This window comes from Pelophylax lessonae (assembly GCF_965119305.1).
Source record: "Pelophylax lessonae genome assembly, chromosome: 3".
In the NCBI taxonomy this organism is placed as follows: domain Eukaryota; kingdom Metazoa; phylum Chordata; class Amphibia; order Anura; family Ranidae; genus Pelophylax; species Pelophylax lessonae.
Genome location: NC_138770.1, coordinates 682,236,253 through 682,308,341, shown reverse-complemented (window position 1 = coordinate 682,308,341; position 72,089 = coordinate 682,236,253).

Here is a 72,089-nt window from a genome sequence, read left to right as displayed (position 1 = left end):
GCATTCCTAGGCGGGGTTATGCAAATATCAGTCAAGAGGAGTGGGCGTTTTTGGGAGGAGTTTTGAAAATATCAATCTAGATGAATGGGCGTTCTTGGGAGGATATATGCAAATAGTCTAGAGGAGTGGCTGTTGTGGGGAGGAGTTATGCAAATTTGAAACTGGAGGAGTAGGCGTTCTTGGGAGGAGTTATGCAAATATCAGTCTGGAGGAGTGGGCGTTCCTGGGAGGAGTTATGCAAATATCAGAGTCTAGAGGAGTGGGTGTTCTTGGGAGGAGTTAAGCAAATATCAGTTTAGAGGAGTGGGCGTTCTTGGGAGGAGTTATACAAATATCAGAATGGAGGCGTGGTGTTCTTGGGAGGGGTTATGCAAATATCAGTCTTGAGGAGTGGGCGTTCTTGCGAGAAGTTATGCAAATACCCATCTGGAGGAGTGGGTGTTCTTGGGAGGAGTTATGCAAATATCAGTATAGAAGAGTGGGCTTACTTGGGAGGAGTTATGAAAATATCAGTCTAAAGGAGTGGGCATTCTTGGGAGGAGTTATGCAAATATCAGTCTGAATGAGTGTGAATTCTGCGGAGTTATGCAAATAGCAATCTGGAGGAGTGGGCGTTCTTGGGAGGAGTTATGCAAATATCAGTCTGGAGGAGTGGGGATTCTTGGGAGGAGTTTTGAAAATATCAATCTAGAGGAATGGGCGTTCTTGGGAGGATATATGCAAATAGTCTAGAGGAGTGGCTGTTGTGAGGAGGAGTTATGCAAATTTGAAACTGGAGGAGTAGGCGTTCTTGGGAGGAGTTATGCAAATATCAGTCTGGAGAAGTGGGCGTTCTTGGGAGGAGTTATGCAAATATCAGTCTAGAGGAGTGGGTGTTCTTGGGAGGATTTATGCAAATATCAATCTGTAGGAGTGTGTGTTCCTGGGAGGAGTTAAGCAAATATCAGTTTAGAGGAGTGGGCGTTCTTGGGAGGAGTTATACAAATATCAGAATGGAGGAGTGGGTGTTCTTGGGAGGGGTTATGCAAATATCAGTCTTGAGGAGTGGGCGTTCTTGGGAGGAGTTATGCAAATATCTTTCTAGAAGAGTGGGCTTACTTGGGAGGAGTTATGAAAATATCAGTCTAAAGGAGTGGGCATTCTTGGGAGGAGTTATGCAAATATAAGTCTGAATGAGTGCGCATTCTAAGGAGGAGTTATGCAAATAGCAATCTGGAGGAGTGGGCGTTCTTGGGAGGAGTTATGCAAATGTCAATCTAGAGAATTGGGCATTCTTGGGAGGATTAATGCAAATGTTATGGTTATGAAAACCCCATGCCACCCCTCCCCCAATTCCCCCTCCAAGAAAAATTCATACCCCAAACCACCCCCTCCCCCAATTCCTCCTCCCAACACAAATTCCCTCCCCCAATCTCCTTGCATCCCCCCACCTAACATAATACCACAATGGCAGAAGCCGCGCCCCTCCTGCCCACCCCATATCTCAGCCCTACTGCCAGTCACATGGAGAGGCAAATTCTGAGGAAGGACATGCAAACTCCATGCAGATAGTGTCCCAAACAGGAATCAAACCATACACCCCAGTGCTGCAAGAAGGCAGAAGTACTAAGACACCTCCAAAACAATAAGGTGATACCACCCTTCTCCTGCACTAAGAATCCAAGCTTCCCGACCACACCCCCAACGGGACTCACATATGGCGTCTCGGATGGCTAGAGTCTTGCTGCCCAAAAAGGACTGGGGTAGTCCAACAGTACTAAAGGCAAAAAGAAACAAAGAAAGGGCGCACCGATCTAGCGCATTATCCTCAATAATAGGTTTATTTATGCAACATATAAAATGGCTACTCACAAACATAGGTAGAAAATAATCACATCAAGCTCAGTTGCTCCAGTGTCAGGAATAGTCCATGTGTTAGTCCATAGTCCTGTTAAGATGACGGCTGACGCGTTTCGAGGCTCAGCCTCTTCCTCAGAGCCACTGTGTCATGATCTACTCATAAATTTAAATAGTAATGCATTGCTCAAACCTTCTCCCTCGGATCTCGGGAGCTCCTCCCTCTAGGGGTGTGGCAGCGAAACGACACCCTTCCCTCTTGTAGCACTGCCATTTAACCCCCAACAGGGTTGGTTAGTGGAACCCATGTGATAAATGCACCACAGTCACATTATCAAAACAAAGTAAAACAGTTATACATACAATAGAAAAATGTATCTACAGAGTGCAGCTACAATAGTTAACTTCCATATATAATAGCATAATACACACAATCACAATGTGGATAAAAACTGGCATTAAATGTGATTCATGAAGGTACTCAAAAAAACATTCATTAATATTGGGGGACCATTCATGTATCACTGAACATATGCATGCCCCACCTGTATCTCCAAGGATGTTATGGCAGGACGGATGGAGATCCCAGAGGGCCAATTAAGCCTGCTGGGATCCATCCGTATGTGATCCAGGCAATGTGCATAGTGCTTGATGTTTAGAACAGGCTTACCCCTTTGCTGAGTGACCCACATGAAATCAATCATATGCTTGTCTCTAGAGCAGGGGGGTGTTGAGGGATGGTGGCGAGGGGTTTAGGAAGGGAGGAGCTGACCAGAAGCTGCAAAAACTCTGCAGCATATCCGATCGATGGCTCGGATCAATTTCCGGCCTGCCGCGTCATGCGTTGACATCACTTCCTTCCATACGTCCAGGCTGGCGGATGTAAGACACCCCCCCCCCCCAATTCCCCCTCCAAGAACAATTCATACCCCATACCCCCCCCCCTCCCAACACAAATCCCCCCCCCCCCCATCTCCTCGTGGTGTCTCTCCTACCTAACATGATACCACAATGCCCAGGGCAGCCCCTCCTTCCCACCCCATGTCTCAGCCCTTCCTCCATTCACACGGAGGGGCAAATTCTGAGGAAGGACATGCAAACTCCATGCAGATAGCGTCCCAAATATAAATAAAACCAGACAACCCAGTGCTGTAAGAAGGCGGAAGTGCTAACCACTAAGTCACCCTGCCCCCCAATTCCCCCTCCAATAACACTTCATACCCCATATCACCACCCCCACATTCCCCCTCCCAACACAAATTCCCCCCCCCCCCATCTCCTTGGGGTGTTCCCCCCACCTAACATGATATCACAATGCCCAGGGCAGTCGTCCCTCCTGCCCACCCCATATCTCAGCCCTGCCTCTATTCACATGGAGGGACAAATTCTGAGGAAGAACAGGAACCAAACCAGACACCCCAGTGCTGCAAGAAGGCAGAAGTGCTAACCACTAAGCCACACGCCCCCCCCCCCTTATTCCCCCTCCAATAACAATTCATACCCCATACCACCTCCCCCAATCTGCTTGTGGTATCCCCCCACCTAACATGATAAAACAATGACCAGGGCAGTCGCCCCTCCTGCCCACCCCATATCTCAGCCCTGCCTCTATTCACACGGAGGGGAAAATTCTGAGGATGAACATGCAAACTCCAAAACCAGACACCCCAGTGCTGCAAGAAGGCGGAAGTGCCAACCACTAAGCCACAGTGTAAAGCTTTTTCTTTATGATTGCTCCATTGTTCCACAGGCAGGATTCGGAATGCGATATTAGCCCCACGTTTGTTTTCCCGTCACCGAAGATTAACGCAGCTGGACCATTTTTTATTTTTAATAAACAGTTTCTGGAGAAAAGCGTTGTGAGATTTAATCATTGTCATGGCTACGGGACAAATATCAGACAAGCTCGTCCTGCGCACACTAGAGGAAAGAAACATCAGTTTTGTTGGGAGGAAAAAATTATTTTGCTAATTATGTTCCTGTTGAGAATCAAATAATATTTTACTATTGTAATTTGGATGGTAAATCTTAGGTGGATCTTGGCACTCGATATATAGATGACTTCAAGGCAGAGAGGAGACGCCGCGCCGAGTATTTATCCCGCCGCTGCCAGGAAGCCGAGTCTTTTCACAGTATTTTATCTACAGCTGTGAATGTGATCATCCCGAGGAAAACAACCGCACTTCACATTGTTTTCCTAATTTATTTGTAAACATGCATGAATATGGGGGCTTTCCGGGGGCCATAAAGCCCTGTTCACACCTGAGCGTTTTTTAGCTCGTAAAACGCTCATCTCTGAGGTCTCAAAACGCCCAACAAGCAAAATCCCATTCATTTGAGTGGCCCTTGTTCCCATCTCAGCGTTTTGTCGCCTGAAGCAAAACACCTGAGTCCCAGTTCACATATGGCGCTTTTCCACTGCATGGAACCGTAACGGTTCGGCACGGTTTTGTGCTTTTCCACTGCTGGTACCGCATGGTATAGGGTCGGAACGGTTCGGTACGGTACGGTATAGGTTTGCTTTTCCACTGCATGGAACTGAACGGTACGGTACGGTACGGCTCTGAAAAAACAGTACCTACTCGATTGTGGTTCCAACAGGTACCAAACTGGTACCATATCCCACAATCCTTTGCATGCAGTCACTACTAGCCACTGATTGGTCAGAGAATCCCACCCACCCCGTTGTTATCCCACCCACTTAACTTTAGTACTACTTTAGTGGAAAAGCAAACCTATACCGTACCGTACCGAACCGTTCCAACACCGTACCATGCGGTACCGGCAGTGGAAAAGCAAACCGGGCCAAGCAGGGCCGAGTAGAGCCGAGCCGGTACTTGCAGTGGAAAAGTGCCAATATACTGTATGCGATGACAGACATTGCATATATGTGAACCGGCACTGAAGCTGAAAAAAGTTTTTTTTTGGCAGATTGCAAGTGTTTTTATTAGATGTCGATGCCTGCCTCCAAACACCTGCAAAAAACGCCTGAAAAAATGCCCAAAAAAAACGTCTGAAAACAATATGCTCAGGTGTGAATGGAGCCTAACTATGAATGATAGGGCCCCAACTACCTCTGTAAACTCCTAACCCCCTCCCATCCATGCCTGGTGTTCCCTTTAACCACTTCCCGCAAATCAACATACCTGTCCCTGTACCCATCCCTGTACCTGTATCTGTCCCTGTCCCTGTACCTGTGCCTGTATCTGTCCCTGTACCTATCCCTGCACCTGTCCCTGTACCTGTGTCCATCCCTGTACCTGTCCCTGCATCTGTCCCTGTCCCTGTACCCATCCCTGTATCTGTCCCTGTACCTGTCCCTGTATCTGTCCCTGTACCCATCCCTGTACCTGTCCCTTCACCTGTCCCTGTACCCTTCCCTGTACCCATCCCTGTACCTGTCCCTTCACCTGTCCCTGTACCCTTCCCTGTACCCATCCCTGTACCTGTCCCTGCACCTGTCCCTGTACCCATCCCTGTACCTGTACCCGTCCCTGTACATGTCCCTGTACCTGCACTTGTCCCTGTCCCTGTGTCTGTACCCATCCCTGTACCTGTCCCTGTACCCATACCTGTCCCTGCACCTGTACCCGTCCCTGTACCTGTCCCTGTGTCTGTACCCATCCCTGTCCCTGTACCTGTCCCGGTGCCCGTACCTGTACCTGTCCATGTACCTGTCCCTGTACCTGTCCCGGTGCCCGTACCTGTACCTGTCCCTGTACCTGTCCCTGTGTCTGTACCCATCCCTGCACCTGCACCTGTCCCTGTATCTGTACGTTGGCTCGGAGAATTGGTTGTAGCAGGCATCACCTTAGTACCGTTCTTTAGAGCTGGCGGTCGGCTTTCAGAAGATAACAGCCAATAAGGCTCAGGAGCCGCTCGGTCATTATCCCAGCGAGCGGGAAAGGACGCCCCCCCCCCCCCACCGCCTTCCGCGGCTCTGCCCAGGTCTCCCATTCCACCAGGAGACCCGAGCTCCTTGGAGTCCAAAACAAAGCCAGATTTGGCATTGATCGGGTCCTCGATGTATTATCCCGGAAGCGGCTCCATGACGCCACTTCCGGTTTACTCGCGGCTAACGGCACTGAATTTAAAAAAACTGTCAGTATTCAAAAATGATGATTTCAGGGGGGCGTGTCCTGGACGTGTGACCGAGCAGACGCCTTCTCGCAGAGCTCCGCTTCTTGCCTTACTCCATCGCGGATATCTCCGCCATCCTCACACCCCAAGCTCCGATTCTACTTCGGCTGGACTGCCCGCTCCCCAGAGCATCGTTTGAGGCCACTCTTGCCGAGCTACTCGTTGGCTACCCGCACGGCCGTTTGCGGCCTACCTAAAGCACAGAAGCCGCGGCCTCGAGTACCGCTCGGCGGCCGATCCCGGAATAGGAGTCGGGTGAGTTCGCAACGGCCGTAGGCCGCATGTAAAGGACTATACCCACCAGGACCAGGGTTTAACAAGTTCAGGAGTCCCTCATAGAGCGCCACTGCCCTCACCCCCAGCCATGTCTCGCCGCCGCCGCCGCGAGATCCCTCAGCCCAAGAAGCTACAATTTTTTTTCCACCCAATGATCCCCGGGGCTTCCAATGCTGCCAAAGACCCATCTTCCTCATCCCAGCTGAAACAGCACCTGGCTTCCCAGGAGGGCCTCAAAATATCTGCAGCAGACACACTGGCTCCTGAGCCTCTTACACCCCTAAACAGCCCTGCAAAATCTAGACCAAGGAGGGACACTGGTGAGGAGGATGCATATGCCTCATGGCCAGGGGGAGATGCAGGGGACCCCACTCATAACATGGACACGGGTACCCCGGACCCAATAGCTTCATTCCCCACTACAGGGCAACCCATTTCCGATGTTACACTCAAGGACATGCTCATGTCTCTAAAGTCCTCACTACACGCCGACCTCTGGCAAGGTATTAAACATTGCAGGGCTGAAGTCCATGCTTTAAATAACAGAGTTACTCACGTGGAAGAACAGCTTACAGCCTGTGCCCAATCATTCAACAATATGGTGGATGCTCATGCTGACCATGCTGACGAGCTGCAATGGCTCAAATCAAAAGTTGCTGACCTGGAAGACCGCTCCCGTCGCAACAACCTCAAAGTGCGGGGCGTACCAGAAAGTGTAAGTCAGGCTCAACTACCCCACTTTGTTAAGGACATTTTCCTGGCAGCAGTTCCAAATCTGTCACAGGCGGACTTGACCATTGACCGCATCCACCGTATTCCGAAACCTTCTAACATTCCCAAAGAGGCACCCAGAGATGTTTTATTAAGAATACATTTCTTCCAAGTTAAGGAGAAAATTCTGGAAGTCTTCAGGAAAACTGATTCCCTGCCGGATAAAGCCAGGGGTGTCCAGATCTTCCCTGACTATTCCCAACATACCATGCAACGTCGCCAAAATCTTGCTACGGTGACCAAAGCCCTTCGTAACCATAATATTCCATACAAGTGGAAATATCCGGCTACTTTGATAATTACTCGAGATGGGGTGAACTCGGTGATTCGTTCCATAGAAGAGGGAATCTCCCTCCTCACTTCGTGGAACATCCTCCCTGCATCCCGCCCACCACCTGATCGCTTCCACCATAACCGTCATCAGCCTCCGAGACCTGAAGAGCGCTCCAGACCTCAACTTCCATCCTCGGAAACCCCCTGAATGCTTACATCAACACAGATATTTGTCAAGATAACCCTGGTTCTTTGTTGAACTTTCACCGTCCTACTATCTCTTCCCCACCTTTTTGAGCATTTGCTCCATCACCCCCCTTAACATGTCACAGCTCCGGCTGCTCGAAGCCCTTTTTCTTTGGGGCCTTCTCCTTTTTACATCCCTTGTTGGAACCCACTACCCCTCCCCCTCCCAGTTTGTCTTGGGTACTGCAATCAACTTATATCCTACGCACTGGAACATACTGAAACACACACTCGGCAGTTTCTACTACCCTGGTTTCGTGCCAACACCCTCTTCCATGACTTTCCTTCTACCCCGTACAACCGATTCTACCAACCGGGCCGAACATAGCTACAACTCTCCAATTTCCTATAAGACGTGTGCAACTACTCTCATATCTCCCTATCCATGGAACACAGATGGGACTTAAGCTTCTGACTCTAAATGCCAACGGACTTAATCATCCGGCGAAAAGAAGGACTATGTGGAAGGAAGCCGTTAAACAACAAGTCGACGTCTTGACCATTCAGGAAACGCACTTCAAAAAGGACGCTACACCGTACTGCTGCCACCCTGCTTTTCCTCATATTTTTCTCTCCTCTGCTACCGTTAAAAAGCGGGGCATTCTTTTAGCTGTTAGAGAATCCGTGGACTTTGAGTTGCATGAATCGCATATCGACGAGGATGGTAGATATATAATTCTGATTTGCTCAATTGACAAAATGTTGATGACTGTGGTATCCCTCTACGCTCCCACTGCCCGCCCGCTGAGATTTTTGCGATCTCTTTTCAAGAAGGTCTCTAAGGTGAGCAGGGGGAACTTGTTAATTTGTGGGGACTTTAATGTTGTCCCTGATCCTGTCCTGGACTCATCTGTGGGGGGCAGGGGGCGCGCCCTTTCTCTGCGCGGACTCCTGCACTCCTCGGATCTCTACGACAGCTGGCGATGTTTTCATGCTACTGAACGTGATTTTACCTTCTTCTCTCATAGACATAGAACGTATTCCAGAATCGACCTATATCTATTGGACAAGTGGCTTCTCCAGAGGGTGACTTCTGTTGACATCCAGGATATCACCTGGTCGGACCATGCCGCTGTGGTGACTGTTCTGGATCTTGGCCGCTCCATCCCCCCTATCCGTATCTGGAGGTGCAACAATAGGTTGGTCCAGGATCCAGAATTGTCCAAACATGTACAAACTCACCTGGAACAGTTCTTTTCGGAGAATGACACCGGGGATGTCTCTGATGTAACCCTCTGGAGTACCCATAAGGCATTTATGAGAGGTATCTTAATACAACTGGGGGCCAGGCAAAAAAAGAAACACCAACAGGCCTTGTCTTCTCTTCTCTCTGAGATTCATAAACTAGAAACACTGAACAAAGCAGACACCACTACATGTAGGACAGACCAACTGACGCGATTGAGGGCAAACTTACGGTTGCTGCTCATTCGTGACCACGACAACATGTTACGCTCCCTTAAACTCAATCACTACCACCTCCAGAACAAGGCGGGTAAATTTCTAGCGTCTAAACTGAAGACACACGCTTTGAAAGCTAAAATCCCATTTATTGTACACCCATTCTCCAAGACCAAATTGCACAACCCACAAGATATAGCCAACGCGTTTGCCGACTACTACAGTGCACTTTATAACTTGAAAGATGACAGTAGCACTTTCCAGCCCACAGAAACAGACATTTCCAACTTTCTAGCAACCATCCGCCTCCCCTCCCTCACAACTTCACAACTAGACACTCTGAATACCCCATTCACAGTTGAAGAATTCACAAAACCATCAAATCCCTCCCGAGAGATAAAGCCCCCGGCCCCGACGGCTTTTCCAACGCATACTACAAGTCCATGGCCCCTGTCCTCTCTCCATACCTTTTGAAACTTTTTCAGGCCTTTGCATCATCCTCATCCCCTCCTAAGGAATTCTTAACAGCACACATAGTTACCCTTCCCAAACCGGGGAAGCCCTCGGACACTCCTGCAAATTTTCGCCCCATATCTTTATTAAACGTGGACGTTAAAATATATGCGAAACTACTAGCGAACAGAATGTCGTCCCTGATGCCATCATTGGTCAAGTCTGACCAGTTGGGCTTTATGAAAGGCCGGCAAGCCTGTGATGCCACCAGGAGGATATTGAACCTGATCCACCACGCTAACTCCTCAAAAACGCCTTCTCTGCTTCTCTCTATAGACGCAGAGAAGGCGTTTGATAGGGTCCATTGGTCTTACATGACACTCGCATTGCGCAAATTTGGCCTCAGTGGCATGATTCTAAATGCAATCCTAGCCCTATATTCCTCGCCCTCGGCCCAAGTCTACACCTCGGGAATGCTATCTCGTTCCTTTTCCATTAGCAATGGGACTAGACAAGGGTGCCCCTTATCCCCCACGATATTCAACCTCATGATCGAACCATTGGCAGAAGCTGTCCGTTCCAATCCTCATATAGTTGGTTTCAAACTCCGCGGCTCTTCCCACGTCATTAGCTTATTTGCGGATGACGTCATCCTATCCCTTACCAACCCTATTGTTTCGCTCCCCTTTGCCCAGAAAACATTGGAATCCTTCAGCAAAATATCCTACTACAAAGTTAATTTCCATAAATCCCTTGTCCTAGACTTAGGTTCCCACGTATCCACCAGATCCCACTTGGAAAAAACACTTCCCTACAGCTGGACCTCCGAAGCCATCCCGTACTTGGGTTTGCGGCTGACCCCATCCTTAAAAGATGTGGTTTCTGCAAACCTGAAACCCCTGACTCAGGAAGTGATGGGCATCCTCTCCCAAAAAACTTATAAGGAATTATCTTGGGTGGGCAGGATAGCTGCCTTGAAGATGATGGTTCTCCCAAAAATTTTATATATTTTCAGAACGCTGACAATTCCTATTGCCAAATCCTACATATCAACTCTCCAATCACTCTTTAATCGCTATGTATGGCAAGACAAGAAACCTAGATGTCCCTGGTCGTTAATAACTAAACACAAACGGGCGGGCGGACTAGGCATGGTAGACCTCTATGACTATTATGTGGCGACCCACATGACACACATCAACTGCTGGTTCGCACCGGCTACCGATGTCCAATGGGTGCTTGCTGAAACAGCCCTGGCCAACGTTCCTTCCCTTCCCCTTCTGTTATCGGCAGACTGCTGGAAACCTCTCCTACTGCACCAAATGCCACTAACCACACAAGCATCCCTCCTGGCTTGGAGACATACTCTACTACATACAGATTCCCAACATGTACTCACCACGATACGCATTCCGTTGGAAACCCTAACTGTCCTCATCCCGTACTTGACCCTTCACAAATGGTTGGGCAATGGCTTACTATGGCTAGATGAAATAATGGTTGGTCCGACCCTGAAATCCCTCGCTGACTTAAATCTCCCTTCCTCTGAAGCCTATACACACCTTCGTATCGCCAACTTCAATAAAAAACACCCAGTGCCGACTATCCACATTCAGTCTGACCTATGGCAACACCTCATGAAATGACCCCTAGCGTCTAAAGGAACATCACTTTTCTACCAATCAACTCAGCAAAAACTGATACTCTCAAAGCCATCCTCTATGTTAAAATGGGAATCGGAGCTCCACAAAACTTTTGACATACCTCAGTGGCAGCAGGCGATCCTTTACACGCACTCAATATCCCACTGTGCAAATCACTGGGAACTTTCTTACAAGGTATTCTCTAGATGGTACTTTACCCCCTATAAACTCAACTCCTTCTACCCATCACACTCACCACTATGCTGGAGAGACTGTGGTCAAGTGGGCAATCTTGTCCACGTGCTGTGGGCCTGTAAGAGTCTCTCGAGTTTTTGGCGACAAGTGTTCAGTCTTGTTTCCTCAACGACAGGCATCCTCACTCCACCAGACCCAGCCTTGGCCCTCCTCAATCTCACTATAGACAAATTCCCACTTCAATATAGGACCATTGCGACCCACATTTTTCTGGCCGCAAGGGTCCTAATAACCAGGAGATGGAAGAAGACAGACGTACCGACCCTTTCAGACGTTGTACATTATGTTGACTCCACGTATGAACATGAACGCCTCATAGCCCTCAGGTCAGGCAAATTAGCTTCATTTCAAGTTTATTGGAAGTCATGGTCGCATAGGAATAGTCACTGAATACTATGCATCATTTGTTTTTTGAACTTGTATGATCCTAAATGTGCATATGTGTTCGTGTTGCGTACCCCCCCTTCCCCCTCTTTTATCCCTGTTCTCCTATTATTGTAACTGTTATTTTCTCATGCAAAACTCAATAAAAATTCAATTTGAAAAAAAAAAAAATGATGATTTCAGCATTTTGAATACTTTGAAGTGCAGTGGAGGGGTTTAGGGTCTTTTTGACCCCTGATCCCTTCATAAAAAGAACCTGTCATCTAAGCTGTATCTTGGCCTAGGCCAACAAGGTCCAGGCCTAGGGCGGCACTTTGCGGCGGAGGGGGGGCGACAAAAAAACAGCCTCCTCCCAGCTCCTGCATGAAAAGAGTTGCCACCGTTTGCACTACACTTTTAGTGCAGCGCCAGTCCTATGGGCCGGACTGGGGTGGGTGGCAGGGCCTAAGAGGCAAAACGGTCTGGTATGATAATACTGACCGGCGGCCGATGATTAGCCTGACGTTTGTACAGACCGGCGGCCGCACTTACTACAACTGGGGCCTCCAATACATTCGTAGTCTTCTGGGTGAGAACTAAAGCTGGAACATATAAGTTTTTTGCTCATAGTTTTTGCAACCCGCTGAATTGTCTTAGGTTTTTTTCTATAGGAACATCCTAATTCCAGTTAATCCTGTTTTATTTAGCAAAATGTATTGTAATTAAACATACACAGGTAAAAGATCTTTCATTCTGTGTGTTGACATATTTCAGGGTCATTTTTGGCCTGATTGAGTCCTAATGCTTTGACTATTAACCACTTCCCGATCGCCCGCCCCAGTTATACCGCAGCAGGGCGGCCTTCCTGCAGGTAGGTATACGTCAGTCACACGCCTGCAGCTAGGGGGCCTGCAGCTAGGGGGTGAGCATGCACCGCCAGCGGCACGCTGCCGCCTGTGACCTGCGATCGTTCCCCGCTAAGAGAGAGAAGAATGGTCAGCTGTTGTCCCTGGAATGATCATAGAGCGCTTGTGATCCTTCTATATAGGAATACAGGTCTCTGTGATCATTTCACAATGCCAATCACATGGCAGCAACTCATTGCATTTAGGCATCTAGATGTGGTAAAGATCATTTGCTGAAGTTCAAACCAAGCATCAGAATGGGGAAGAAAGGGGATTTAAGTGACTTTGAACGTAACATGGTTGTTGGTGCCAGATAGTCTGCTCTAAATATTTAAAAAACTGCTGATCTACTGGGATTTTCATGCACAATCATCTCTCGGGTTTACAGAGAATGGTGGGAAAAAGGGAAAATATCCGGTGAGCGGAAGCTGTGTGGAGGAAAATGCCTTGTTGGTGTCAGGGGTCAGAGGAGAATGGGCAGACTAGTTCCGGATGATAGAAAGGCAACAGTAACTCAAATAACCACTCGTTACACCCAAGGTATGCAGAAATATTATCTCTGAACGCACAACACATCCAACCTTGAAGCAGATGGGCCACAACAGCAGAAGACCACTAGGTACCACTCCTGTCAGCTAAGAACAGGAATCTGAGGCTACAGTTCCCAAGGGCTCACCAAAATTGGACAACAGAAGATTGGAAATACGTTGCCTGGTCTGATGAGTCTGGATTTCAGCTGCAACATTCAGATGGTAGGATCAGAATTTGGTGCATGGATCCCTCCTGCCTTCTATCAACAGTTCAGTCTGGTGGTGGTGTAATGGTGTGGGGGAGGGGGGGTGTAATGGTGTGGGGGATATTTTCTTGGCACACTTTAGGCCCCTTAGTACCAATTGAGAATGGTTTAAATGCCACGGCCTACCTGAGTATTGTTGCTGACCATGTCCATCCCTTTATAACTACAGTGTCCCCATCTTCTGATGGCTCCTTCCAGCAGGATAAGGCACCATGTCACAAAGCTCCAATCATCTCACCATTGGTTTTTGAACATGACAATGAGGTCACTGTCCTCCAATGGCCTCCACACTCACCAGATATCAATCCAATGAAGCACCTTTGGGATTTAGGGAAACAGGAAATTGGCATCATGGATGTGCAGCCAACAAATCTGCAGCAACTGCGTGATGCTATCATGTCACTCTGGAGCAAAATCACTGAGGAATGTTGTGACGGTGTTCACCGTCACTGGAATTTAAGGACAGATGGGTGATGGTTTGGATTGCTTCATATTTATCAGCAATGTCTCCATGTAGAAATATTGAGATTTGTTCCCATTTGCCATGACGTCTGTGATTTCTGAGTGCTGTGTGTGTTACATATCTTTCAGTGTCAGAGAGGCTTTCCTTTTGTTTGTGTATTGGGAGGGAATGTGGATTGCCCTGTCTCATGCTGAGTGCTGATGACCTTCCGTGTCTGGCTATTGTGTACATTGATTGCCCCCTGGGGGCTTCTGTCTCATTACACATAACAGTCCTTCGAATCAAGCTATCGGACCAATCCCTGCTGACTCATTTTCAAGTCCTCATTTGCATGGCTAAGGAGGACCTGAAGGAGAACTGCATGTACTTTGCAATTGACCAATGGGAAAGCGGTTGTTGGGGGCAGGATGTTCCAAATTCTGTATAAAAGTGTGCTGTGTGCTTCCAATAAAAGTTCTTCCTGTTTGAACTTACATACAGCCTGCCTGGTGTTTGTTCTTATGGATTCCAAACGGCACATAGCTGTAGTTCAGATCCCAGAACCTTGGATAAGCGAGCCATCAGACGTTGTGATCTGCAAGCTGACTCACTAGTAGCAGAGTGTCGGGAGAGCGGAAGCGAGCGAGCAAGGGTCTCGTTAAAAACGTTTCCAACACCTTGTTGTATCTTTGCCACAAAGAATTAGGGCAGTTCTGAGGGCAAAAGGAGGTCCAACCTGGTAGTAGCAAGGTGTACCTAATAAGGTGGTCGGTGAGCAATAATGTTCCACAACAATCTTATCCCGCTGATATTCCATCACAAGTTACATCCCCCCGACCAGCTGCTAAATATAAACAAACCAGCTTGGACGCTTGCTGATGTTATTGACCAAATATGGTCATGGCCAAATTTGGTCAATGTCATCACCCGGGATCCCCGGCCACTTTGTTGACATTTATCTGCCACTCAGGGACCTGTCATCTGTGATGGAGTCTTAGAGGGGGACAATTGTTGTGGTGGTGCTCGTCATGTTCGTGTCAGTGGGTTGCCATTTGTAGTCATTAATGATGGATCTACACCACTGGATGACACGTTTGGCATTGGATTTACATCATGGGACACTATTTGGGATTTTTTTAAATTAAAAACTTTTTAAAGGAGCGTGTGCTTTTATTTACTATTTTTTTTGTGTATGAAAAAACAGAGGTACTATGTACTGTACTCCTTATTATTGACATAGGAAGGGTGGGGGGATTATTTACATTTCAAACTGGGCTTCCAGATTTTGATTAGTTTACCCTATGTACATGAGAGCAAGGTGCCTAGCCAGGGGGGGGGGGGGGGGGGGGTTCCCTCTGGCAAGGTGTCCTCCTCCATGTTGTGGACATGTGGCCAAGTATGGTTCAGGAGGTGGAACCAGATGCAGCTTTTCATGGGGCGAAGCCCCCTGCAGTTTTTATTTGTTTTTATTGCATAGGGATCCCCTTAAAATCCATCCTAGACCTCATCAAGGTTGAGGGTCTGTGATCATAAAATGAGAAGCTTAGGGTGCCGCTCAAGGTCCCTCTCCCACTTGACTCCAGTGATTTACACTGAAAGGGTATCAGCGTGGAAAAAGTCCATCCCGGCTCATTATGCACACAGGAAAAAGAACGAAAAAACAAATGCCGCACTCCAAAGAGGGCCCAAGTGTCAGACTGGTGAAAGAAGCTTCAGCCCGACTCAATCCTGGCCACATTCTCGGTGTGGTTGCCCCCCACACACACCCACACAACCACACACACAGGACCTCCATGACTAATCCTTGTGTGCAAGGATAAGGGTCTGGTATGGATTTTGGAGAGAATAGTAGACAGGTTTGTTTTTACACCCTAAAGCCTCGTACACACGCAACGAATTTCTGCCGACCGGTTGTCTGTCTTTTGTCCAGAGTGGTGTCTGTTGGTTGGAATGTGCTCTAGACTGCACACGACTGCACGAAAATTGGACGTGTTTTGACGGAGGACAAAAATTTTATAGCCTGCACACCAGGATTTTTTCGGCCGAAAAGTTGCAGTCGGTTGTCGAGAGCACTGTACTAACAAGCCGAAAATCGGCAGATCGGTCGTCGGACGAAAATTCCCGGCCGAATTTCCACTCGTGTGTACGGGCCTTAAGGCCCCTTTCTCACGGGGCGGATCCACTTGGCAGATTCCACTAGCTCAGCTGGGATTGCTCCCTTGATCCCCGCTGAGCAAACAGATGACAGGTCCTTCTCTGCTCACAGTGCATAGACGGACCTGTCAGAGTCCCGCTCTCCTGGAAGGAAATGGACAGCATGTCCATTTTTATCTGATCCCATCCAATCCGTATTGCCATACGTTTGTTTTCAGCAGATCTTGCTGGATCGGATGGCAGAGGTGTGTCAGCAGCAGTGGCGTAGCGTGGGGGGTGCAGGGGGGACTGGCCGCACCGGGCGCAACATCTGGGGGGGGCGCATCCGCAGTGTCACTCTGTCTGTCTGATTCTGACATACACAGTTCACACACTGTCTGCGGCTGCCTCCTACTTTAGGCTGGGAGATGTCCAGCGCGGCCACCCTATGGCTGAAAATGGCGGGTCGGGGCTGGGCTGGACTGTGCCTCATCTGTCCATTGGTGTAGGGTGGGGTGGCATTGCAAGCCAAGCCCCGCCTATGCGGCCTCTCCTCACTGCTCAGTCAGTTTAGCAGTGAGTGAGTCAGCAGCCTGGCGCTGTCACAGAGTGTTTTTTTTTTTAATCACCTGATTAGAGACAGATGCTCTAATAGGCTTCAAAAAAGGGTGGACATGGGCGCAGAGCAGTGCGCCCCGAGCCCACCCATTGTGTGACAATAGCGAATGAAAATTCGCTATTGTCACACGGATCCTCCTCCTGGCCATCTCTGCATTGAAATGGGGCACACTGGTCATTCTGCATTCAAAGGGGGCCCGCTGGTCTCTCTGCATTGAAAGGGGGCACGCTGGTCATTCAAATTTTATTTAGATGCATTTTACTTTAATTACATCAGTATTTTCACAACAAACATACAAGGGTAAGGGTTTCTTTAACTAATCTAGTGGAAGAGACTCGAATGCTAAAATCCCGCGGGTTAGGTGGGCGCAAATTACTTGCCTTGCCCTGGGTGCTGACAACCCACGCTACGCCACTGGTCAGCAGACACATGTCCGCTAACATCCGCCTCTCCATAGAGTAGAATGGGTATGAATACTTTCCCCCGCCTGGCACAGCTTGAGGTAGAATATTGTAGAACTCTGTATAGCTGTCACTTTAACTATACGCTCTATGCAATTCAGGGGCCAGACTGCAGATGCCCCCTTTGACCTTGAACTCTTCAGGGTCCACTGACTATGTACCCCCTCTGTAGCTTCAAGGTCCTCAACCCAGGTACCCCCTTTACAGCTAGCTGACACTGGATCCCAGAAACTCTTCCGGAGTGGTCCCCTCTAACTCTAGGCAGACCCCCAGGGGCAATCCTCAGTACTCACGACCTGTGTAGGCTTTCCTGGAACTGGACCCCCCCCCCCCCTCTCTCTCTCCGCAGGCTCTCGGGCACACTGGATCCCCTCAGCTCAACTCAGCACTCTCTGGATTCTCAGGTGACACCCTGAGACATCCACCTTCCTCAGACAAGAGGAGAGACAGTCGCACTCTCCTGCCTGGGACTCTGCTCCCGCCAAAGACACCGTGCCACGCACTTCCCCCCAAACTTATACCCACTCCCAGAATCCTTTGCAGCATAATCTGCCTTCTGGGGTAGTTACAAGCTGGGATGTGTCCCCTGATTGGGCTTCCCACACTGCCCTATGAGAAGCCTCTCACAGGAGCCAGTGGGGATAATTCTCCCCTCAGCAGGCACATCTGGAAGCCCTGACACCCTAACAAGGCCCACTATATTTGTACCTGGCCCCTACCTGTAGGGTGCTACACGATATATGTCAGAGCACTTTTTTCTGCACGGGCTCTGTTTGCATGGACTTGCTTTATTGTGTATGAACTAGCTCTATTGTGCATGGACTCTCTTAATGGATATGTTCTCCCATAGCGCTGTAAATCCCCCCCCCCCTGGAATCTCATCTTCCCCTTTAAAGTGGCTGTTATGCCACTTTATATCATCCTGTCTGATCTGTTTAATAACCCTGTGTGCCCCTGTGTCTGTTTTAAAAAAAATAAGCCGTTCTTTACCAGTTTTTAGAGCGCCAAGCGCCGCTCACGTGCCCTGTCGGCTCTCTCTTCTTTCCCCGTCAGACAGCTGCCTGCCGTGGGCTGGGCAGAAGATTCCCTGCTGGCGTCGGTCAGGAGGGGAGGGGGAGAGGCGGTGGGTCACGTGAGCGTCGATTGGTACTCTGAAAACCTGTAAAGAATGGCTTATTTTTTAAAGCACAGACACAGGGGCACTCAGGATTATTAAACAGACTGTAGACAGGATATGAAACTTTAAATGAAACTACAGCAGCAGGAGGGGAGGGGGCACTGACACAGGAGAGGACAGGGGGGGAGAGAGGACAGAGGAGGACAGGAGAGATGCGGATGACGGAGGCATGTAAACTGACCATGGTGTCAGGGCTAAGCAGCCATGGTATACCGTGGTCAGTTTACAGAGGGGAGGACATAACCAGGCAGGATCAGCCATGTATTTTAGGTGATAGAAGGGGCCAAATTACACAGCAAAGCACTGTGCTGTATAACATGCTTTAAGGGAACAGGATCTACTTTTTAGGTAAACACATGCTTTAAAAATAAATACTGCCATTTGCCCTTTAACCACTTGCCGACCGCCGCACGACTATTTACGTCGGCGGTCAGCCCCTCACAGGCAGAGCGACGTAGTACTACGTCGCTAGCCTGTGAGGTTCTAGGGAGCGAGCGCACGCCCCCGGAGGTGCGCTCCCGCGCGGTCACGGCCCCCCCCCGCGCGTGTGACCGGCGGACATCGGTGATCACTCGGCGATCGTCGGTGCAGAGGGAGAAAGGCAGGCGGCTGATGTAAACAAGCCGCCTGTCATTCTCCCCTGTGTAGGAATAGTGATCATACGGTTCTACTATGTAGGACCGTTGATCACTGTTCCTACACCTCAAGCCACAGCCAATCACAGTTAGAATCACGCCCCTAGGGACACACATAACCCCTCCCTCTCAAAAAAAAGTTAACCCCTTCACTGCCAGTGTAATTTTACAGTAACAGTGCATATGTATAGCACTGATTACTGTAGAAATGTCACTGGTAACCCCAAAAGTGTCAAAAATGTCAGTCAAGGGTCCGATCTGATCAATGTCGCAGTACCGCAAAAAAAAAATCGCAGATTGCCGCCATTACGCGTTAAAAAAAAAAACAACAAAAATGGCAAAAATCTTTCCCTTTGTTAGTAAACGCAATAACTTTTGCGCAAACCAATCAAAATACTTTTTTTGTGATTTTTTTTACCAAACATATGTAGCATGAAACAAATTGGCCGAAAATGTTAAAAAATTTAGATTTTTACATTTTTTTGGGGAATTTCATATAAAAAAATGTGAAAAATATTGTTATTTTTGCAAAATGTACGCTCTTTTTTTTCGTTTATAGCGCATGATCAAAAAATCGCACAGGTGGTCAAATACCACCAAAAGAAAGCTCTGTTTGTGGGAAAAAAAGGACGTCAAATTCGTTTATGTACAGCATCGCACGACCGCGCAATTGTCCGTTAAAGTCACGCAGTGCCGAATCGCAAAATAGGCCCTGGTCAGGAAGGGGGTAAAATCTTCCGGGGCTTAACCACTTCCCGCCCACCCTATTACAAATTGACGGCGGGAATGTGGTTGTGTTATCCTGACCGGACGTCATATGACGGCGGCAGGATAACATAGCTCTGGGCGCCCCCCGGGGGCGCGCAGAGCGGCGATCGGTGATGCGAGGTGTCAGTCTGACACCCTGCATCTCCGATCTCGGTAAAGAGCCTCTGACGGAGGCTCTTTACCATGTGATCAGCCGTAAATAGGAACAGCCGTTGATCGGCTTTCCTTAGTTCGTGCCTGACAGGCACGAGTAAAGGAGCGCCGATCGGCGGCTCCCCTGACAGGGGGGGGGGGGTCGGCACTGGTAATCAGATCATTGATTACCAGTGCAGACCCTCGGGGGGGGATGCCACTAGATCCACCAGGGATGCCCACTATGACCCCAGGGATGCCCACTATGACCCCAGGGATGCCCACTATGGCCACCAGGGATGGCAATCAGGGCTCAGGGAGCCCCCCATTGCCCTCCCCATCAGTGCTGCCCACCAGTGCCCTCCCTATCAGTGCTGCCCACAAGTGCCCATCATTGCCATCCTTTAGTGTCGCCCACCAGTGCCCAATTATTGCCCACCGGTGCCGCCTATCAGTGCCCATTAGTGCCCATCAGTGCCGCCTGTCAGTGCCGATCAGTGCCGCCCATCAGTGCCCACCAGTGCCGCCTATCAGTGCCCATTAGTGCCCGTCAGTGCCACATATCAGTGCTCGTCAGTGCCACCTATCAGTGTCCATCAATGCCGCCTATCAGTGCCCATCAGTGCCGCCTATCAGTGCCCACCAATGCTGCATATCAGTGCTACCTATCAGTGCCACATATCAGTGCCTATCAGTGCCGCATATCAGTGCCGCCTATCAGTGCCACCCCATCAGTGCCACCCCATCAGTGCCTCCTCATCAGTGCCTGTCAGTGCAGTCTCATCAGTGCTCATCAGTGCAGGTAAAAACTTATTTATTTACAAAATTGTATAACATAAACAAAAAAACTTTTTTTTTTTTCAAACTTTTCGGTCTTTTTTTATTTGTTTAGCAAAAAGGAAAAAATCCACAGGTGATCAAATACCACCAAAAGAAAGCTCTATTTGTGGGGGGAAAATGACATAAATTTGGTGTAGGTACAGTGTTGCATGACCGCGCAATTGTCATTCAAAATGCAACAGCGCTAAAAGGGGAAAATTGGCCTGGGCGGGAAGGGAGGGAAGTGCCCTGTATTAAAGTGGTTAAAGAGGAAGTAAAGTCCCACAAAAAAAACGAGAAAAAAAAAGCCCTGTAAAGAGAAAGGCATAATGAGCTAGTATGCATCGCATACTAGCTCATTATGTAGTACTTACTTTAAAACGAAGCCCCCGCCGTGCCGCCACCTCAGTGACAGGACGGTGACATGTCCGGCCGTCCTGCTTCCGGGTTCGCGTCCTCCGGCCATCTGATTGGCCGGAGGCGCGATTACATCACTCCCACGCCTGCGCACGGGAGCCGCCGTTCACTGCACTGAGCTCTGAAGGAACGGCACGGGTGGCCGTTCCTTCAGAGCACCTGCGCCGATGACGTCATCAGCAGTATGCACTGTAAGTATCTCCTAAACGGTGCATGTTTAGGAGATATTTATAGCACCTATAGGTAAGCCTTAATATAGGCTTACCTATAGGTAAAAGTTTGTGAGTTGGGTTTACAACCTCTTTAAGTGGTTAAAAATAAATACTCAAAATAAGTATAATGACTAGACCCCTCCCCTTCATGGCATTGTTGAAAAGGGGCGGAGCATGGGTGACCCTAAAATTATGCCCCCCTGAAAAAAGTTCTGCAGACGCCCATGAGCACATGTCCAAGATGGCTGCAGACAGGAAGGCAAGGTAAGACCTTGACAGGAAGGTTTGGTTAAACTTCTGCAGCTCCTTTGGGGGTGGCGCCACACTGGGAGAGGGAGAAGCAGCACAAGGAGCCAATCAGGTGTGCTACAGTACATGTGCTAACAAGAACCATTGTGATAGGAGGAGAGAGCAGGGTGACAGGGGCATTACCTCTTCATTGTGTTAACTTTGCTTTAGGTCAGAGAGGTCAGTGGTGACATCTCCCATACTTCTCTAATGACGGGTTTCCTTTCTAGTTCCATTTCTAGCTCTGGAGATAGACTTATCAGTTGAATGGCGATGATATTTCATACACAGCACGATTTAATACATTGCAGGCCCTGGTTAAATATGAACACATGAAGGTTATCGCTGGCGATGTAATCTTGCTGAAGTAATATCACTGACTAAGGGGGTTATACATCACTCCAGGAGCTTCCCGGCCCCTCGAAAATCTTTAGCTCCCGAGACATCAAACACATGGTAATACTCATTTCACATCTCCCGTGACATCTAATCATGCTGAATATCTCGCTCTTGTGCTGAGAAAATAACTTCAGGAATCTTTCTTTGATATATATACCCCGTGTAATCTACAGCGTCTGTTAAGCAAAGCTAAATGTGTTTGCTTTGCTTGTGGCACTTGAGTTTCCAGATTAACAGCCAGTTATTAAAAAAAATAAAAAATAAAAAATCCTATTTAAGCCACACTTAAGATTTGTCCTGGGTTTATTTTGAAGGAAATGTCACATGTAAGATCCCAATGTTCTACTGCAGATGGATACAATGAGTTTACCGATAAATAATTACAATGTAATGCACCTTATTATAGTGCCACTAAAACACAGCATGCTACTATTTCTTTTCAACACTTTTCTTATGTAAATTGCTGAATCCAGATCAGCCGGGCCTTCAAAAATATAAAACATCCTTTTATTTTATATTAAAAGATTCACAAAACATACTGTGGTGCAGGGTTGATGGTGTGGTAGGTGGGTTCCCAATGACTTGTGCCAGTTCAAACTGTATTTTAGGGCATGGAAGCCCGCTTTTATTAAATCAAACGGAAAAGTTCAAATAAACATCAGTTGCCCACACAGGGGTTCTTCCACATGAACATGAATAGTCTAGTGAAAATGCCAACCACCTGGCTCCCTTGTCAGTAGCAAGGCAGCATTTCTTACTTTCTTGATTTCTGCCTGGGGCCCTTCTGACCACTGGGTAAGACCTCCTGTCTCTTGACCCTTGCCTAGGGCACCTCTGACCCCTGGTTGAGACCTCTTGTCTTTTGACTCCTGCCTGGGGCACTTCTGGCCTCTGTGTAAGACCTCCTGTCTCTTGACTCCTGCCTCGACCACCTCTGATCACTGTGTGAGACCTCCTGTCTCCTGACTCCTGCCTCGACCACCTCTGACCACCGGGTGAGACCTCTTGTCTTTTGACTCCTGCCTGGGGCACTTCTGGTCTCGGTGTAAGACCTCCTGTCTCTTGACTCCTGCCTCGACCACCTCTGACCACTGGGTGAGACCTCTTGTCTTTTGACTCCTGCCTGGGGCACTTCTGGCCTCTGTGTAAAACCTCCTGTCTCTTGACTCCTGCCTCGACCACCTCTGACCACTGGGTGAGACCTCCTGTCTCTTGACTCCTGCCAGGGGTGCCTCGGACCACTGAGTGAGACCTCCTGTCTCTTGACTCCTGCCTGGGGCACCTCTGAGCCATGGTTAAGATCTCTTGTCTCTTGACTCCTGTCTGGGGTACCTCTGACCCCTGGTTAAGACCTTTTGCCTCTTGACTCCTGCCTGAGCAACCCCTGGTTTAGACCTCTTGTCTCTTGACTCCTGCCTGGGGTACCTCTGACCACTGAGTGAGACCTCCTGTCTCCGATATGGGAGCTGTTTCTAAACTGAAAGCCCTGAGCTATCCTCAAGCTTGAGTATATAATGACCCTGCATAACCATGTATTCACACAGGCTGCAGTAAACTCCAGACAAAGGATTAAAGGTTCCTTCCACATGAGACACTTTGTAACCTTCTAGTTCCATGCCCCGATCCAGATGAATATGTGGTAGGCGCTATCCCAATGAGTTAGGCCAGTTCAAACTGTATTTTAGGGCATGACAGCCCACTTTTCTTACATAAAACGGAAACGTTTACATAAACATCAATTGCCTGCACAAGTGTTCCTCCACATTACCATGGATAGTCAAGTAAAAATGTCTAGCCACCTGGTTTCCTTGTCAGCAGCACGGATGTTCTTCTTACCAGTCCCTCTGACTGTATTGTCCAGCTCTCCTGGTTCTCTTGGCTCACTCAGCCTCTAGTTGCAGCACCTGAGGCACCTCTGACCTGTCGCTTGACTCCTACCTAGGCCACCACTGACCACTGTGTGAGACCTCTTGTCTCTAGATTCCTGCCTGGGGTGCCTCTGACCCCTGGTTGAGCCCTTGTGTCTCATGAACCCTGTCTGCGGCACCTCTGACTTCTGGATGAGACCTCCTGTCTCTTGACTCCTGCCTAGACCATCTCTGACCACTGGATGAGACCTCTTGTCTCTTGACTTCTGCCTGGGGTGCCTCGGACCACTGGGTGAGACCACCTGTCTCTTGACTCCTGCCTGGGGCACCTCTGACCACTGGGTGAGACCACCTGTCTCTTGACTCCTGCCTGGGGTGCCTCAGACCACTGGGTGAGACCACCTGTCTCTTGACTCCTGCCTTGGGCACCTCTGACCACTGGGTGAGACCACCTGTCTCTTGACTCCTGCCTGGGGTACCTCTGACCCCTGGTTGAGACCTCTTGCCTCTTGACTCCTGCTTGGGAAACCTCTGACCCCTGGTTAATACCTCTTGCCTCTTGACTCCTGCCTGGGAAACCTCTGACCACTGAGTGAGACCTCCTGTCTCCAACATGGGAGCTGTTTCCAAACTGAAAGCCTTGAGCTATCCTCAGGTTTGAGTATATAATAATGTGAATCCTGTGTAATTTTCTCTTAAATTTTCACAGTGGTAGGGCCTTGCACTGTCACAATTCATGTGTTCAAAGCCATAGTGACAATTCCTTTTCTATGCTAGCCCATAGCTGGGTCAGCTTCAAACACTTTATCTACAGGTAGTACTATGGCAACACCCCCTGGCAGGTGACCCAAGCTCACCTGAGGTGGGAGTCTAAGCCCCAGCTGGTCTTCAAAGAAACCCTTGATGGTGAAGATGGGCCATGCGCCCTAGTGCTCCTTCAAGCTGTTTTCTGTGGGCTGGTACCAGGTCATTGTATGGCAACATCCCCTGGAAGGTGATGTGGACTTACCCAAAGTGTAGAGTCAAAGCATGAACGGGTCTTCATCACAGCCCCTAATGGTGGAGATGTGTCGAGAGCCATTAGCTCTTTGCTGCAGGCTGCTACTAGGTCATGTTATAGCCACACCCCCTTGCAGGTGATGCAAGCCTACCCAAGGAAAGCAGGTTATGTATCAGCTGGTCTTCACCAGATCCCCTGATGGTGGAGGTGAGCTGGAAGCCCAAGTGGTGCCTGGAGTTCTTTGCTGTGGGCTAGATCGGTTGTGTTATTGAAACACCCACTGGCTGGTGATGCGGGCTTACCTGAGGCACGGAGTCTAAGCACCAGCTGGTCTTCACCAAAGGTTCTGATGGTGAAGATGGTCCAGGACCCATAGTGACAACTGAAGTAACTCCTTGCTGTGAGCTAGTACCAGGTCATGGATCTCAGCATTGCCCCACGATGGGGTAAGCAAGGAGAGAAAGGCTACTGTACACTATACCTTTGTCAAAAGAGTAGTTAGAATCTAAGCAGAGGTTAGGGCAGACAAGGAAATGGTCAGGTCAAGGGAACGGTCATGGGCAAGCACCAGGTAAGAGGGTGTTCAGGTTTAAGAGGGGGTTGTGAGCAGGCAACGGGCAAGAGTAGTCACAATAATCCGAGTCAATGAAACAGGCCATCAGTAGCATGGTATAGATTTTTACACAAAGCAGGGTATCTGGCAAGAAGATACAACACCAGCCACTTCAAGGAAGGAAGCTCAAATACCCATGGGTCAGATGACACACCCAGCATCATTTCAGAGAGCTCTGGAAGTCCTAGCAGGGATTCTGCAAGTAATTTCAGAAGTACTGGCAAGGAATATGCAAGCACCGTTAGAAGTGCTGGCAGGGATTTTGCAAGTACCAATAAAAGGACTGACAGAGATTCCATGGGTACCATTAGTAGTTCTGGCAGAGACTCTGTGAAGACCATTGAAAGTACTGGTGGGGATTCTTTGAGTTCCACTGGAAGTTGTGGGAGAGATTCTTGAAGGTATGACAGGGATTCTGCGAGCATCATTGGAAGTACTGCCAGTGATTCTGAAATTTATGGTAGAGATTCCATAAGTAGCACTGGTAGTTCTGGCTGGGATTCTGTGAAGGCCATACTGTGGGTATTTCCTGAGTTCCACTGGAATTACTGGCACAGCTTCTAGAAAATATGGGAGGGATTCAGTGAGCACCATTGGAAGTACTGGCAGGGGTTTTTCTGAGTACCATTGAAAGTACTGCCAGTGATTATGGAAGTCCTTGCAGGGAGAGTACCACTGGAAGTACTGTGAATTCTGGAAGATATGGCAGGGATTTTATGTGCACCATTGGAAGTACTGAGAATGATTATGGGGTCTTGGTAGAAATATTGGTGGAAGTGGAGGTCCGAGGAATCTTGGAGAGGTGTAGTAGTGTGTCTTGGAAATGCAGAAATGGGCAAGGAGACATGCTCCTAATCAGTGCCGGGACAAGGTCATCCGGTGCCCAGGGCGAAGATGGCAAACTGCGCCCCCCTCAGGTCACCTCTGCTGAGCTGTTGTGTTCTGACAGTGGGACGCCCCCCCCCCCCTGCCAAAACACACCAATCAGCGATCTCTGTCTTTGGCTAAGAGAGCTGACTGGGAGTCAGTCGGCGGCTAGTTTTCCAGCATGCTCACCTGACTTTTGTTGGACAGACTGATATACAGTGGGTACGGAAAGTATTCAGACCCCCTTAAATTTTTCACTCTTTGTTATATTGCAGCCATTTGCTAAAATCATTTAGCTTCATTCTTCTTCCTCATGAATGTACACATAGCACCCCATACTGACAGAAAAACACAGAATTGTTGACATTGTTGCAGATTTATTAAAAAAGAAAAACTGAAATATCACATGGTCCTAAGTATTCAGACCCTTTGCTCAGTATTTAGTAGAAGCCCCCTTTTGATCTAATACAGCCAGGAGTCTTTTTGGGAAAGATGCAACAAGTCTTTCACACCTGGATTTGGGGATCCTCTGCCATTCCTCCTTGCAGATCCTCTCCAGTTCTGTCAGGTTGGATGGTAAACGTTGGTGGACAGCCATTTTTAGGTCTCTCCAGAGATGCTCAATTGGGTTTAAGTCAGGGCTCTGGCTGGGCCATTCAAGAACAGTCACGGAGTTGTTGTGAAGCCACTCCTTCGTTATTTTAGCTGTGTGCTTAGGGTCATTGTCTTGTTGGAAGGTAAACCTTCGGCCCAGTCTGAGGTCCAGAGCACTCTGGAGAAGGTTTTTGTCCCGGATATCCCTGTACTTGGCCGCATTCATCTTTCCCTCGATTGCAACCAGTCGTCCTGTCCCTGCAGCTGAAAAACACCCCCACAGCATGATGCTGCCACCACCATGCTTCACTGTTGGAACTGTATTGGACAGGTGATGAGCAGTGCCTGGTTTTCTCCACACATACCGCTTAGAATTAAGGCCAAAAAGTTCTATTTTGGTCTCATCAGACCAGAGAATCTTATTTCTCACCATCTTGGAGTCCTTCAGGTGTTTTTTAGCAAACTCCATGCGGGCTTTCATGTGTCTTACACTGAGGAGAGGCTTCCGTCGGGCCACTCTGCCATAAAGCCCTGACTGGTGGAGGGCTGCAGTGATGGTTGACTTTCTACAACTTTCTCCCATCTCCTGACTGCATCTCTGGAGCTCAGCCACAGTGATCTTTGGGTTTTTCTTTACCTCTCTCACCAAGGCTCTTCTCCCCCGATAGCTCAGTTTGGCCGGGCGGCCAGCTTTAGGAAGGGTTCTGGTCGTCCCAAACGTCTTCCATTTGAGGATTATGGAGGCCACTGTGCTCTTAGGAACCTTAAGTGCAGCAGAAATCTTTTTGTAACCTTGGCCAGATCTGTGCCTTGCCACAATTCTGTCTCTGAGCTCTTCAGGCAGTTCCTTTGATCTCATGATTCTCATTTGCTCTGACATGCATTGTGATCTGGAAGGTCTTATATAGACAGGTGTGTGGCTTTCCTAATCAAGTCCAATCAGTATAATCAAACACAGCTGGACTCAAATGAAGGTGTAGAACCATCTCAAGGATGATCAGAAGAAATGGAAAGCACCTGAGTTAAATATATGAGTGTCACAGCAAAGGGTCTGAATACTTAGGACCATGTGATATTTCAGTTTTTCTTTTTTAATAAATCTGCAACAATGTCAACAATTCTGTGTTTTTCTGTCAGTATGGGGTGCTATGTGTACATTCATGAGGAAGAAGAATGAACTTAAATGATTTTAGCAAATGGCTGCAATATAACAAAGAGTGAAAAATTTAAGGGGGTCTGAATACTTTCCGTACCCACTGTACTTACGAACCGAATGTTAGCTAGTTTTTTTTTAACTGGCCGCGGTTTTTCAACATTTGGCCCCTGTGTACCGGCTTAACCGGTTGCCAACCACACGGCGTGTATTTACTGTGGCAGTGTGGCTCCCCCAGGCAAACCGACGTAGGGCTACATTGGTCGCGAGCAGGGAGCTAGGGGGCGAGTGTGCCCCCAGTCAGCAGCGGGAAAGCTGATGCATGGGTCAGGTGGCTCTGATTGCCGCCTGACACCCACAATCGTTCCCCGAGAGAAGGACTGTATGTGTCTACAACAGCCGACCGTTCTTCTCTCTGGAATGATCACAGAGCGCCTGTGATCCTTCTATATAGGATCACATGTCTCTATGATCTTTTCACAAGCCACTCCCCCCACAGTTAGAATCACTCCCCTAGGCTCACGTTTAATCCCTTGATCACCCACAATGTTAACCCCTTCCCTGCCAGTGTCATTATCACAGTAACAGTGCACATTTTTAGCACTGATTACTGTAGTAATGTCACTGGTCCCCACAAAAGTGTAAAAAATGTCAGTTAGGGGTCCAATCTGTCCACCGCAATGTCGCGGTCCGGCTAAAAATCACAGATCGCCACCATTACTACGGTAGTAAAAAAAAAAGAAAAACAATAAAAATGACATAAATCTTTCCCGTAGTTAGTAGACACTATAACTTTTGCTCAAACCATTTAAAATACGCTTATTTCGATTTTTTTTACCATAAATATGTAGCAAAAAACAAACTGGCCTTCAGTGTTAAAACATTTTTATTTTTATTTTTATTTTTTTTGAGAATGTTATATAGCAAAATGTGAAAAATATTGTTTTTTTTTTTCAGAATTGTCGCTCTTTTTTTGTTTATAGCGCAAAAAAAATAAAAATCGCAGAGGTGATCAAATACCATTAAAAGAAAGCTCTATTTGTGGGAGAAAAAAGAACACCAATTCTATTTAAGTACAGCAAAGCACGACCGCACAATTGTCCGTTAAAGTAACGCAGTGCCGAATCGCAAAATATGGCCTGGTCATTAAAGGGAAAAATCTATTGGTCCAGAAGTGGTTAACTGACACTTTGTGAGAACTGACTAACTGCCACATCACCAGTGACACTAATGCAGTGATCAGTACTAATAATATGTACTATCACTGTACTAATAGCACTGGCTGGGAAGGGGTTAACATCTAAGGGCAATCAAGGGGTTATTTGTGTGCCTAACAATGTGTAGTTACATAGTTTGTGAGATTGAAAAAAGACCTCACATTCCACTGCTCTGACAGTGAAGAACCCCTTACGTATTTTAAGGTTAAACCGCCTTTCCTCTAGTTTTAGTGAGTGGCCACGTGTCTTACTGTATTCCCTTTCTCTGAATAGTTTGTTCCTTATGCTAGGGTCGCCAGTACAGTATTTGTACATTGATATCATATCCCCCCTCAATCGTCTCTTCTCCAGAGAGAATTAGACCCCGTTCACACTGGGGCGACCTGTCAGGCGACCTGGTCGCCTGACAGGTCGCCGTAGGTCGCCTAGCATAAAGTCGCTCCGACTTAGAAAAAGGGTCCGGAGCTTCTTTGGGGCGACCTGGAGCGACCTGCATTGACTTCAATGTTATGAAGTCCGTGCCGGCCGCTCCGAGGTCACGGTGCGAGCTGCGCGCCGCGACCTGTGAGGTCGCCCCGGGAAGTCGGATCGCCCCAATGTGAACGGGGACTAAGAGTACAGTGTGCTGTTTTTTGCTACAGATTTATTTGTTTATTTTCCCTGCAAAAATAAAAGATCATTCCCTCTGTAAGGCCCCGTTCACATAGGGGCGACGCTACTTCGCACCGCATCCTCCGAGGTCGCGGTGCGAGCAGCGCGCCGCGACCTCGGAGCGGCCGCCACAGACTTCATAACATTGAAGTCTATGGCGGTCGCCTCCTGGTCGCCCCAAAGAAGCTCCGGACCCTTTTTCTAAGTCGGAGCGACTTGTGTCGCTCCTATTAGAACGGGTCCGCAGCTTCCCTATGGGAGGCGACCTACGACGACCTGTCAGGCGACCAGGTCGCCTCACAGGTCGCCTAAGTGTGAACGGGGACTCAAGAGCCCTGTATTGATTGTCAACACAGAGCTCTGGTCTGTGATTTGACACAGCCAATCAGCAGGTCCCGGCCACAAATCATTGGCTGGTATCTGCTGACAGTGTCAAATCACAGGGGAGTAGGTGGGCGGGGGGTGTTCTATCAGAATACCGATACCTGTCAGATTCTGCAACGGGAAGCAGCTGCGGACATCTTCTTACACCCACGCAAGTCTTGAATTCTACATTTATTTTAGCAGTAAACTCTCCTTATAGACTAAATAACATTATTACATTTCTATTATTATTGTAATATAGTAAATATAGCGAGAAACCTGCAGGTAGAAGGTGGTGACGGCCATCTTGGTACACCCCGCACTGCTCAGCGACAAACTGATTATATAGTGGAATAGACTATTTCACTCGGTCGCGGTGAAATTGTCTATTTCAGTATATGGGGGGGGGGGTTACTGCTAAAATAAATGTAAAATTCAAAATTTGCATGGATGGAAGAAGATGTCCGCCTCTTCTTCGTGTTCTGTTACATTAGGAAACCTATTGGAACGCATAGCGGCCATGTTGGAATGCATTGCGCCTGCAAGTTGTTCTCGTCCAAACGTCACTTCCAGTTGCAGAATCTGATAGGTAGCGGTATTCTGATAGAACAGGGGCATACGCCAGAAACAGGCAGCGACGGACACCTGTAGCTGCCACCCTGTCGCAGTCTATGTACTGTGGTGGGTCAGCAAGTGGTTAATTACCAATGGTATTTGTATTATGCAGCATGAGGGGGTTAATGTATTGCCACTGGTCACTGATGCATTAGTGACCGACCGGTGGCAGTTAATTAACACTGGATGCACTGACACTGGTTGCACCAATGCAGCTCAAAGGGGTTAATTAACCACTTCTGGACCGGAAGATTTGTCCCCTTAATGATCAGGCCATATTTTGCGATTCGGCACTGCCTTATTTTAACTGACAATTGTGCGGTCGTGCGACGCTGTACCCAAATAAAATTGATGTCCTTTTTACCCCACAAATAGAGCTTTCTTTTAGTGATATTTGATCACCTCTGCGATTTTTATTCTTAGCGCTATAAACAAAAAAAGAGCCACAATTCTGAAAAAAAAAAACCAAAAAACATTGTTGACATTCTCCTATATAACATTCCCTTTAAAAAAAAATTAAAAATCTAATTTTTTGATCATTTTCGGCCAATTTGTATTCTGCTACATAATTTTGGTAAAAAAAAATCCCAATAAGCGTATTCTGATTGGTTTGCGCAAAAGTTATCGTGTCTACAAACTAGGGGAAAGATTTATGTCATTTCTATTTTTTTTTTTTTAATAGTAATGGTGGCAATCTGCAATTTTTAGCGTGACTGCGACATTGCGGCGATTTTTATTTTTTGCGCTTTAAACAAAAAAAGAGCGACAATTATGAAAAAAAAAACAAAAAACAATATTTTTCAATTTCTGCTATATACTGTAACATTTCCCCCCCCCCCCAAAAAAAAAGTAAAAATCGAAATTTTTTAACATTTTAGAGCAATTTGTTTTCTGCTACATACTTTTGGTAAAAACAAATCACAATAAGCGTATTTTGATTGGTTTGCTCAAAAGTTATCAACATCAATCGCTACTAACTACGGGAAATTTTTATTCTTTTTTTTTTTTAATGGTGGCGATCTACAATTTTTTTCCGGGACAGCGACATTGCGGCGGACAGATCGGACCCCTAACTGACATTTTTGACACTTTTAGGGGGACCAGTGACATTACCACAGTAATCAGTGCACTGTTACAGTAATAATGACACTGGCAGGGAAGGGGTTAACAGTGTGGGTGATCAAGCGGTTAAATGTGAGCCTAGGGGAGTGATTCTACCTGTATGGGGGTGGGCCTTATGGAATGACCATAGAGACCTGTGATCCTATATAGAAGGATCACAGGATATCTGTGTTCATTCCAGAGAGAAGAACGGTCAGATGTGTTTACAATAGCTAACCGTTCTTCTCACTAACCGGGGAGCGATCGCGGGTGGCCGGTGGCAATCAAAGCCGCCTGCCCCCTGCATCGGGATCCTTGCTGCTGAGTGGGGGTGGGAGCGTGCCGCCGGTGGCGCGCACTCACCCCCTAGCTGCAGGCGCGTGACGGACATAGCCCTACGTCGGTTCGCGCAGGAGGGCCAGCCTGCCGCAGTATATATGCGGTGGGCGGTCCGGAACCGGTTAACTGCAACTGGTCGGTCACTAATGCATCAGTGATCAGTGGCAATACATTAACCCCCTCTTGCTGCATAATACAAATACCATTGGCAATTAACCTCCTTTCAGCCCCCCTCCCCCCCAAATCCAAAGAGTTAATGATAGCAATCTGCTTACTTGTGGGATTAACAGTGCTTCTTCCTCGGCACGGCTGCTCCTCCAGGTCACAGCTTTGGCAGGCAAACTCTCTACTCCTCTCCTCTGGGTACTTTCAAATCCCGCCTCTGGCCCGCCTCTCATTGACGTCAATAGGTGACTACGAAGCCCATATCAGGCAGGTATCTCCGCTGACAGGGAAGTGAAGGGCTCACTTCATTAAAGCTATTAGCAGCCGCCCGCCTGCGGTGTGTTAATCACACACACTTCACCTGCGCTGAGCCCCCCTTCCTCCACTAAATTGTGCCGCCCAGGGCATCCTTCCCTTCTGCCCCCCCTTGTACCTATGGTGTAGCTATTGTGAGATCTAACTTCAAATGGTAGCAGATTAAGGACACCAGGGGCTGACTAGCAACTTTCGGCACAGGGGGGAGGAACAAACTAGAGACCCATGGTACAGTAACTTGGCCCCCCTCCCACTCTCCCTCTTCTCGGCTTCCTCCGGACCCCCGTTCCAGGCTGAAGCTTTGCTCCAGGTACTCTCTATTGACCAAAGCTGTTGGGGGGAGCTGAGACAGCTCGTTGGGGCTGCTTGGGGGAGGAGAGTCTCCAGTGGGGCATGGAACTGGTCTCTGCTCAGACACAGCTTACACCATCCATGCTCGGGGGGAGGTCTGTGCTCTTTCCTTGTCTTTATCCTGCACTCAGTAGGTCAGCAGTGGGGACTTTCTTCTTCTCCTCACAAGGAATCCTTTAGGCATGTCTGTGGCAGAAGCGGTGCAGCCTTTTTTCAGAGCATCAGAGTGGCCCCCCTGCCCCCTGGCCCAGTCCTCCCCTGAAGGACACAGCCACTCTACCTAAATCTTCTTTTTAGGACTTTTCTTTCCCACATTATTAAAACAAATTTGAAGAAATCACAGGCATTTGTCCACAGGTAAGCATTTCTCTGCCACAGATCAGCTATTCATCAGCCTCCTGGCTCACAGGTGCAGCGCTACTGCTCTGGCCTAACTATTTAGGCACTTTGTATCCTCCAGTCAATCTTCAGATACAATCTTTCTGCATATAACTAACAGCTCTTTGCTTCCACGGGCTCCCAACTGTCTCCTAGGATGACCCCTCCTAACTCCCTAAACCATAGTCATGCCTCTAAAAAAAAAGCTGCAAACACGCACCCAATTGATGGAAAAAAACTGGACACAGTGTTGGTTACTTAATCCCTCCCAAGTCTCTCGGATGTCGCCAGGCTTAAGTTCCACTCGTTTTTGTGTTTATTAAAAGTCAGCAGCTACAAAAAGTGTAGCTGCTGACTTTTAATAAACACACACTCACCTGTATCAGGGTCCAGCGATGCGGCCGCCCAAAGCCTCGCTCCTCTCCCTCTCCTCTTGGCGGTGCCGGCATTTCTAGTGTGGGCTCTCGGCTGTGACAGCTTGTGGCTTCAAAGCCGGGTGCGCATTGCACATGCGCGAGTCGAGCTGCGCGTTGTGAATGGCCAGGCAATCTTCTGGGACCTGTGATGTGTTCCAGAAGATTGCAGGGAGGGAGGGGGGGAAGGAGAACTTCTGCTCGAGCCGCCTAGGCAGCCCGAGGGGAAGTGGAAGTGGGTACCTGTCAAATCTAGATACCCGCTCCCACCCAAAAAAAGACATCCCAGATGTGACATGCCAGGGAGCCAGGGGTATTTTTAAAGCGGAAGTTATACTTTTGAGTGGAACTCCGCTTTAAGAACCCAAACATGGTTTTACTGTCAGGGCTGGACTCGCAAAAGCTCTCTTCTCTGTACTCAGGCTGCTCAGCTGTTGGTTAATAGTAAGCACGCATTGTTTCCTCAGTGGCTCACCTGGTTATCATTATCTGCTCCTCAGTCCCCCATACAGCCAGCCCCTTCTGGCTATTTAGCCTTTTTCATTCCTTTCCTGCCTTCGCCTGGTCAACATATCTGGACTGGAGTTTCTCTGCTGTGTTCCTGTGAAAGACTTTGCCTGGCTGACGTCCCTTCTGGTTCCTGATCCTGTTCCTCTGCCTCTGACTATGCTGATTTCTGGTTTCCTGATCACTGGCTCGTCTGACTTCCCATTTAGGCTTCCGACCCCTGGCTTATGTTTTGACCAAGTTGACTGTTCTGTACCATTTTTTACCATTACATTAAAGGTGTGATTTTACTGCATTTTCAGTCTTAGTCTGATTCATGGTTTCTGACATTTACCGACCTCTGAGCAAACTGAAAATCAAATTTCCTTTATGTGAGACAAGCACACTGGAGCCCCTCAGTCTGTCTGGATGAGAATCCTGGGTGATAATGCAACCTTTTCCATACCATGGTGGGGCACGGAACCATCACACCACCCAAATATTAGTGGATGCAAGTTCATGGATATTGATTTCCTGTCCAGCATTAGAACAATAAGTGAACTCATGGTTTTATATATGCATCCAGTCTTTAGATGCACTATTGCTGTGCAAAGGATACGAAAATCAAGATGTACGGTAGCCCAACCATGTTTGCCATTGTTATGGACAGAAAATAAAAGAGTATTGAAATGTTTTTGATTAAAGCGTAACTCCACTTTTGTTGAGAGAAAAACTTTCCCCTCTGGATGATCTCTGTACATTGCAGGGATTGTAACAAACTTTGTTGCAGATTCCTACCTTTTGTTATTCTGAAGAAATAATTGTTTGTTCCTCTGTGCTCTGTGCTAAATGGGTCTAATGGGAGTGGTTTCATAATTATCTATCACCTGTGGCAGCTGCAGGGCTCTAATGAGGAAATCTGCTGGGCCTGCATCCCTTTAGACGTGTTCCTATTGGGAGTATCTCACCAAAAATGACATTTCTGTTGCAGGGGATGCCAGAAATCTGACTTGTATCTTAGTGCAGACTTCTGGGAAATTTGGTGAGCCAATCACACAAGCGGGAAATTATGTTTATGGGGGTGTAGTCAGTATACATTCTGTGTACAGAACAGCTCCAGGCGGCCATATTGCATTGCATCTTCCGAAAATTGCAACAGATGCAGATTGTAAAGGAAAGGGAATTTTTAATAACATTTAATTACAATCTGATTTGTGTCGCAATTGTATACGCTATATTGTTTTTTCTTTATTTGCTATTGTTTTCCCCCCATGAAACTGGAGTTACCCTTTAAATAAGTAGATACAGCAGAGCTTTATTTATTAATTTGCTTGTAAGAGAACAAGCATTATTTATTTTCTATTCATTTTTTATGTTGTTTATAAGGTTAAACTCGCAATTCCATTGCACATTGAAGTTTTTATTTTTATTTATGTGAAAAAAAAATATTTGTCAAAACTGACCAAATATCAACTTTGCTGCTATTTTATTAAATATTTTAGTGTGTCAAGTGGGTTGTCAGTGGTCATTTAAATAAATGTGGTTGACGTTTCCTAAAATTATGCCCTAAAAATGTCCCACCCCCCCCCCCCCCCAAAAAAAAAAGGGGGGGCATTTTTTTTTTTTTTTATTCTTCCAATACACACCAATTTAAAAAATGCAAACTTTTCCCATCATTTCTGAGCATGAATACCTATCTAGAACTTCAAGCAAATATTCATATTTTTTCTTGTGTAATATTGAGAAATAAAACAAATCTGATTTTTTTTTTTTGAAAGGAGAAATGAAAGGAGAACTTTGATTCTGAAGTTTAGCACTCCTTTATGTTGGGTAAACATTGCTCCTATGAGATGTCCTTGTAGTCAGAAGTCTTTATGGATTACAATTGCAGTCAATATCTGAGGCTATGCCAACAAATATAAAAGCTTTATTGAAAGGAATTAGAGAGATTTATTCTTTCTATTGTTTCCTTTTTTTTATTTTCTAATTAAAACCAGTAAAATAAGAATATAGGTATTCAAATTAGTCTCCAGATTTAAGAGATAGCCCTGACGATTCCAACCACGTTGTTGCCTTAGCTTCTCTCTCTCCCTGTCTTCCTTCCTTCCTTTCTCTCTCTCTCTCCTGCTCTCTTTCACAGCTTTCTCTCTGTCTTCTCTTGCTCCCTTCCTTTCTCTTCTCTTCTCTTCTCTTCTCTTCTCTTCTCTTCTCTTCTCTTCTCTTCTCTTCTCTTCTCTTCTCTTCTCTTCTCTTCTCTTCTCTTCCTTCTCTTCTCTTCTCTTCTTTCTCTTCTCTTCCTTCCTCTCTCTCTCTCCCCCCATCTTCTCTCTCTCTCTCTCTCTCTCTCTCTCTCCTCTCCTCTCCTCTCCTCTCCTCTCCTCTCCTCTCCTCTCCTCTCCTCTCCTCTCCTCTCCTCTCCTCTTCTCTTCTCTTCTCTTCTCTTCTCTTCTCTTCTCTTCTCTTCTCTTCTCTTCTCTTCTCTTCTCTTCTCTTCTCTTCTCTTCTTTCTCTTCTCTTCTCTTCTCTTTCTTCTCTTCTCTTCTCTTCTCTTCTTCCTCTCTCTCTCTCCCCCCATCTTCTTTCTCTCTCTCCTCTCCTCTTCTCTTCTCTTCTCATCTCTTCTCTTCTCTTTCTTGCTGTCTCTCTCCCCCTACCTCTCTCTTCTCTCTCCCTCTCTCAAATTGAAATTAGCTTTAATGGCAGGACCAAATACGGTTTAGCATTGCCAGTTGAGTTTGTATGGGAAGAAGGAGGGGGGGGGGGGTAATGGGTAATATAAAGGGGAATGGGGGTGAGTCCATGTAAAAGATTTTTAAATCCTCAGTTTGTTCATGTCTATCTTCTTTTTTTTATCTCTCTCTCTCCTTTTCTCCTTCTCTCTTCTCTCTCTCCTTTTCTCTCACTCCTTCTCTCTCTCTCACACACACTCTCTTTCTCTCTCTCTCCTTCTCTCCCTCTCCTTTTCTCTCTCTTCTCTCCTTTTCTCCTACTCTGTCTCTCTCTCCCTCCCTCTCTCCCCTTCTCTCTCTCTTTCTTTCTCTCTCCTTCTCTCTCTCTCTCTCTCTCTCTCTCTCCCCCTTCTCTCTCTCCTTCTCTCTCTCTTTCTTTCTTTCTTTCTTCCTTTCTTCCTTTCTTTCTTTCTTTCTTTCTTTCTTTCTTTCTTTCTTTCTTTCTTTCTTTCTTTCTTTCTTTTCTTTCTTTCTTTCTTTCTTTCTTTCTTTCTTTCTTTTTTTCTTTCTTTCTTTCTTTCTCTCTCTCTCTCTCTCTCTCCTCCCTCTCTCCCCTTCTCTCTTTCATTCTCTCTCACTCTCTCTCTCACTCTCTCCCTCCCTCCCCTATCTCTCTCTCTCTCTCTCTCTCTCCCTCCTTCTCTCTCTCTCTCTTTCTCTCTCCCCTTCTCTCTCTCTCTTTTCTCTCTCCCCTTCTCTCTCTGTCTCCCTTTCTTTCTCTCTTTATGTCTTTCTCTCTCTCTCTCTCTCACACTTTCTCTCTCTCCTTCTCTCTCCTTCTCTCTCTCTCACTCCTTCTCCCTCTCTCCTTCTCCCTCTCTCCTTCTCTCTCCCCTTCTCTCTCTCTCTCCTTCTCTCTCTCTCCTTCTCTCTCTCTCTCCTTCTCTCTCTCTCCTTCTCCCTCTCTCCTTCTCTCTCTCTCTCTCCTTCTCTCTCTCTCTCCTTCTCTCTCTCTCTGTCTTCCTTTCTATCTCTCTTTCTGTCTTGTTCTCTCTCCCGCTCTCTCCCTTTCGGGGATAGGAGAAAAGTCCATATAATGGATTTTTACCTGGATCCAGCACTGTGCCCATGTGTAGTGGCGCCTGTCTTTGCTCCTTTCCTCACTGGCTGTGGTGATAGCAGTGGGAGCCAATGGTTCCTGCTGCTATCAATCAAATCCTTTGAGAGGGAACAGGGGCAAGTCGCGCTTTGACACAGCCCAGCTCGGGAGCGAGCCCGCAGGTGTACCACCATTGGAAGTGGTTTCAAACCAAGAAGAGGAGGAGCCAAGAGCAGCAGCAGGACCCCAGAAAAGGAGGCTCAGTGCTGCTCTGTGCAATACCAATTGCACAGAGCATGTAAGTATAACATGTTTGTTACATTAATAAAAACAAATAAAAAAATATTCCTTACAACTGCTTTAATTTTTCTTGCTTTTGTGTCAATTAAAATGATACATTTGTACGTTATTAAATAAAGTTGCTTAACCTCAACTTTATACTTAACCTCCGATTAACCTTCTCTCCTGTATGTTGGCCCTCTGTAGCGATGGCCCATTTTCTCCATACCCCACTGTTCGGGGATATACGCCTTCACAATATATGTGTCAAGACTATGGCAGAATTTTTTGGAATTATGGCTCCTCTTAAATTTCCACTGAGAATATTTCTTCGCTGCAGTTCAGCAGTGCCGGCACTTCGTATTGCTTATCTGAGATTAAGACTTGCTTATTGTCCTAACACGAAAACGCGACTTTATTGCCGCAGTCTATTAATATCTGTTTTTATGCTACTCCAGGCTACAAACTCTTTACTTAGCAAACTTTTTTTTTTTCCGAAGGAGCCGGGAGCGAAACCATCGCCAGGGGACATCCCCCTCCACCGGCAATGTTTATATAATCTTTAAACTGTTGTGTTCACTCTTATTACACTTTGATTCAGTCAATTATCCGGCAGCTTAATAAGGAAAGTAATCAGTTGCAGTTGCAGTATGGAAACTAATTCGGCAGACAACAATTTAAATACTGCGAGTCATTTTGGTTCATTTGCAAATATGATCATTTACGTGGCAACGCTTTCTATCCCGCGAGGTCATTTCTGGGTCAGGAGGAGAAAAAAATAAAATAAAAAATCCAGTTGGTGGAAATTTTTCTGACTTCAAGTGCGGCGAAACTGACAATGTATTTTTTATGTGAGATCATCAAATATGCAATGCAACAATAACACTGACATGGAATATGGTATTTATGCATTTTTAAAAGGTGATGTTTAAATATGAAGAATTCATTGGGATTGGTGTCAAACACTTTGCTCCTATTTTGCTTTCTACTAAATGGCATTTGCTTAAAAAAAAAAAAAAAAAAAAAAGCCCAATTGAAGTCATGGATATATTATTTTATACTCAAGCTGCATAATAAAGTATTTCTTTTTTTTTTTTTTTACAAAAGAAAGTATTTCTAGATTAACCACGTTACCACCGGAGGATTTTGCTGTCTTACGTCTAGGCCACTTTTTGCGATTCGGCACTGTGCGACTTTAACTGACAATTGCACGATAGTACGCTGTACCCAAACGAAATTTACGTCCTTTTTTCCTTTTTTCCCACAAACAGAGCTTTATTTTGGTGGTATTTGATCACCTGTGCGATTTTTACTTTTTGCGCTATAAACAAAAAAAGAACGACAATTTTGAAAAAAATAACAATATTTTTCACATTTTTTTATATGAAATTCCCCCCAAAAAAATTTAAAAATCTAAATTTTTAAAAAATTTTGGCCAATTTGTTTTCTGCTACCTATGTTTGGTAAAAAAAAAAAATCACAATAAGCGTATTTTAATTGGTTTGCTCAAAAGTTATTGCGTTTACTAACTAAGGGAAAGATTTCTGTGATTTTTGGTGGTTTTTTTTTTAACGAGTAATGGCGGTGATCTGCAATTTTTTTTTGCGGGACTGCGACATTGCGGCGGACAGATCGGACCCTTGACTTAAATTTTTGACACTTTTGGGGGTACCAGTGACATTATTACAGTAATCAGTGCTATAAATATGCACTGTTACTGTAAAAATGACACTGGCAGAGAAGGGGTTAATTTTATTGGGAGGGGTTAATGTATGCCTGGTGCTTACTAACATGTGTGGGGGGAGGTGACTGAGTGACACAGGGACAGATCGCAGGTTCAGCTATGCTGAACCCTGCAATCTGTCACTGTCTGTCACTTAGGAGATCCGCCCGCTTTGTTTAGACAAGCAGGCGGATCTCCAAACTCGATTCCCCGACGATCGGGGAAGAGCAGCGGCGATTGCCGCCTCTCCTCCCCTGGCCCGACTCCCGCTGTGACTGAGCCTCCGGCGGTGCGCGAGCGCCGCCCACAAGGGGAGGAGTCCAGCGACTTAGGTCTACGTCGCTGGACGGGAACGAGCCACTGTGCCGCAGTAGAGGCACAGTGAGCGGGGCTAAAGTGGTTAACCACAAGAAACCAAGAAACCTCCACATAGTGCAAAACTATATGGTAAAAGGTTTATTAAAGGCTAAGAACACTCACATTCCAGTAGATAAAATAGCGCTTTCAGACAATAATAACCAGCATAAGTACCCAATGGCTTGAACAGTATCCGACGCGTTTCGTCTACTTATTATACATAAAATGATTGTACTTCTCAGGATATTAGTAGTACAAGCCCGATTCCAAAAAAGTTGGAACAATGTACAAATTGTGAATAAAAACAGAATGCAATGATGTGGAAGTTTCAAATTTCAATATTTTATTCAGAATACAACATAGATGACATATCAAATGTTTAAACTGAGAAAATGTATCATTTTAAGGGAAAAATAAGTTGATTTTATATTTCATGGCATCAACACATCTCAAAAAAGTTGTGAAAAGGCCATGTTTACCACTGTGTGGCCTCCCCTCTTCTTTTTATGACAGTCTGCAAACGTCTGGGGACCGAGGAGAAGTTGCTGAGGTTTAGGAATAGGAATGTTGTCCCATACTTGTCTAATACAGGCTTCTAGTTGCTCAACTGTCTTAGGTCTTCTTTGTCACATCTTCCTCTTTATGATGCTCCAAATGTTTTCTATGGCTGAAAGGTCTGGACTGCAGGCTGGCCATTTCAGTACCCGGATCCTTCTTCTACGCAGCCATGATGATGTAATTGATGCAGTATGTGGTCTGGCATTTTATATGTATGGGTGGTTCCTGCGCTATCTGAGGATATGTGTTTTTCCCTTCTTACTGCTGCACCACAGTACTGGTACCAGGAACCAGTTAATACAATGTATACAGTTTAGGTGGGTGATGCGCTTCAGAAGTGGATATAAAGTAAAAATATAAATATAATATAATAAATGTATAAACTGGCGTGGTAAAAAGTGTTCTAGTGATAAAAGGTGTTGATGTTGGTTAATAAAGGGTGGTCCAATACTTCATATATATCTCATATATATATATATCAATATAAATAAACTATTCCAGGTATCTTCTATACAATAAAGTGCTGAGTGTTTATACTTTCCTAAAAGGTATCAATAAATAAACCGTAGACAAGATAAAAATAAAGATACTTCAAAAAAAGATACAAAGTGCTGTGTGCTCATTTGCTTAGATCAAAAAATGAATAAATAAATAAAGTGCTGTGTTTATAGTGTCCATATATATAGAAATCCAAAATCAGGTGTCATTCCCTTCGATATCATTAAATAAAACAAGGTGCTCTCATGCAGAGTATGGGTGTTGTGACTTGTTGCCTCCACCAGGTGTCACATCTAGGTGCTCTATATTCTCACCTCAATAAGGTGTATATTGCGCCTGTATACAAAGCTTAGTCTCCGAATATCATATAGGCTTTACTTATTCCGGTATCTTGCTCCTCCTTCAAGTGTTTCCTGTCCTGTCCTGTTTAGTATTTTGGGGTGCATACACTTTCCGTCCTTAATTCCATATCGTGGCCTCGGGCTAGAGGTTATCCTATTCCTCTGTAAGGTTTTACCATCATTTGGAGAGAACACAAGAGCACTGCCCTATTCTTGGGCACTATCTCAGATGGTAATAGGTATGCACTTGTTCAGTGAAACCACCGCCTTGCTTCCTCTTTAAAATCCTGAAGTGGGATGTAGAACCGCTCTACCTTTCTTTCTCCACTAGATGGCAACGAGTACCAGCAAGAAACACAGCCTCATCCTTCTTTACAAGCTCACAAAACCAAATTAGATGTCTTGTATTCAGCATAAACATAGGCATACGAATTCCTGCAAAGGCTTGCGGCCGGCTGCAGCACGGACCGCAAGTTGTGTGTGACGTGTGCGCCTCCTAATCTGACCGGTTTCTTCCCATATGACTTCTACTGAGAGACGACGTCTGGATGGGAGCATATGTTGTTCTAGAACTTGGATATACCTTTCAGCATTGATGGTGCCTTTCCAGATGTGTAAGCTGCCCATGCCACACGCACTCATGCAACCCCATACCATCAGAGATGCAGGATTCTGAACTGAGCGCTGATAACAACTTGGGTTGTCCTTGTCCTCTTTAGTCCGGATGACATGGCGTCCCAGTTTTCCAAAAAGAACTTAAAATTTTGATTCGTCTGACCACAGAACAGTTTTCCACTTTGTCACAGTCCATTATAAATGAGCCTTGGCCCAGAGAAAACGCCTGCGCTTCTGGATCATGTTTAGATTTGGCTTCTTTTTTGGCCTATAGAGTTTTAGCCGGCAACGGTGAATGGCACGGTGGATTGTGTTCACCGACAATGTTTTCTGGAAGTATTCCTGAGCCCATGTTGTGATTTCCATTACAGTAACATTCCTGTATGTGATGCAGTGCCGTCTAAGGGCCCGAAGATCACCGCCATCCAGTATGGTTTTCCAGCCTTGACCCTTACACACAGAGATTGTTCCAGATTCTCTGAATCTTTGGATGATATTATGCACTGTAGATGATGAGAACTTCAAACTCTTTTCAATTTTTCTCTGAGAAACTCCTTTCTGATATTGCTCCACTATTTTTCGCCGCAGCATTGGGGGAATTGGTGATCCTCGGCCCATCCTGACTTCTGAGAGACACTGCCACTCTGAGAGGCTCTTTTTATACCCAATCATGTTGCCAATTGACCTAATAAGTTGCAAATTTATCCTCCAGCTGTTCCTTATATGTACATTTAACTTTTCCGGCCTCTTATTGCTACCTGTCCCAACTTTTTTGGAATGTGTAGCTCTCATGAAATCCAAAATGAGCCAATATTTGGCATGACATTTCAAAATGTCTCACTTTCAACATTTGATATGTTATCTATATTATATTGTGAATAAAATATAAGTTTATGAGATTTGTAAATTAGTCCATTCCTTTTTTACTCACAATTTGTACAGTGTCCCAACTTTTTTTTAATTCACTCTGTTTTATTTGTCTGCAGATTAAAGAGTTGAACTTTGATCTTTATTATGTCAGTTAAAACAACTCAGCAAGTAAAAAAGCATGTTTTCTGGCTAATTTTATGTTTTTTTATTTGTGAATTCTTGATGCATTTTCAATGTGTTTTTAGAACATTTTCCACTTTTCTTTTGGCCATTAGCAAGCTATGTGTTGATGTTGCTAGGAGGAGATGTATATTGTCATTCAGGAAAATGCTAAAATGCAACCCAAATGCATCTATATGCATTGTTGATGTGATTCCATTGAAGTCTATGGAGTCATAAATACACCATGCTGTGTGTAAAAAAAAGTCCCTGCAGCGCCTTTGCAAAAAAACACATTGCAGATAACTGCATAGATGTGAATATGATCTGCAAATGCACTTAAAAACGCACAGATGTGAACCTACTCTTAGACACTTCTCACCAGGACACGTGTCCAGTGGCACAACCCCCCCCCGGTCGCCGGCTCACTCACCCTGCCTGTACATGTGGAGGGAGGGCAGGCAGCAGCATTAGCGGCGGCGGCGGCTTCTTCCCCCTCAGTATTCTGCATCTCCTCCTCCAGGGCCAATGGCATGGCTTCTCCTTTTGGCTTCTCCTTTCGGCCAATCGGGAAACGGGTCTCAGGTTCACCCGCTTCCTGATTAGCCAGGAGGAGGATCCGTGTGACAATAGCAAATATTCATTCGCTATTGTAACACAACTGGGGGGGCTCGGGGCGCAGTGCTCTGTTTATAAGCCCATCTTTTTTTTAGCTTATTAGAGCCTCTGGTTCAAAAAAAAAAAAAAACATTGAACTCCATGCGTCTGGCATGTAGATTTGGGGGGGGGGGCGGACGCATGGATAGGGGTGGCGGCGCCCCTGCGCCCCCAATGCACCAGCCTCCACTGCACATGTCCTCATTGGAAGGTCATGAAGATATCTCCATCGCACAACAAACCAACAGTCCCCCTTATGTGCAGGTGATGGAACAACTGCCGGATGACACCACCAGCACACCTCAATCTTCTGCAATCAAATCATCTTCACTAATGTTTGTTCCAAATGTTATACAAAAAGTACCGGTCATCACCATTTTTCTTAAGTCTCATAATTTCCTTTAGCAAATCGGTGGCAGTTTCCATGCCAAAGGCTTTTCTGGCCTACGAGGGGAATACAATTGCCACGGTCTCCTCTGGGTTATAAATACTGCCGGAAGCATTATGTATCTGTGAGGCCGGATGATCTTTTTTTTTTCCCATTTGTAGAAACCAAACAGCCTGCAGCCTCCGAGGAGGTGATTTTATTCCCATCAGGCATCGCAAAAGTCTTTGGCGCGGACAATGTCACCAATTTGCTGTAGGAAATGAAGGGATTTCTGAAAAAGCGCGTTGACCGGTACTTTCTGTTTGACATGCTGAGCAAACGTCAATGAAGACGATGTGATTGCAGAAGATTGAGGCGTTCTGGCCATAAAACCAAACCATTTGGAAGGTTTCCACTCCTGTTTTTCAGTTCTGGAGACACAACAGACAGTGAGAGGAAATGTCTCCAAAGTGAAATCCCATCTTAGACAGTTGTCACCAGCAGAGGTATGGACTTTATAAACCACTTGCTGACCACAATACATACACAGGTGTATCTCAAAATATTTAATAAAGCTATTTATTTTAATAATTCAATTTAAAAAGGCAAACTCATATATTTGATATAGACAGTGGTGTATTTTGGTTTTGTGCTGCCCTAGGCAAGATTAAAATTGGGTGCCCCCCCCCCCCATCTAAAGTTGTCGCACCCCTTCTTGTTTAGGATACACCCCTTCATCTGTTATTATTATTGAAGCCCCCAGTTCTCCATGCAGGAAGGCAGACTGGTGGAAGCCCCCCTGACACCCCATTTATTATTCACTGCCTCACCCCATGTATTATATATACACTGACCCCCCCATATATTATATATACATTGACCCCTATGTGTTATATATACACTGACCCCCCCACCCATCACACCATGTATTATATATACACTGACCCCCCCACCCATCACACCATGTATTATATATACACTGATCCCCCCACCCATCACACCATGTATTATATATACACTGACCCCCCCACCCATCACACCATGTATTATATATACACTGACCCCCCCACCCATCACACCATGTATTATATATACACTGATCCCCCCACCCATCACACCATGTATTATATATACACTGATCCCCCCACCCATCACACCATGTATTATATATACACTGACCCCCCCACCCATCACACCATGTATTATATATACACTGATCCCCCACCCATCACACCATGTATTATATATACACTGACCCCCCCACCCATCACACCATGTATTATATATACACTGATCCCCCACCCATCACACCATGTATTATATATACACTGATCCCCCCACCCATCACACCATGTATTATATATACACTGACCCCCCCACCCATCACACCATGTATTATATATACACTGACCCCCCATATATTATATATACACTGACCCCCATATATTATATATACACTGACCCCCCATATATTATATATACACTGACCCCCATGTATTATATATACACACACTGACCCCCCCATTGTATTATATATATATACAATGACCCCCAAATATTATATATACACTGACCCCCATGTATTATATATACACACACTGACCCACTATTGTATTATATATATATATACACAATGACCCCCAAATATTATATATACACTGACCCCCCATATATTATATATACACTGACCCCCCATTGTATTATATATATACAATGACCCCCAAATATTATATATACACTGACCTCCCATGTATGATATGGGGGTTTTTGGAGGCGCCAAACAGATTTTACTCCCGACCCAGTCCACCCTTATAAGACCCAGGGGCATCTTTTGGTGACGCCCCCCTGGAAAGTGCCGCAATAAGCCTGGGCCTTGTTGGCCTAGGCCAAGATACAGCGTTGGATATAGATGCGTTACACACAGAGTGATTCAAGCATTTCCTTCTTTTAATTTTGATGATTATGGCTTACAGCGAGTGACACCCCAAAATTCAGTATCTCAGAAAATTAGAATATTACATAAGACCAATAAAAAAAAAATGATTTTTAATACAGAAATGTTGTCTTAGTGAAAAGTCTGTCCATGTACAGTATAGGAGGAGAAGTCTGTCCATGTACAGTATAGGAGGAGAAGTCTGTCCATGTACAGCAGGGGTCTTCAAACTATGGCCCTCCAGTTGTTCAGGAACTACATTTCCCATCATGCCTAGTCATGTCTGTGAATGTCAGAGTTTTCCAATGGCTCATGGGATGTGTAGTTCCACAACAGCTGGAGGGCCATAGTTTGAGGATCCCTGATGTACAGTATAGGAGGAGAAGTCTGTCCATGTACAGTATAGGGGGAGAAGTCTGTCCATGTACAGTATAGGAGGAGAAGTCTGTCCATGTACAGTATAGGATGCATTCAATACTTGGTCGGGACTCCTTTTGCATGAATTACTGCATCAATGCGGCGACCCGGCGTGGCATGGAGGCGATCAGCCTGTGGCACTGCTGAGGTGTTATGGAAGCCCAGGTTGCTTTAATGGCGACCTTCAGCTCCTCCGCATTGTTGGGCCTGGTGTCTCTCATCTTCCTCCTGACAATCCCCCACAGATTCCCTATGGCAGAAACATGCAAACTGTGGCCCTCCAGCTGTTGTAAAACTACAAGTCCCATCATGCCTCTGCCTCTGGGTGTCATGCTTGTGGCTATCAGAGTCTTGCTATGCCTCATGGGACTTGTAGTTCTGCAACAGCTGGAGGGCCACAGTTTGCATATCCCTGCTCTATGGGGTTTAGGTCAGGCGAGTTTGCTGACCAATCAAGCACAGTGATCCCATGATCATGTGACCAGGTATTGGTAGATTTGGCAGTGTGGGCGGTGCCAAGTCCTGCTGGAAAATGAAATCAGCATCTCCATAAGGCTGGTCAGCAGAGGGAAGCGTGAAGTGCTCTAGAATTTACTGCTAGAGGGCCGCGCTGACTTTGGACTTGATAAAACACAGTGGACCAACACAGGGGCTGACTGGCAACTTCAGGCCCAGGGGGGTAAGTACAAACCAGAGGCCCATGGTGCAGCGATTCCCCAGCGCTATCCCCACCGCAGGGAATACTAGACATGTGTGATTCATTTCACTATGAATCAAAATTTGGACCAGTTTTTTCATTATTCTGAGATACCGATGTATTCAAATCTTAGAATCACAATAATGAAAAAAAAATCAATCAATTCAGAATAAATTATAACGAAAATAAAGAATTAATTTGTATCAGCCGATTGCGCCTTCAGAGGGTTTTGTAAGTTCAATAATATGTGCCGCACTCTGTATTGTTATGATTGGTCAAAGTCGCAAAACATCAAAGTTGCATTGAAGTTGTATCAAGTAGCAATGCAAACATTGCTTATAAACATTGATCAGACATGAGATAGAGAGATACAAAATAACATTGTTTATAAACATTGATTAGACGGGAGATAGAGAGATACAAAGTAACATTGTTTATAAACATTGATCAGACGGGAGATAGAGAGATACAAAGTAACATTGTTTATAAACATTGATCAGACAGGAGATAGAGAGATACAAAGTAACATTGTTTATAAACATTGATCTGACATGAGATAGAGAGATACAAAGTAACATTGTTTGTAAACATTGATCAGACAGGAGATAGAGATATATAAAGTAACATTGTTTATAAACATTGATCAGATGGGAGATAGGCAGATACAAAGTTACATTGTTTATAAACATTGATTTATAAACATTGATTAGAAAGAAGATGGAGAGATACAAAGTAAAATTGTTTATAAACATGGATCAGATTGGAGATAGAGAGATACAAAGTAACATTGTATATAAACATTGATCAGACAGGAGATAGATACAAAGTAACATTGTTTATAAACATTGATCAAACAGGAGATACAGAGATATAAAGTAACATTGTTTAGAAACAATGATCAGACAGGAGATAGAGAGATACAAAGTAACATTGTTTATAAATAATGATGATATGGGAGATAGAAAGATACAAAGTAACATTGTTTATAAACATTGATCAGACAGGAGATAGAGAGATGCAAAGTAATATTGTTTATAAACATTGATCAGACAGGAGATAAAGAGATGCAAAGTAACATTGTTTATAAATATTGATGAGATGGGAGATAGAAAGATACAGAGTAACATTGTTTATAAACATTGATGAGATGGGAGATAGGATAGAGAGATACAAAGTATAACTTTTACTTCTAAATGTATTAGGTTTCCTTTATCTGTAGATCAGAGGGATGAGTTTTGACATTCATGATGTCAGTAAAGCAACTAAATAGGTAAAAACGAAAAAAGTAGAATGAAGACATCATCACCTTCCATATAAAATCCTTAAAAATGAATTGCACCAACGATTAGCAGAATGCTGTAACCATCGCAATGGATTTGTCTGGCTAAAGATTCACCATAAATGAAGCAAATTTGCTTCATACAAGCCGACAATGGAAACAACAACGAGGAGAAAGTTCTGGGCTGTGCGCGGTGTAAAAAGAGGGCGTATAAAGAAATATAACCGAATAATTGGATTTAAAAAGAACCTGAATCATTATGGACCCAATGTCCCTCCATTCTGAAACGTTAGTTCAGAGGATGAACTTTTGTTTCAGTTCGAGACTGATTTGCATTTTAGAAACATTTTCGTGCTTGTGAAAAAGAAACGCAGAATGAGCGCCAAGTTCAAAGTCCAGTATTTATGGCAACCAATCAAAACACATCTTGTGTTGGCCTGGCATCAGTGAATTTTTTGGATTGATCTCTGTGATCTGCTGCACTTTGCTCCTAGCACTGTTTGTCCACGGCTGTTCCTATAAATGTTCATCTCCTGCCTGCTGTTTGCGGAATGTTAAAAACATGTTTTTTTTGTTTTTGGATAGAATACAGAAAAGTTAGAGCATACTTTTATTGCTTTTCATCAATAGAACAAAGGGAGCTCCAGACCAATTAAAACATCCAAGTAAGAAAGTCAGTTTTTTGTAAAAAAAAAAAAAATCAGTTAAAAGAACCGACACTTTTCAAAAGTTATAAAGGTCACCCTTCATCAGGGGTTCACATTTTTAGGAGGCAGGAATACTTGGAGTGTTAAGAACTCCTGACCACTATTGGACCGGGCCTTTTTCGGACACTTGTTGGGCCTTTTTCGGACACTTGTTGTTTACAAGTTAAAATCAGTTTTTTTTTTTAGAAAATTACCTAGAGCTCGACCGATATCGTTTTTTTTTTGCCGATACCGATATTTTGGTCATTGCATATCGGTATTGCCGATATTGGCGGATATTTTCGTACGTTAAAAAAAAGAAAATAAATACATTTTTTTTGACAGGTACTCTTGTGGAGGGATCTAAAAGACCCCAAACCCCTCCTCTGCACTTAAAAACATTCAAAATGCCAAGTTTGGCTGTTTTGAATGCTGTAATTTTTTTTTTAACCACTTTACCACCGGAGGATTTTGCTGTCTTACGTCCAGGCCACTTTTTGCGATTGGGCACTGTGCGACTTTAACTGACAATTGCGCGGTCGTGCGACGCCGTACCCAAACGAAATTTGCGTCCTTTTTTCCCACAAACAGAGCTTTCTTTTGGTGGTATTTGATCACCTGTGCGATTTTTACTTTTTGCGCTACAAACAAAAAAAGAGTGACAATTTTGCAAAAATAACAATATTTTTCACATTTTTTTATATGAAATTCCCCCCCCCAAGAAAAATGTAAAAATCAATTTTTTTTTAAATTTTTGGCCAATTTGTTTTCTGCTACATATGTTTGGTAAAAAAAAATCACAATAAGTGTATTTTGATTGGTTTGCGCAAAAGTTATTGCGTTTACTAACTAAGGGAAAGATTTTTGTCATTTTTGGTGGTTTTTTTTTTAACGAGTAATGGCGGCGATCTGCGATTTTTTTTGCGGGACTGCCACATTGCGGCGGACAGATCGGACCCTTGACTGACATTTTTGACACTTTTGGGGGTACCAGTGACATTACTGCAGTAATCAGTGCTATATATATGCACTGTTACTGTAAAAATGACACTGGCAGGGAAGGGGTTAATTTTATTGGAGAGGGAGGGGTTAATGTATGCCTGGTGCTTACTGACATGTGTGGGGGGGAGGTGACTGAGTGACACAAGGACAGATCGGATGTTCAGCTATGCTGAACCCTGCAATCTGACCCTGCCTGTCACTTAGGAGATCCGCCCGCTCTGTTTATACAAGCGGGCGGATCTCCAAACTAGATTTCCCGAAGATCGGGGAAGAGCGGCGGCGATCGCCGCCGCTCCTCCCCTGGCCCGACTCCCGCTGTGACTGAAAACAGCGGGAGCGCGCCTCCGGTGGCGCGCGAGCGCCGCCTGCAGGGGGGGGAGTCCAGCGTCGTAGTACTACGTCGCTAGACGATAACGAGCCACGTTGCTGCAGCAGCAGCAACGTGAGCTGACATTATGTGGTTAAAATCAGTTTTTTTTTTTTTGCTAGAAAAATACCTAGAGCTCGACCGATATCGTTTATTTATTGCCGATACCGATATTTTGGTCATTGCATATCGGTATTGGCTGATATTGGCGGATATTTTCGTACATTAAAAAAAAATATATATTTTTTTTTTTTTTTTTGACAGTTAGTCTTGTGGAGGGATCTAAAAGACCCCAAACCCCTCTTCTGCACTTAAAAGCATTCAAAATGTCAAGTTTGGCTGTTTTGAATGCTGTCATTTTTTTTAAATTTGGCGCCGAGTACCCGGAAGTGATGTCATGATGCCGGGTTTTTGCATGGAGACCGATCAGAGACGAATGCGGCTTTGATTGGGTCTTCTCTTCGGTGGCCATGCAGGCTGCTTGCCCGGGTCTCCCGTCCCAACCGGACAAGCCGCGGAAGGCGGCAGGAGGGGGGCAGGGGAGGTCCCCTCCCGCTCCTTGTAATGACAGCTGAGTGGCTTCTCAGCCACATCGGTTATCATTACAAGACAGCCGACTGTCAGCTATGGACGCCGGTACCGGGGCGATGCCTCTAGCTGCAGGCATCACTCCGGTACAAGCACTTTCCCGAAATATCGGCAATATCGGTAACCTCAGGGGCCGATTCCGATATATATCGGGGAAAGTGCAGATCAGCCATCGATATATCCGCTTTGCCAATAATCGGTCGATCCCTACTTAGAACCCCCAAACATGATATATATTTTTTTTAGCAGAGACTCTAGACAATAAAAGATAATTGCAATATTTTTTTTATCACACCGTATTTGCGCAGCGGTCTTACAAACGCAATTTGTTTTTGGAAAAAATACACTTTTTTGAAAGAATAAATAAGAAAACAGTAAAGTTAGTCCAATTTTTTCTATAATGTGAAAGATAATGTTACATCGCTCCCGCTGCCCATAAAAGCGAATCTGCCACTGGGACCACCCTTATGTGAAAGAGGACCGCCCGCTGTTTAAAACAATACCGGGGTTATGGCAGCTATCTGCTACCATAACCCCGGTATTTAATGTCAAAGTACCGACGTAAAACTGCGGTGGGCGGTCCATAAGTGGCTAAACTCTCTCAATTGACGTGAACTATTTGTAATCCTTATGTTGCTAGCATTAGTAAATAGTCAGGAAGGGAGAATATATTTACTTGATTTATACTTTTTTTTTTTTACATTTCTTCAGTTGCTTTCTGGTTTCTGGCCTAGGCCAAAATAATGTCATGCATCCCAGGAGTCTTGAGGGGAGGATGAGCTTTCTCAGCTAAGCACACCCTCCTGCCTGCATGCCTGAGCTAAGAGCAGATTGACTCCAGGAAGTAAATGCTACATGAATCATCTGGCCTTACTCAAGATGGCCATGTCTAGAAACACTAGGGGGGGGGGGGGAGAGAGGCTCCTCAGCAAGGTACTCCCCCATGTTGAAGCCATGTGACCTGGTATTGTTTGGGGGGACAAGCATTTGAGGGGGGGGGTGCACAGATCCATCCCCACCCCCTTTCCTAGTCTGCCAGGCTGCATGCTCAGATAAGGGTACACAACTCAAACTTTTACTTAGTTGATTGTTCTGTGGGGTGGACCTTTCTGGTGGAGGCAACACCACACACAAAAAAAGGAGCCTCCATCCCCCCCTCAAGAATCCACACCAGCAGGGGATGACTGGCAACTTTCGGCCCAGGGGAAAAGTACAAACCAGAGGCCCATGGTGCAGAAAACTTGCCCCCCCCTCCCTCCCACTCTACCTCTTCCCGGACTCCTCCTGACCCCCATTCCAGGCTGAAGCTCCGCTCCAGGTACTTTCTACTCACCATCTAAATCAGATTTCCCAACCTGGCCAACAGGGGGCTATTGGGGGTAGCTAGAACAGCTCGATTGGGGCTGACCAGGAGGAGAAGAGTCTCCAGTGGGGCATGGAAATGGCCTCTGCTCAGACACAGTTTACACCACCAATGCTGGGTGGGGGCATGCTCTCTGTCCTTGTCTTCAATCTGCACTTAGTAGGTCAGCGGCAGGGAGTTTTTACTCCTCTTCACCAGAAATCCCTTAAGGCATGTCTGTGGCAGAAGCATTGCAGCCTTTTTACGGGGCATCAGAGCGGCCCAGGGGGGGCGATTTCCCCCCTGCCCCCTGGACCAGTCCTCCCCTGCACACCAGACCCTTATCTGAGCAAGCAGCCTGGCAGGCCAGGAAAAGGTGGGGGGGGGGGGGGTGGACTTGCATCATGTCCCCATGTTGACCAGGACAAGGGTCTCTTCACCACAACCCTGGCTCAGTGGTTGTGGGGGCCTGTGGGCTGGGGGTTTATCGCAATCTGGACGCCCCTTTACCAACAAGGAGGTACTCAGATACCACCCTTTCTATGTGAATGAGTAAGGTGTGCATAGCACATGCCTAACCTGTCCACTTACATAGTTACATAGTAGTTGAGGTTGAATAAAGACAATAGCCCATCCAGTTCAACCTGTGTAGGTGTGTGTGGCTGTAATCATCTCTCATACCCCTGAATGTTCTGATCCTTGAGATGTATGTCAAAGAGTCCTTTAAAAGCCACCATACTTCCCGCAGAAACCACCTCTTGTGGTAGAGAATTCCACAATCTTGTAGCCCTAACAGTATAAAACCCCCTGCGTTGCCTGAGGTTAAAACTCTTCTCCTCTAATCGCATTGTATGCCCTCGAGTCCTCATGCAATCCTTTTGACTGAATAGCTTTTTTTCTATGCTGAGATCGCCATTGAGGTATTTATAAATTGCTATCATGTCCCATCTCAGGCGTGTCTTCTCCAGGGAGAATAAATCAAGCGATTGCAGCCGCTCTTCATAGTCAAGGTCCTCCAATCCCATAATTCGTTTAGTTGCCCTTCGCTGGACTCTCTCCAGCTCCAACACATCCCTCCTGAGGACTGGCGACCAGAACTGGACAGAATACTCCAGATGCGGTCGGACCAGAGTTTTATAAAGTGGAAGGATTATAGTCTTATCTCTGGAATATATCCCTTTCTTTATGCATGCTAATATTCTGCTGGCTTTGGCAGCTTCCGCTTGACATTGCATGCTGTTGCCTAATCTATCATCAACCAAGACTCCCAGATCTTTCTCCATTTGCTCCCCAGCGAATGGCAGGGCCAACTGTTGGGGTCTGGCAGGTGACGGAATTGACTATATATGGAATCCTCAGCTCCATGATGCTTGATTTTTCATGAATGAACAGCATTCAACCTGTAGAGGAAATGGAAAGGTTTTGCCCGATGCCCACAGAACAAATGTACCAGTAGACTTGCTAAACGAATAACTATGTGAACTTTCCCATAAATACACTCATTAGAGAAGAGCTGGAAATAAAAATTACAGGAAAAAACTATTTTACAAAATGTTTTCGTAAATCAGACCAACAAAATCTGACCAAACCACCCCAAAGATGCAAGCTGAACATCTCTAAAATACCAAAAGTTGGGAGAGCTTTGCTCCTGAGATGGTGCATGCACCACATACAGGAAAATTCGGAAGGCAGGAAATAACTTGGCAAAGAGAAGGCAGAGAAGTCATCCACTTACTGGATATAGCAGCTCCCGGGACCGGCGGTCGCGCTCTCCTCTGTGAAAATACGGCAGAAGAAACATCTTAGGAACGTGGCGCTGACTCTATAACCTGAGGCTATCTGGAAATTAAATTGTAGATCAGAGGAGGACAATTGAAATTCTAAATGAAAAAGCAGCATCTGGAGAACAGGCAGAAAGGGGAGCCTGACTCCGGACATCGGGTCTGTGAACTGGTTGGCTGCTTCCCTGGTGACTAACGATATCTTAAAGGGAAACTGGACCGTGTCCTCAACGGGAACACATTTTCAGCTACTTATGTGAAGCTTCAGAAAGTCAGTTGGAAATGCCATTTACATTTTTTATGTGTTTTCATGACCTGGCCTAAAGCGAGAGTGGCTGTCTGGGTGTCAGATAGTGCAGTTAGCACCTTTGCTGATATGAAACTCAGTTATCAGAAAAACTACCTATAATGAACCAATGACTCTAACTCACGTCACCAATGACTCTAAAAAGCTGCTGGACCCCTCATCCACACAGCCAGCCAACAAATTGGTGTCTCTTCTCACTGACCTGGAACCATGGGCGTCCGCAAGGGGGAGGGGGGAGCAAGTGCCGCCCCCCCCCCTCCTGGAAATTTCCTGGCCTGCTCTAAGAGGGGAATCTATGAGGGCCCTGCTCAAAAGGGGGATCTATGGGGGACCCTGGCCTGCTCTAAAGGGGGATCTATGGGGACCCTGCTCTAAAGGGGATATATGGGGGACCCTGGCCTGGCCTGCTCTAAAGGGGATCCATGGGGACCCAGGTCTGCTCTAAAGAGGAACTATGGGGATCCTGGCCTGCTCTAAAGGAGGTCATATTGGCTAAATATATATATATATATATTTTGCAGGGAGAGCCTGGAGTACCTGGTGGTGCAGGAAAACCTGGTAGCACAGGGAATATAGGTGAAAAGGTAAGACTAAAGAGGGATCTATGGGGACCCTGGCCTGCTCTAAAGGGGGATCTATGGGGTACCCTGGCTTGGCCTGCTCTAAAGGGGATATACGGGGGTCCTGCTCACATGGGGATCTATGGGGGACCCTGGCCTGCTCTGAAGGGAAATCTATGGGGACCCTGGCCTGACCTAAAGGGGATCTGTGGGAATCCTGGCCTGCTCTAAAAGGGGTCATATTGGCTAAATATATATGCTCTAAAGGGGGAATCAATGGGGACCCTGCTCTAAAGGAGATCTATGGGGGACCCTGGACTGGCCTGCTCTAAAGGGGGATCTATGGGGTCCCTGCTCTGGCCTGCTAGTAACCTAGTTATTAAGGAGGAACCTGGCTGCGGCATCCTTAACAGCCGATTAGTCCTCAGCTGTCAATGGGTTTCCCCGCTGACAGCTGAATAAAAAAAGGGGCCAGTAAAAAAATGTAAGAAAAAAAAACAGCGTGGGCCCCCGCCCCCCCCCCCCATCCATACTAGACTCTTCCGGTCTGGCATGGATTTGGCATGAGCGAGCACCCCCCCTCCTTCCTGAACCATACCAGACAGCATGCTCTCAACATGGGGGGGGGGCATGCCCCTATGTTGATGGGGACAAAGGCCTCTTCCCGACAACCCTGGGCTGTGGTTGGGGTCTGCAGGTGGGGGGCTTATCAAAATCTGGAAGCCCCCTTTAACAAGGGGGCACCCAGATGCCACCCCCCCCTATGTGAACGGATATCGGGTACATAGTACCCATTCACCAATGAAGTGTACAAAAGTAATAACCACACAAGAGTTTTTGACAAATCCTTTATTAAAAAAACAGTGTCCTTTAAAGTAAATCCATCACCAATCATGCCACCCGTTGACCCAAAGAAATAGAAGGGGTGATGTTCTTTTTTTTTTTTTTTTTTAATTGATACATGTCCCCCAAGGCAGTACTTAGACCCCCCATCTCCCTTTTTGGCCAATTACTCGCATATATAACAACTCCAGCAGGGGAAAAAAATTCCTTCCTGATCCACCGAGAGGCAATCTGATATTCCCTGGATCAACTTCACCTATAAATATTAGTACCCAGTTATATTATGTACACCTAGGAAAGAATCCAGGACTTTTTTAAAGCAATCTCCTGAGCTTGCCAGAACCACCTCTGGAGGGAGTCTATTCCACATTTTCACAGCTCTTACTGTGAAGAAACCTTTACGTATTTGGAGATGAAATCTGTTTTCCTCTAGATGTAAAGAGTGCCCCCTTGTCCTCTGTGATGACCTTAATGTGAACAACTCAACACCAAGTTCACTATATGGACCCCTTATGTATTTATACATGGAGATCATATCCCCCCTTATGTATTTATACATGGAGATCATATCCCCCTTATGTATTTATACATGGAGATCATACCCCCCCTTATGTATTTATACATGGAGAGCATATCCCCCCTTATGTATTTATACATGGAGATCATATCCCCCCCTTATGTATTTATACATGGAAATCATATCCCCCTTTTGTATTTATACATGGAGATTATATCCCCCCCCCCTTATATATTTATACATGGAGATCATATCCCCCCTTATGTATTTATACATGGTGATCATATCACCCCTTATGTATTTCTGCATGGTGATCATATCCCCCCTTATGTATTTATACATGGAGATCATATCCCCCCTTATGTATTTATACATGGAGATCATACCCCCCCCCTTCTGTATTTATACATGGTGATCATATCCCCCTTATGTGTTTATACATGGAGATCATACCCCCCCCTTCTGTATTTATACATGGTGATCATATCCCCCCCCTTATGTATTATACATCGTGATCATACCCCTCCCCCATGTATTTATACATGGTGATCATATCCCCCCTTATGTATTTATACATGGTGATTATATTCCCCCTTATGTATTTATACATGGAGATCATATCCCCCCCCTTATGTATTTATATATGGAGATCATATCCCCCCTTATGTGTTTATACATGGAGATCATACCCCCCCTTATGTATTTATACATGGTGATCATATCCCCCCTTATGTATTTATACATGGTGATCATATCCCCCCTTATGTGTTTATACATGGAAATCATACCCCCCTATGTATTTATACATGGTGATCATATCCCCCCCCCCCCCGTATGTATTTATACATGGGGATCATATCCCCCTTATGTATATATACATGGAGATCATATCCCCCCTCTTATGTATTTATACATGGAGATCATATCCCCCCTCATGTATTTATACATGGAGATAATATCCCCCTTATGTATTTATACATGGAGATCATATCCCCCCTTATGTATTTATACATGGAGATCATATCACCCCTTATGTATTTATAAATTGGTGATTATATCCCCCCTTATATATTTATACATGGAGATAATATCCCCCCATGTATTTATACATGGAGACCATACCCCCCCATTATGCATTTATACATGGTGATCATATCCCCCCTTATGTGTTTATACATGGAGATCATACCCCCCCTTATGTATTTATACATGGATATCATATCCCCCTTATGTATTTATACATGGTGATCATATCCCCCCTTATGTGTTTATACATGGAGATCGTACCCCCCTTATGTATTTATACATGGTGATCATATCCCCCCCCTTATGTATTTATACATGGAGATCATATCCCCCCTTATGTATTTATACATGGAGATTATATCCCCCCCCTTATGTATTTATACATGGGGATCATATCCCCCCTTATGTATTTATACATGGAGATCATATCCCCCCTTATATATTTATACATGGAGATCATATCCCCCCTTATGTATTTATACATGGAGATCATACCCCCCCCCTTCTGTATTTATACATGGTGATCATATCCCCCTTATGTGTTTATACATGGAGATCATACCCCCCCCCCTTCTGTATTTATACATGGTGATCATATCCCCCCCTTATGTATTTATACATGGTGATCATATCCCCCCTTATGTGTTTATACATGGAAATCATACCCCCCCTATGTATTTATACATGGTGATTATACCCCCCCCCCTCCCCCGTATGTATTTATACATGGGGATCATATCCCCCTTATGTATTTATACATGGAGATCATATCCCCCCCTTATGTATTTATACATGGAGATCATATCCCCCCTTATGTATTTATACATGGAGATCATATCCCCCCCCCCTTATGTATTTATACATGGAGATCATATCCCCCCTTATGTATTTATACATGGAGATCATATCACCCCTTATGTATTTATAAATTGGTGATTATATCCCCCCTTATATATTTATACATGGAGATAATATCCCCCCATGTATTTATACATGGAGACCATACCCCCCCCCCCCCATTATGCATTTATACATGGTGATCATATCCCCCATTATGTGTTTATACATGGAGATCATATCCCCCCTTATGTATTTATACATGGTGATCATATCCCCCCTTATGTGTTTATACATGTAGATCGTACCCCCTCTTATGTATTTATACATGGTGATCATATCCCCCCCTTATGTATTTATACATGGATATCATATCCCCCCTTATGTATTTATACATGGAGATTATATCCCCCCTATGTATTTATACATGGGGATCATATCCCCCCCTTATGTATTTATACATGGAGATCATATCCCCCCTTATGTATTTATACATGGAGATAATATCCCCCCTTATGTATTTATACATGGTGATCATATCCCCCCCTTATGTATTTATACATGGTGATCATATCCCCCCTTATGTATTTATACATGGAGATCATATCCCCGCTTATGTATTTATACATGGAGATCATATCCCCCCTTATGTATTTATACAAGGAGATCATATCCCCCCTTATGTATTTATACATGGAGATCATATCCCCCTTATGTATTTATACATGGAGATCATATCCCCCCTTATGTATTTATACATGGTGATCATATCCCCCCTTATGTATTTATACATGGAGATCATATCCCCCTTATGTATTTATACATGGAGATCATATCCCCCCCTTATGTATTTATACATGGAGATCATATCCCCCCTTATGTATTTATACAAGGAGATCATATCCCCCCTTATGTATTTATACATGGAGATCATATCCCCCTTATGTATTTATACATGGAGATCATATCCCCCCTTATGTATTTATACATGGTGATCATATCCCCCCTTATGTATTTATACATGGTGATCATATCCCCCCTTATGTATTTATACATGGAGATCATATCCCCCTTATGTATTTATACATGGAGATCATATCCCCCCCTTATGTATTTATACATGGAGATCATATCCCCCCTTATGTATTTATACAAGGAGATCATATCCCCCCTTATGTATTTATACATGGAGATCATATCCCCCTTATGTATTTATACATGGAGATCATATCCCCCCCTTATGTATTTATACATGGAGATCATATCCCCCCTTATGTATTTATACAAGGAGATCATATCCCCCTTATGTATTTATACATGGAGATCATATCCCCCTTATGTATTTATACATGGTGATCATATCCCCCCTTATGTATTTATACATGGTGATCATATCCCCCCCTTATGTATTTATACATGGTGATCATATCCCCCCCTTATGTATTTATACATGGAGATCATATCCCCCCTTATGTATTTATACATGGAGATCATATCCCCCCTTATGTATTTATACAAGGAGATCATATCCCCCCTTATGTATTTATACATGGAGATCATATCCCCCCTTATGTATTTATACATGGTGATCGTATCCCCCCTTATGTATTTATACATGGAGATCATATCCCCCTTATGTATTTATACATGGAGATCATACCCCCCTTATGTATTTATACATGGTGATCATATCCCCCCCTTATGTATTTATACATGGTGATCATATCCCCCCTTATGTATTTATACATGGAGATCATATCCCCCTTATGTATTTATACATGGAGATCATATCCCTCCTTATGTATTTATACATGGTGATCAAAGAACAGAAATAGAATAGAAAAGGGTCTTCACCAAACCGTTACTACAAGGTTGGAGGAGCACAATTGTCTCCAATGTCTTTGTATGATGGAGGATTACCCAGGACCCTTCACTGGTGACACCTGAACTCAGTCATTTGGGAGAAGAGGGGGGTTCAAACATTTGTCCATACAATGTCCATACACACAGGTTTTCCTGATCAAGACAGTTTATCATTATTTGAACTCTGGATCCTCCAATTTATAGCAGAAATGACTCCTTGTAGCCCAATCAGAGGCAACTAACAAACTTATCATTGATCTTAGTTTTAAAAGTTTCCAAGACTTTGGTTCCGAATGTATAAATTTCAGGGGCGCACTCCCTGTTGTATTTTAGGAATTAAATTCAATAAAATAATAATTACTGACTCCGTTTGGCTGCAGGCAAGGGAACTCATTTTAATTTAAATAAAAGGTTTTTTTTTTTTTCTATCCCAGAAGAAAAGGTAAAACTTCACAAGTTCCCCCCCATTAGCTCTGCAGCCTTTAGTAAACTTTTATTTTTATCTATAAAAGTTAAAGTGAAGTTGCAGCTTATACCACGCTGATATCAAACAACATAAATATTTACACCATTCTTAACCACTTGTCAACCGCCCGCCGCAGATTTACTGCGGCAGGCTGGATCGGCTGTGAAAAACTACACAACCCTACATCGGTCAGGCGCGTGGTGCTGCAAATCATCACCGCGCGTGAGACCCTCAAATTATAGAGCGGTCAAATAGGCATGTAATGAGTGGATCATAGTCAACTACCACAGGAACGATGGTCAGGCCAGGTCAACCCCTTCTCCCAGTGTCAAAATGGTCCAGTACTCACAGATGGGATAGGCAAACCACTCAGAAGATGTTGCGCCCCAGTCCTACACAGGAATCTGGTTCATACTATCCGTCATTTAGGGGTGATCCTAAGGGAAGCGGTGGCAATCCCAGCATATTATTCAAAATTCAAGTCTAAAAAGCATCATACTCCCTGGTCAGGGGATGGAGTGACAGCTGGTAAAAGGAACCCAGGAGGAGTTCATACTGTAGCAACGCAAGAGTTTCAAAATCGCAGCCAGGGGCGTAACTACAGGGGTTGTAGGGGTTGCAATTGCAACCGGGCCCCATGCTCCCGACGGCCTGTGTGGCTCCCCTGTACACCTGGATAGGAGGGGCAGCATGTAGAGAAATCACTGTCCTCCTTTTTCCTCCTGTAGATGCAGGAGGAAAATGGAGGAGATTGGTTCCTCTGTATGCTGCCCCCGCCGCTCCTCCTATCCAGTTCACTTGTGTTCTGCTGTCTCTGGACCCCTGTGTGCTCCCCTGGTCCCCCCCCCCCCTACTGTGCTGCATCCCCCCCAATATGGTCCCTTCCCTCTCCTTCCGGCTGCTGCAGAGGATGTGTCACAATAGAGAACCAGGAAGGGGTCGGTAAATATGTAATTTACCAGCTCCTTCCTTTTCTGAATGGACAGAGTCATAGTCAGTCACATTGTAAAAATATAAAATAAAATGATAAAAAATAATACAATTAAAATACCAAAAAATAAAATCTACTGACACCAGTGGGTGAACTTCCAGGATCACAAAGGTCACATTTTGACCAGGCCCTGGCATTCCACCACCATGGGGAGGCCCCAAGATGGAAGGAAGGGGGCCCACTGCAGAACTTGTGAAAGGGTGCCGCTGCGGGACCATAATAAAGGGCCACGCAACGAGAGTAAAGGGCCCCAGGATCAGTGGGAAGATCCCCAGGCTTGAAGGGAAGGGCCCCGGCCAGGGGTCTGGGGGGCCCTTCATGGTTTCTTGCACCAGGGCCCTGAAGGTTCAAGTTACGCCTCTGATCGCAGCTACTAAACCCCAGTAGGATGGTGTTGGCAAATACAAGGGAACAGTCCTTCAAAAAATCTGAAATATAACAAAAGACAGGTGGTTGTGGACAGAAAAGGTCCATGACAACCCTCTTGGGGAAAAGGTTCCTTGGAAACCCAAGACGGGGGTCCTCTTAGTCCTGTGTCCGTAGTCAGTGGAAAGGAGGCTGGCCCCCAGGCCCCTCCAGGAGCCAAAGTCACAGTGGCTTTTGTGACAAGTCAGGGTTTAAATACTTCCGCAACAATGTATTTGCACTCTATTTAATAAGCTCCTGAAGTCCTAAAGTCATAGCCCACAGAGCCCACTGTTTAGGTCCAGAGGTTCCTTCCCAGTAGATGCATTATCAGTCAGGCACACAGACACAGTCACTCTTTTGACTCAGTAATCAGTCTAGGGGTATTCTTTTTCATGCTTTATTGCAAACTTGAACTTGGATGGGTGCAGGGTAACTGTGGGATACTTCAGCAATGAGAAGTAGTACTATTTAGGACACTTATCTTCTTCCTAAAGAATCTGAGCACAGTCCTTGCAGCAGCACACAATGGGCTGATCTACATAGGGACACCATGAACAATGTCCTCTTTAAGTAACGCTGACTCTATTGCAAGAGGGATGGCAGCAGCAGCACTGGGTTCTTTTTCACCGTTCTGTACTTGGATGCCTCCTTTTAATATCTTCCAGACACCTTTCCTGTGAATACTTTAGACCAGATCCCTCCCAGAAAAAGAAGCCCCTCAGTCAGATTCAGCAAGGTTCAGCTGAATAGGCCCCCCAGCTAGCATAGCTAATCAGTAAAAGCACAGCTGGACTGCCCAGAAGGGCAGCATCCCTTACGGTTTGGATCTCCTCCTCTACAAGAACCCCTCTGCTCCAAGCTTCAGACTATTTATTCTCTTTCCCAGCCACCATCTGGGCACCCTCCCTTAGGGATTGGCTGGGCCCATATAAATAATCACACTGTAAATTTGACTCTCCCAGCCCACTACCTTCCAGAACCCACCAGAAAAGAGGGGGAAGCAGCCAAACCCATGGCCTGTGCGACTCAAAGCAGACCAGAGCAATCACAAGCAGCTCCCCTGATTACAGGAGAGCCAAGAACTAAATTTGCTTAACCTAGCTCGTATCTTGGAGAGCGTTACACATATGGCACTTTTCTACTGCAAGTATCGGCTCGGCTCCACTCAGGACTGCTTGGCCCAGCTCGGCTCAGTTTGCTTTTCCACTGCGTGGTACGAGTCGGCAACTTTCAGCACTGTATAGGCTCTACTCGGCTCAGTTTGCTTTTCCACTAAAGTAGTAAGTGGGTGGGATTACAACGATTTTCCGACCAATCAGTGGCTAGTAGTGACAAACAATCAATGCTGCATGCAAAGGATTGTGGGATATGGTATCGGTACGGCCCGCTTGGAATCCCAACCCGAGGTGGTACTGTTTAAGCAAGCCGTACCGAGCCGTACCATGTAGTGGAAAAGCACCGCTGTACCAAACCGTACCGAACCGTTCTAACCCGTACCATGCGGTACCATGCAGTGGAAAAGCACCAAACCGAGCCAAACCGATCCGTACCATGCAGTGGAAAAGCACCAAACCGAGCCAAACCGATCCGTACCATGCAGTGGAAAAGCACCAAACCGAGCCAAACCGATCCGTACCATGCAGTGGAAAAGCACCAATAGATACAGCTACTACTGACTAATTGCTTTCCTGTGAGACAAAAGAAGTCAAAAAGCTCTTGGAAGGAAGGTGTAAAAAAACATTGATCTCTTGCTCTCTATCAACATGTATGTAGTTCCCTTGTGGGCGGTGCAGAGCAGGCATGTCACATACCTGATAGGAGACTGAGATGACAAGGTTGGCCTCTCTTGTATTTCCTGCCCAGGCCCCACTAAAGGTGGAACAGATGGTGCAAGGAACAGGAGGAACACGAGTGTCGAAAAGTGTTGCTGGTAGAACTTGCAGTAGGAGATGCAGGCTGAAACAGTCTGGCAGGACATCAGGTCAGGAACTGCAATCATACAGGATGAGCCAGTTGAGGTTAAAGGAGCACTCCGCATACACCACTGGTTCAGAGCATGAGGCTGGTCAGAGCTTCCAGCAGACTGAAGACACTGGAACACACTGTGATGCTCAAAATTAACATAGGCGTGCGCACAGGGTGCAGTGCCGATTTCCCCTGCTTTTTGGTGCCCGTCTCCCCCCCCTGCAGTGCTATCAGCTTCCCTCCTCTCCTCTCCCGCCGGCTGTTGTGGGGGATGTTTAAAGATGGAGAGCGAGGGAAGGGGCCAGTAATCATTTCCCCTACCTTTTCTGAATGAACACTGTGAGTGACCTGTACTGGTCGCTCCTGTGTTCATTTTTAACTGAAGCATAGTGAGACATTAGAGGTCTTTTTAGAACCCAGATATTTCACCAAAGCCCCCCAACGGGGCTCCTTAACCACTTGCCGACCGCCGCACGACTATTTACTGCGGTGGTCAGCCCCTCACAGGCAGAGTGACGTAGGTCTACGTCACTAGCCTGTGAGGGTCTAGGGAGCGAGCGCGCGCCCCCGGAGGCGCGCTCCCGCTCCCGAGTGGTCACGGACCCCCCCGCACGTGTGACCGGCGGACCCGATCGTCCGCCGGTCACTCGCGATCGTCGGTGGAGAGGGAGAAAGGCAGGCGGCTAATGTAAACAAGCCGCCTGTCATTCTCCCCGTTGTATGAATGATGATCATACGGTTCTACTATGTAGGACCGTTGGTCACTGTTCATACATCTCAAGCCACAGCCAATCACAGTTAGAATCACACCCCTAGGGACACACATAGCCCCTCCCTCTCAAAAAAAGTTAACCCCATTCACTGCCAGTGTAATTTTACAGTAACAGTGCATATTTATAGCACTGATTACTGTAGAAATGTCACTGGTAACCCCAAACGTGTCAAAAATGTCAGTCAAGGGTCCGATCTGTCCGCCGCAATGTTGCAGTCCCGCAAAAAAAAACCGCAGATCGCCGCCATTACGCGTTAAAAAGAAAACAACAAAAATGACAAAAATCTTTCCCTTTGTTAGTAAACGCGATAACTTTTGCGCAAACCAATCAAAATACGCTTTTTGCGATTTTTTTTTACCAAACATATGTAGCAGAAAACAAATTGGCCGAAAATGTTAAAAAATTTGGATTTTTAAATTTTTTGGGGGGAATTTCATATAAAAAAATGTGAAAAATATTGTTATTTTTTGCAAAATTGACGCTCTTTTTTTGTTTATAGCGCATGATCAAAAAATAGCACAGGTGATCAAATACCACCAAAAGAAAGCTCTGTTTGTGGGAAAAAAAGGACGTCAAATTTGTTTGGGTACAGCGTCGCAATTGTCCGTTAAAGTAACGCAGTGCCGAATCACAAAATAGGCCCTGGTCAGGAAGGGGGTAAAATCTTCTGGGGCTTAAGTGATTAAAAAATTGTAAAAATATAATATTGCAAAAAATAATAATAAAAACTACTGACACCAATCTCTGCTCTACTGACACCTTCCATTGCTCTGCTGATATGCACACATATGTGTTTGTGCTCGGGGGTGCACACCCTAATGCTTTAGGCACACCAATGGAAGCTGATATGGGTCACAGCCTTAGCAGGCACTCGGAGGTAATGGGGAGCCAAATCAGAGGCAGAAGCAAAGTCACTGGTCTAGCCATGGTCAGCAGCGGGCAGGCAATGCAGTACAGAGGCATAGGCAGAAGCATAGTCAAGAGTAGTGCCAAAGGTCAGGAAATGGGTAAACAGAAAAGCTATCAGGATCCAAGGCCCGGTTAGTAGCAAGCCGAGTTAGAAATGGAGGTGAGACATAGGATACAAGCAGGACACAGGAACAGCTGAAGACCAGTCAGAAAAGAACATGAGCATGAGTATCCTTTAAATAGCCCAATGGGAATTGCACACATGCACGCGGAGCACATCCTTGCCAACTCCTCCAAGCTGTAAGCCCACGGGGTTCTTGGGCTATGTCAGGCAGTGTTTGCAACATTTTTGGAGCCAAGCAGGACCCCTTCATCGGGCATGTGGCCATGGGGCGTTGCGGTTTGCTGTGGCAGTGTGGTCGCTGGGAAAAACTTTGGACTCACTCTGGAGATTCTTGGTCTGCTAGTGTGTGTGTGGGGGGGTCACTTGCCTTACGTGTGGGGGCACCTTTTCACAGGGAGCATGCTTATCAATGCCTGGGACCAAGCGGAGACTGCGTTCTTGTGCAAAAATCAAACATTAATGCATTTAGTCGACTTAGAGGTGAGCTTCCACTGTGTGCAGTAAAATACAGAGTTCCTCTGAAAAGTGTTGTCCTATGCCACTACATGCTGTAACTTGTATGTTACATTAGAAGGGACGTGCTGAGTCTGTGCCCACTCCACCAGTCCAGCGTACCTCTGTTACCTCGCTCCTAGTAACAAAATTGGGTCCCAGAGCACATTGAGCCGAACTCATGCATGCACTTCACTTGCGTGACCAGGTCAATAATCTGCATAACGCGGCTTCGAGTCCGGTTGCTATTGCTAGGGGAGCCAGAACATTGATCTCCTTGCAACCGGGGGGACCTGTCACATTACCAGGTACCACACCGAATGACTGGTTGCTTTGTGTCTTGAACTTGGGGATGGGAGGTTAGTGGAGTGTGTGGCAGTGCAACTAGTGGTGAGCAGGTATTTCTCCAAGGATTATCAACCAGGTAGGTTGAGAGGCTCCAGGAGGACTGTTTTACTGGGAGAAGACTGGGTTAGCAGTTTCCCCTATGGTGGATAAAGTCCAGTTGGGGACCTGGAGTCTGGAGATTTCCAAGGGATTTAGATGGGAGGAAATCTCCAAACCTGGGACCAGGTCTTAGGAACAACCAGCACACTGATTGTGCAGGTGCATCTGGGCCTTTTAAGACAGACAGGACCGGGGTTCTAGGCTCCACCCTCCCGAGGAGTCCTGGCGTGCAAGGGAGAAGGGTGCATGTCTGCACGGTAGAGTAGATGGTGAGCCTTTGGGCTGGAACAGCAAGGAAGCTGGAGAAAGTGTGCTAACGGAGGTACAGTGTTTGTACAGGAACTCTGTTAGATGGCCAAGAGGGTCAAGGCTTAAAGCCTGAGCAGCGGTGCTTTTAGAGAGCCAGGTGGCTTTGGATTTTTCATTTACATTATTGCTGTGGAAAGCTGAAACCCCTGCATGGGCAACTGTTATGTTATTGGACTTGTGTTTCTTTATATTTTCCTTTAATAAAAGTGGGTCAACAAGCCCTTAAACGGCACAACTGTGTGGACTAAGCTCACTGGTAGGCTCTGCACTCAAGCTAAACACCCCCAAATATTACAAGTGCTATATGTATAAAAAATGTGATAATTGAAGAGAGCCCGAGCAACACTGAGTCAAAGATAAGTGGGTTATACTCCACCTGATTGTTTAACCACTTGCCGTCTGCTCACTAGAGCTCTACTGCGGCAAAGTGGTTCGTTGTCGTCTGGCGACGTAGACTTACGTCGCCAGACACCCCCCTTTCTCGGCGGCGCGCGCGTGCCGCCAGAGGCTTGCTCCCGCTGTATTCAGTCACAGCGGGAGTCGGGCCAGGGGAGGAGCAGCGGCGATCGCCGCAGCTCTTCCCCCGATCGTCGGGGATCGAGTGTGGAGATCCGCCTGCTTGTGTAAACACAAGCGGGCGGATCTCCTAAGTGACAGGCAGTGACAGATTGCAGGATTCAGCATAGCTGAACATGCGATCTGTCCCTGTGTCACTCAGTCACCTCCCCCCACACACGTTAGAAAGCACCAGGCATACATTAACCCCTCCCTCTCCAATAAAATTAACCCCTTCCCTGCCAGTGTCATTATTACAGTAACAGTGCATATATCTAGCACTGATTACTGTAGTAATTTCACTGGTACCCCCAAATGTGTCAAAAATGTCAGTCAAGGGTCCGATCTGTCCGCCGCAATGTCGCAGTCCCGCAAAAAAAATCGCAGATCGCCGCCATTACTCGTTAAAAAAAAAAAACACCAAAAATGACAGAAATCTTTCCCTTAGTTAGTAAACGCAATAACTTTTGCGCAAACCAATCAAAATACGCTTATTGTGATTTTTTTTACCAAACATAGGTAGCAGAAAACAAACTGGCCAAAAATTTAAAAAAAATTAGATTTTTACATTTTTTTGGGGGGAATTTCATATAAAAAAATGTGAAAAATATTGTTATTTTTTCAAAATTTACGCTCTTTTTTTGTTTATAGTGCAAAAAGTAAAAATGGCACAGGGGATCAAATACCACTAAAAGAAAGCTCTGTTTGTGGGAAAAAAGGACGTAAATTTCGTTTGGGTAGGGCGTCGCACGACCGCGCAATTGTCCGTTAAAGTCGCACAGCGCCGAATCGCAAAAAGTGGCCCAGACGTAAGACAGCAAAATCCTCCGGTGGTAAAGTGGTTAAAAATAAAAAAGTTGAGGTTCCCCTTCATCAGGGCTTAAAAATAATTGGAAGGAAGGAAACAGAAGCTGGTCTTGGTAAATGTGGAGTGATCCCAAAAGGAAGTTTGATTTTGTTGACCAATTAGTATTTTTTTTTACACTTTGAGGAAGCTACTGTAGAGTAAACTTGTGTTACATCCCTGTCTGGGCGTGGCAGCAAGTAATACAGATATTTTGGGGAATTAACTAAACTTCACTAGCGCTAGCCATGTATGCCACATTAACTAAGCAGATAGACCATTTTCGGGTCTATCTGTGTCAACCTCTCACACCCTACACAGTTTGGGGTCCTCAAAGGATCCCCCTTTATCAGGGCTTAAGTATAATTAGAAGGAAGGAAACAAAGGTGAGCCTTGTTAAATGTGGAGTGATCTTGTTGGCCAACTATTATTTTTTTACACTCTACACTTGCCTCTTTGAAGAAGATATTGCAGTGTAAACTTGTGTTGCATTTCTGTCTGGACGTGGCAGCAAGTCATACCAGTAGCCAGGGCTGCTGTTAGAAATCACGGGGCCCCATACAGAATACCTGGCAGGGCCCCCCCAAGAAAATATTAAAGATATTTTAAAATTACAACAAAATCACTATTAGCAGACACAAATATAACATAACTCGCATAATTCCTGCTAAATCTAAAAAAAAAACTATGTTAAATAAAAAAGAAGATGAGATGAGAAAAATATACAGGCTGGGCAGTTGGAGCTCAGTGATCAGAGAGACAGAGAGAGAGAAACAAAGTTACAAATAAACTCCTGAGCAGAGATAAGTGCTGGGAGGGGGAGGGGGATTAGTGAGGGACGACTGTCTCTTTCTCAACAGATAAAAGCTGATAGCAGGGAGAGGGACAGATCAGATTCAGGTGCTGGAGAAAGATTTCTGTATTTGTTGTCCATCACTAATCCCCCTCTCTGTGTGGGCCCCCCTGTGTGCTCGGGCCCCCTACAAGAGGGCTGGTGGTCCCCCCCTATCAGCGGCCCTGCCAGTAGCTATAGCAGTAGCAACCTGTGCACATGCCTATGTACTCACCTGCTCTATGCAGTTGGATTTGCCCAGAGCAGCCCAGATCCTCCTCTTCTACGGTCCCTCTTCTGTGCTCCTGGCCCCTCCCTCCTGTTGACTGCCCCCGCAGCAAGCAGCTTCAGACATGGAGATGCGAACCAGCCCCGCCCCCTCTCTCTCCTGAGTGGCTGAATGGTTTTGATGGACAGCAGCAGGAGCCAATCATGCCACACTGCTGTCTCATCCAATGAGGAAGGGAGTCCCAGGCTGCTTAAACACTCCTGCAACATCGCTGGATAAAGATGGAGCTCAGGTAAGTATTAGGGGGGCTGCTGCATACAAAAGGTTTTTTTTTTAATCTTAATGCATAGAATGCACCTTCTGCCTTTAAAACTCCTTTAACCACTTGCCGACCAACCGACGTCGTTATATGGCGGCAGGTCGGCAGGTTCCAGAGAATTGCCGTACCTGTACGTCGATTCGCGGGAGCGCTCCTGGGGCACGTGTGCACCCCCATTCACGAGCGGGGAAGCCGGTCCACGGGACGGCGGCCACAATTGCCGCCGGGCACCCACGATCGCTCCTCATGAAAAGAGAATGGCGGTCTGCTGTTGTAAACATGGGGGCCCCCATGCATGCATCCGGCCCCCTAATCTACATGCAGGGAGCCGGATGCATGGATTTTTTTTGTAAACACAGCAGACCGTTGTTCTCTCTGGAATCAATACAGAGCTCCTGTGTTCCTCCTATTTAGGAACACCGGTCAAGGTGTTGATTCTATTAGCCCATCCCCCTCACAGTTAGAAAACACCCCCCTAGGCACACACTTAGCCCTTTGATCACCCCTGAGTTAACCCCTTCTCTGCCCGTGTCATTATTACAGTAACAGTGCATATTTTTAGCACTGATTACTGTGGTAATCTCACTGGTCCCCCCAAAAGTGTAAAAAATGTCAGTCAGGGGTCCGATCTGTCCGCCGCAATGTCGCAGTCCCGCTAAAAATTGCAGGTCGCCGCCATTACTAGTAAATAAATAAATAAATAAATAAAAATGACAGAAATCTTTCCCCTAGTTTGTAGACGCGATAACTTTCGCGCAAACCACACAAAATACACTTATTGTGATTTTTTTCTATCAAAAATAAGGAGGAGCCTGCGGTGCGTCACGCTGTGTCCACGAGGGAGACGCGGCGGCCATTTTCTCGGCAGGAAACAAGCTTCAGGGACGCTCCGGTCCATGCAAACCATATATGCCTGATATTTTACTACTAAACGTGAGTTGCCACTTGTTATGTTGTGTCTAATAAAGCTGATTATACAGTATTACGCTATGGGAGTTGTCCCCTTCCTTTACATGTGATACCACCTATTTGGGAGTGAAGCGGTCAGTGAATGTGTTGACACCGGACTAATGAGTGGATGTTATACAGGCTGAATTTGATCTCTGTCACGGGGGTCAAAGTATTGTGGTAAGAGGCCAATATATACCTTGGTGGTGGTTCTCCCTACACATGGTGATCAGAGTTTTGGAGTGTCCTTAGGAGCACCCTGTCTTTTCCTACCTGGAATCTTTATAATATACAGATTTGGACTGTCTGTTTTTAAGGACTTTGTAGTTCTCCTATTTTACTCAATGTTAGCGCTACACCTGTTTGTTTTTAATTTTTTATGAGGATCTACTGTTCTAATTCATAGATCAAGTGTTGGCAGCTCATTCATTTATTTATTTGATTTGTATTTTAACCCTAAATCTCTGATGTGCGCAGCATATTCCACAAACCTATCAAAAATATGTAGCAGAATACAAATTGGCCTCAAAGAATAAAAAAATTTGATTTTTTAATTCTTTTTATTGGGAATGTTATATAGCAGAAAGTGAAAAATATTGTTTTTTTTTTGTTTTTTTTTTTTCAGAATTGTCGCTCTTTTTTTGTTTATAGCGCAAAAAATAAAAATCTCACAGGTGATCAAATACCACCAAAAGAAATCTCTATTTGTGGGAAAAAAGGATGTCAATTTTATTTGGGTACAGCGTCGCACGACCATTAAAAATAACGCAGTGCTGAATCGCAAAAAAAATGGCCTGGTCTTTATGGGGACAAATCCTTCTGGTCCAAATGTGGTTAAATAGGAAGATCATGGGAGGAGCAAAGAGTTTAAGGATCATCAGAAACAAAGGTA